This window comes from Cheilinus undulatus, linkage group 2, assembly GCF_018320785.1.
Source record: "Cheilinus undulatus linkage group 2, ASM1832078v1, whole genome shotgun sequence".
Lineage (NCBI taxonomy): Eukaryota > Metazoa > Chordata > Actinopteri > Labriformes > Labridae > Cheilinus > Cheilinus undulatus.
In genome coordinates, this window is record NC_054866.1 from 24,671,023 (window position 1) to 24,743,111 (window position 72,089).

At 39.8% G+C, this 72,089-nt stretch overlaps 1 protein-coding gene across 1 annotated transcript; it reads right to left on the reverse strand.

Moving 5' to 3' along the window:
• Positions 1-3,891: 3,891 nt before the first annotated feature.
• Positions 3,892-16,214, reverse strand: fzd4 (frizzled class receptor 4). Its single transcript, XM_041805801.1, has 6 exons — positions 15,615-16,214; positions 11,927-12,064; positions 11,370-11,756; positions 8,523-8,668; positions 7,678-7,925; positions 3,892-7,560 (listed from the first exon to the last, which is right to left on the reverse strand). The coding sequence occupies exons 1-6, from the start codon at positions 15,867-15,869 to the stop codon at positions 7,142-7,144; spliced, it is 1,593 nt and encodes a 530-aa protein (XP_041661735.1). The 5' UTR covers positions 15,870-16,214; the 3' UTR covers positions 3,892-7,141.
• Positions 16,215-72,089: the final 55,875 nt, after the last annotated feature.

Below are 72,089 nucleotides of genomic sequence, written 5' to 3' on the forward strand. Positions count from 1 at the left end.
CTGAAGCCAAGAGAGATACGTCACTCAGATTCCCCAGCGGTGGCCATTACTCAGAACTATTTATACGGCGTGGACGGCGAGCAGAATGGGGAAAACAATTTCGACATTGCTGAGGGAGAACAGCTGCAGCGTTCTGCTGTCGAAGGATGACAGATTTACTTTTATTTCTCTCTCTCCCATACTTTCCCTTCTCTAATTTTGTTTTTCTTTCACTTGTTTTTTTTCTTCTTCTTGTTTTTCTTTGTCTCGTTGCTCTTATTCCAGCCTACGTCTTCTGTGTTTAGACTCTCATTTTATTACAAATCACTTTCTCCCTCTTGAACGCAGACTCATGTAAACACGAAAGGGCGCCCAGCTATGGAAATACATTCCCAGGAATATTATTACAAGGAATTTAAATAGGGCCCCCGCACATTTTAGTTTTGCAAAAAACTGACATGCTTGGACTAAGCGTGTTAACTCTGTGTGCCTTTACAGTGTTTGTATTTAAATGTCACCACAGAAGCGGATATCCAGAGGCTATGTTTGAAGAGCTGTCAGTTATGAGTAAGAATTAAGGTTATAAAAGTAATCTAATGTTAAAATCATCATTTAGGGTACACTGTGTGCTGTTCTAGACTTGTGTGGCTAGTGAGTCTCTAAATTAGTAGAGGAACATGGAAACCGCTGCCTCAGAAGGAGAAGCTCAAGAGAAAATGACCTGTGACAATTAGAGAAAAACTTGTTACAGATTTGGGGAATACATTTTGGAGCATTGAGCTCCCTTTTCTGTCTCTGTTTGTGTGAATGTCACATTTTACTGTAGGTGTATGTGCTGCGTGAGTTTGTGAGTCAGGAGAGCCACATCTGGAAACAATAGAGCGGTAGATGCTGTCACTTTCCCTTTACCTCAGGCTTTTGAGTGAGTTCTTAAACAAACACTCAATTCACTCACAGTAAATTACAGGAAGGCAATCTGAGCTGCAGACTTCAATATTTCAGCTCTTTCTCTCTTTTTCTCTCCCGCCGACACACAAACACACTCTAAAGCACGCCTAAGATTTTGAAGTTTCACCAGATGCAATTTCACCCCTGTACTGGTAAATTACAGCCCAGCGAGCATTAAGTGTAATCGTGAGACCAAATCACAGCTCATATTAAAGCACAAGAGGCGTGCGTGCTTTTGTGAAAACCTCTGTGTATTTTTAAGTGTGTGTGGGATATTGTTGGTTCAAAGCTGATGAGACGTGATTGACTGTACAGGCATGTTTACACAGTGTAATCAGCGTGTTTCCTTGGTGGATTCAAAACAAATTTCAGTGGTTATGGTGCATTTCTTATCCTAATGCAGAGTAACAATAGGGATCAGAGATGGGCACATAGTTTTGTGTGTGTATTGAGTTAACTAGATCTAATAATTGTTCAGGGGGCCCCATGAAGGCACCAAAGCTTAATTTGTCTCATCAGACAAGAGGTGGCAGCATTGTTCAGCACATTAAGTGAAAATGGCTGAAGGCATTTGGAAAGAGGTGATGTTAGCTATTTAGTTTGTCCAGTAGCCCATTTAATCACTCCAGATTTTATTCTATAAAATTGTTTGTAATGATGACACTGTGACCTTTTTCTTTTAAGCCAGATTTGAATGTGTGACACTGCTCACTTGCAGCCTTGTTCATTTAATTAGGTTGATGTTTCAGTATTCACAGTTCAAAAGCATAGTTTTTCCTTTCACTAAGATATGCCTTTTCTATTTCAAACCCATAATATAAGATTAAAGATTATTTATGGGTGTTGGACATATTCTGGCATTTAAAGATGTTTCCCTGAGTGTATATGCCTCAGCACCAGCTGTAGCCAAGGCCAGAGGTAGTATGTTTTTCAAGTTGTCTGTCTTTCCAGGCAATTCTGTGAATGTGATATCTCAAGAATCCTCAAAGGAATTTGTTAGTTTACAAGTGTAAAAGCATGTCCATCATCAGACAGATCCATATTGCAAAACTCTAATCTGAAATGCCTGTGTCCAGACCACTCAGTGTCATTTGAGGAGAACGAGGCAGTAGCTACAGTCGTGATTTAGTTGTACTGGAAGTCGGTATAATATGGTGTAGCAATTATCTTGGTTGTACCTACAGCCACAGTTCTTATCAGAATTGGACAGCATGTCTTTATTACACTAAGAGCAAAGAACCACACCAAAAGCTTTTCCTTGTGGAGAAGACATTTTTGCTCTTTCCTTGACCAGCCTTGGCATGACTTTGCTGGGTTGTAGTGACAGGCAGGGTTAAGCAGGACTACAAGCAAGTATACAATGGCTGCCTGTGCATACTACTGTATTAGCTTAGATGTACAATCATGTGCATATGTCTTAAGGCATAGGGCACTAAAGATTTCTCATGGGTCCTGATGTGCCGCAACCCAGGGCTGGAAGGGGGAGAGGTCTCAAATTCGAGACATGTCGACACACATATCAAGGTCAAGCTCTGGTTTCCAAGCCCTTGAATCATCCACAGCACGACCAGGGGATTGTGGCAACCCTAATACTTGCCCAAACTTAGGCTTTGCTTCCTTGCCACATCCACCCCTTACTCCACCCTAAAGATGTGGGTGTTATTTTGTCAACAGATTTTTTTACTATGGTAATATTCAAGGACATCCAGAGCATAATGGGGGTTGTGACATCCTTCCTACCTGATGGTGCTATCAGGCAGCTTATGTGCCACATCTACTTCATACCTCAGCCTCAATTTTTGACCCAAACATGGCTAAAGTTTTATAGTACTTGGGCTATAGTGGAAGTTTGATCGATATTTACCCATTAAAGGAAGAGCAAAAGAAATCACATCGAAAGCTCTTTAGCCAGGAAAGATGATTTTGCCCCTCTCCAAACCATCTTTGGCATGAGTTTGTTTCACCAACTGGCTCCACCAATAGTTGACAGCAATAGCAGCTACTGTGTTGGGTTCACTCTTCAAAACTGTGAATGTCTACTTCATGTTTCATTGTTTTGACTGACTTGAGATTAGCAGAACACTTGTTCTATTACCCCCTTCGATTTTTTTTTTTTAAATTTCCGACCCTTTCCAATCACAGACTAGGCTGTTGCCCAGATGGATGTGAGACATATCGCTTGCAGTGGATATGTGAAACGGTCTATCTGGCATGTCAGGAAAGCATGAATGTCTATTCTGCCTCCAGGATGAACTTTTGGAGGTCCTAGATCTAAGTCAGGGTCCTTTGTGTCTTGTTCATAATAACTTTACTCACTTCTTCTTTCACTGTCTGGCAATTTTACAACCCACAGAGGCAAACAACAGCTTTTATGCCTGCAGAAAGATCTGCAGATAGAGAAGAAATCAGTGTGAAAGATTAGGGAATGGCATGTAGAAGGACACACAAGTTGGACTCAAGTTGTGGCTTTGAGGACATACATGGTGTGCGCTCTAACTGGCCACCAGGTGCCTGAAATTTTTATTTTTTAATATTTATGTTTTCTCTACATTGTATTGACCAAAACATTGTAATCTGTAAGATTTCTCAGGTGAATGAAGCCTAAACTAAGTGTTAAAAGATATTTCTGACTAGAAATAAGATTTGTCAAGATCTGAGTATCTGAATGTGTCTGACACATAAGGCACCTTCAAAATACTCAAAAAACCTAGCACACCACCATGAGTAAGGAAGAAGCTATTTGTTGATTTAGTTAGGGATTCTCCTTATCATCCCATTAATGAAAGAAAGAATAGCACACCAGTGGTTGTCTTAATGAGAAATCCCAAGTCCAGCCATCCTGAGACAGAAACAAGACCAAGACAACAAAGGTGGTCTTAAGAATGGTCTTGAAACCAAGACAATTCTCTTGTGCTACAAACCTTTACACAAACACCCACAGAAACATGGAGAATGACATCAATGTAATGGAAACCAAAAAGTTTTTATTCATCATCTTCTGATACAAAAGTGTCTTTAAATAACAAACAAGTTTTAAAATGTTTTGTCACTTTTTTACAAGGATAAATTAGCATTCTTTATAATACACAGATGACATCAACACAAAGAGTTTATTTTCTACACAGAGCAACAGTCTAGACCTTAAAGGCTACAATCAGCAACCCCAGCATTGATTCATATCTGGGCTTCTCTAAGCATTTCAAAAATCAGTATAACCAGTGGTTCTCAATCTTCATTAGGTCGTGGCACTCACTCGCCATGTTTCAGGCCACAACTATTCAGTGATTGTTTGGAAACGTCACCTGAAGCTCAGCGCGGTCATACGAGAGGAGACAGCCAACATACTTGAACATTTAAGAGGGAAAACTGCATTAGCTCAGAGGGGAGGCGGTCAGAGGTTAATTTAATTCACTTTGAGTCAATGTAATGTTTGTTTGACTTCAGAAATGTAATAAGTGTGCCGTGGTATACTGGTTTGAGAAACACTGGGCTTTAAAGGTTCTTGGTTTCACTGAAAACACTAAAAGTATCTTTAAATGTAATAAGGGTGCTGTTACATTGAACATATGTTGGGAAAAAGGCAGCCCACACTTTAATAACTATTTTTCTGTCCTGTTCTAGGCATTTATTTAAAAAATACCTTTGACAGGTGGTGGGAGGCACTATCTGGTTTCACAAGGAGGCAAAACTCAAAATAACTGAGCCCTTCCACATGAAACCACTCTTATACAAATTGAGTAATGTGATACACAGCCCATATTATTATACATTCAAAGACTCACTGAGAGCTAGGCTTGATAGATTGTCAGGCAACTTTACACACAGGATCAGATGTGGTGAAAAAATACTTTGAACCTATAACTATTATTTTAAATGTGACCTGATGGGGGAACTCAAGAACCACTGCAGTTCACTCAGATCCTGTCAGAATCATGAATGAAATCCTGAATTTGAAGTAAACTGATCCTTTCATAGCTCTACTTGATTGTCTGGGAATGAGACATGGTAAACAGATAACAGTCAGGCTAATGAGGGCATCAGACAGAGAGGCAGAATCTACATCAATAATTTGGAAGAACTGAAAATATAAATAAAGAAAAAAAGTCTTCACTGTCCTGATAATGATCCATACCTGCACATATATACTCTGGTGAATGTGGTCCGTGGGAACTGCTCTCTTCTATGAACGTCTACCTGCATTTACATGTGATGGCTCTTTGTTATTGCATAATGTGTCTTTTGGCAACTGATTGTCTAATAACCTTTCACTCTTTAACCGGCCTTGGGTCCAATGTTTGAAAAAGAGGGCAGAGGGAATAATTTAATTTCCTGGATTCCATGGTAACTGGAGAGCATGTACAGTATGGGCTTTCCAAGAAGGTTGCACACATCACTGGAAATTAGCTGAGCTTCTCATAGAGGTAAAACACACAGGCCTAAATTTCCCAGACACCTCACTGCTTAAATATGTTGTTAAAAGGCACAGCTGTGGGTATGACTTCATAACAAGCGCACACATATAAATCTACAGGACATATTAAAAAAGAAATCTTTTATTGTGTTTTGTCTGTGTGCTGTTTCCTTCAAAATAAAAGCCCTTTGGTTACTGATTTGGTAATAAAACACTGAACTCACTGTTTTCTGTCGTATTTTCAAGTTGAAAACTGACCAAACTCTATGTGTAAAAGGCTCATATATGATAAATTGTTGTGATATGATTTATATCCCATCACTGGTGTCCCTTGTGTAACAAACACCTTCACATAATGTGTATAATTTTAGTGCATTTTTACAGCTTAAAGCTATATTCCCCAAACATTTGAGCATTAAAATCCCCTGCTATCTTTTATTTTGCAAAATAGAATTGTAAAAATACCAAATTCTAATGCTTCAAAAAGATTCTTGCATAAATTAAACATAATCGATATAAGTGTCCATACCATGGAAAGTAGAAGTCCTAGTCAACCAATGTTGGGAGAGGCAGCTGACTGCAGACCTCTTTGGTGGGGCATTTTGGGTTCATCTGTTCCCGTGCCTTATCCTAACCCTCTTTCGGTTTTCCTTAGTTTGTAGTGGGTAAAATTTAAATGTATTCCCCCTTTGCCCCCCCAGAAAATATATGTCAATCAGTCCGTCATTTTGGTTGCGGCTTTGGTAATGTGTCACTTCCCACCCCATGATCAAGATTGCCCCACCGTAGATGTCAGCAACAGATAAGCCAAAAAATCAGCCCACTCCAGAAGTTTGCAGTCAAATCCTCTTGAATATTGGTTCATTTCATGTTTTAATTACTTAAAATGCAGGCATATTTTTGCACACTGTCTAACCTCCAAAATGTGATGAAACACTTCATAAATGTCACAGAATATTTCTACAGTTTAGACATGCTGTCTCTTTTTTGCTTTAGGAAACTTTTGTCAAAAGGACCTGCAGGTTTGATTTCAATTCCTGAATTATTTCAAGCTCTCAGTCACTGAAATAACTGAAATTGAATCATTTTAAACCACATTAAAGTGAAAAATAAATTTTGACATCCTTAGTCCATAAGGTTTTCTAATATTAAAAAGTCACCACTTTAAGGCTGTGTTTGATATGTTTCCTTTAGATTTAGATCATTTTTGGTCTGGTAGCCTGTTTTGTTGACTGTTGACTTAAAACCACACAGGGACTTAAGTTATCATATGCTTTTGGGAAACCTTCATCTGTGTGATATCTGCTCCATGTCCCTCCAGTGTTAAACTTTAAAAGACCCAAGAAAGACACAACGGTGTTCAGGTTACTGTTCCCAGCAGGTTCAGTCTCTTCTGCTTAGGTGTGTGAGGAGAAAAGAGAGACAGAGGTAGACGTGGTGCTACACAGCTTATCTGTGTGTCTGTTCTGCATAATGATGCTTCTGTTCTGCCTTTCAGTTCTCTTTCTCCTTCATTTTTTTCTGTTTCTTCTCGCAAATAAGATCTAACAGAGGTAGAGAGGCTACTGTTGCTACTCGATTTCATCCCAGTCCTCCACTTTTCTCCTTCTTAACCCCTGCGCAGAGTCACCTGGAGAGAGTGAGGCAGCCAGCATTTATGACACTGTAACCTCCAGTGGCTTTTTTGAGAAACTGCTGCTTTCCTTCATCACATTTTCCCCTCTCTCCACCTTTTATTTGGCAGTTCAGTTCAGAGAGACCCAGGTAGAAGTCTTTTCCTGTCGGGTCTCTCTTTCACACTCCTCACACCACTGTCTCGTTGCCCTTCCCTGGTTTGATCCATCCCTCGCCCGGCGTCCTCTTACCCCCTCTGCTCGCCCTACTGTCCCTGAGCAGACGGGCTGAGCAGCGCTGCCACGTGTGGAGAGTTTTTGCCGACCAGATCCACATGCCCGATGTGATGCCCACAAGTAACGACATGAAGATTCGAAGCATCTCTGATGCCACGTATGAGTCCTGGGTGCTGGCTCTGAACTCCCCCCAGTTGGAGAGCTGATAGAGGTAACAGCCAATCACAGTGGATGCTGGGACAGTGTACAGAACTGAAAACACCCCGATCTTGACCATTAAACGCTCTAGCTTGTCTGTTTTAGCACCATCCTTCTGCAGATTGGAGCGGATTTTGAAGAGAGCCACAAGGCCAGCACAAATGAAGAGAGTCCCTGAGAAGCAGAAGAAAAAGAGTCACATAAGGGAGCATCGGATAGAGAAATGGTGTACAAATAACCTATAATCCCTTTGAAATACATAAGCTGCTTATTCTTTCACATAGTAGTTACCTATTAGCAGATACGTGGCAAGTGGGGCCACCACAAAGCCTGTGAGCGCCTCCTGCTGCTGATTCCCAACATAGCACAGTCCTGTCAGGTCATCTGCATCCACCAGTCTCATTATAAGGATAACAATAGTTTTTACTGCTGGGATGGCCCAGGCTGCTATGTGGAAGTAGGAGCTGTGCATTTCAATAGCTTCATGGCCCCACTTCAGTCCAGCTGCCAAGAACCAGGTAAGGGTCAGGATCACCCACCTGAGGGCAAGAGAGAGAGAGAGAAGTGAAAGATAAGACAAACAGGGCTCATGTGTGGAGATATTTCCTTTCCTGGAAACCAGATGATGAGGAAACATTGGGCAACTGCCCTCTGCAAAACTTTTCCGTAAAAAATCAGGCATTCATAACCTTCTAATGTAATATGTTTGTGGTGATTGCAGAAAGTGTTGGGTTACATAACAGACTGGTGTGATCATATTGAAGAGAGAGTGAAGTCCTTGGCCTTTCAGTCTGCTGCTCTAGCAAAAGGGAAGCATGCAGACAAACAGGAAAACAAGGGCAAAGTAAAAAGGAAGAAAAAGAGCTGTGGCAGCAGTGTGTTTCCACTGCAACCGTAGTCAGCTTGCATTCAAAAAGTGTCCCCTTTTTTTCAAAGGCTGCTTTTGTGTGTGAAAATCAATCCATGTAGCACAGAGGTTATGAGACAGGATAGTTGGACTTTAAAGAAAACAGGATGCAAGTCTCGTGTTCCAATTGTTCCCCCCTAAGTCCATTCACAACAGTGGATGACAATGGGACAAAGAGATGAAGGAGTAAGAGGATAAAGTGTGTGCTGGTGCATGTGTTTGTACTAACCACAGTGAGGAGGCCATGCCAAAGAAGTAGAGAAGGAGGAAGACTATGGCGCAGCCCGTGCTCTTTAACCCTTCTTGGACAAGAATGGGGACTGCTGTGGCATCCAGGTCACAGGAAACCCGTTCCCTCCCCAAAGTCAACCGCACCTGTCACGAATGACAAAGAGATAAACGGTAAATAAAAATGAATTATTTTACAATTGATAACTCAAAGCATTCATATTACATACAATAAAGTTACAAAATGTTTCAAATTTCTGTATATGAAGATACATTCAACAGATCCTTTTAATTATATTATTACTCTCTCAGGGTCTGACTTAATGTTTTGGAGCATTATCTACAGTGTATTAGCTTAAGTTTTTGAAAAAATTTGATTAATTTTACCATTGAGGGACTTTTTAAAGGTATTTTAATTCCTTGATTTATTAGATCAACAAAAATTGGAAAAATGTAAGGACAGAGTTGGTCAAGCAATCAATCATCATCTCAGACAAGTGGGAAAATCAGATCTCTTGCTAACATGTATTTATTAGCACTGTTGGTTACTGTTGCTTCTAACAACCCGTTACTGTTACAAGATTAGAGTCATTAAAAAGTAACTTGTTAAGTTACTGCATTACATAATGTGAAAAATTACAGGAAGGAGTCCTTTTCTGTCACCAGAAATTAAAACTATTCTTTGACTGTTTACACATCTGTGATATTGCTCAGACTGGATGTCAACTGATTAAATACCCAGCAAATTATTTTGGCCAATATTCCACATTTGCTGAATAACTCTTTAAGTGATTTATTTTATAGATTGCCAATAAAATTAAATAATTAAAAGGTACTTTGGCTCTTCTGAGAGTTGTCTTTACCTTTAGCTCTGTTTTCACTTTCCACTGTATCCCTTACGCTCCTCCCATAACACTATCTGGTTGGCTTAACATCATATCAGTAATAGTCATTTCCATCTTTAGTAATTATTTATGATGTAGACCAGGCTTTTTGAATGACAGGTTTACATCCTTTCATATGTTGTATATATGGCATTGAAACTACAGACAATTATGGCTCAGTTTTGTTGTAACTGTATGCAGGTTGTAAGAATTAGCTACTGGTCTCAAATACAATCTATACTGGTATCCGCCCTGAAAAATCAAATTATTAGACCCCTAGTCCAGGCATTTAGTCCTCCTCTGAATGTGTTGACCCTGCTATCATTGCACAGTCTAGTTTACCGCCCATATTTTTACATTAGCTGTCACAACAGGGAAAACAATAGTGATAACCTTTACAGCTCTTTATTATGCTCATAATCTGGTAATGGACTAGGCAGTATTGAGATGCTGTTGTTTCAATGAAAACTGTGAAAAAGGAATCATAAACTTAAGTTTCATAGAGGCATTGTTGTGTTCCCTTTTGTCTCGATTTGAAAAAAAATGAAAATCAAGGTTTCTACATGCCATAAAAAAATCAAATTTAAGACTCTGTAAAACATGTTAAGACTCGGAGAAAGAAAAAAATAATACCACTTTTTGGGCAGTAAATGCTCAAAAACGAGATACATAAAAGATTTCTCTGAACCCCTGACCGGGGATGAATTTTCTGATTTAATGAGCTCTATTTCTATACCAAATGGTATAGCACAAATAATTTTTTTGTCAAAATGCCTCAAATTTGATCTCTGACCTCTTTTCTATCAATATGCCATATATTGATATTTAGTAAGTGTGGTGAGCTGAACCTAAACAATTTACCTGTCAAACAGCAGAATAACGCTTTTTGCAGGGAAAATCTGTTAAAAAAAGGCCCAGATGTCAGAGAGCTGGACTAGTGTTTTGCACAAATATAGAGTATATTTGACAGTGATCCAGATAAATAATGGAGGGGTCTGTCACTGTATTTCCAGAATTCTGGAGGATAATTATGCAGCAGTTTTTGGAGTGAGATGTTTAAAGTCACATTAGGTTAGCTAGAAAAACAAAGACTGGATAAGGACATGTCCTTGTCAAAGTGCTTTCTCAAATTCAAAACCTCTCACTGTTAAAATTCAGACTTTTTTAGGATTTCAGGGGCCAAAGATTTCGAATGTGCAATTTCAAGACTTTTGAAGACTTTTCAAAGAGCTACAGGAACCGTGTAAATGCTGTTGTCTCTGCCATCTTGCTGGCTGAAAAAGCTATTTTTTTCATTAACTGACGATTTAAAAACAAATATCAGGGTATCTATAGGTCCCTGAAAATTTTTTAAGGTCTTACATTGGACTTTTTAATTTTAAGGCCATGAAAAAGTCTTTTTTTTACTTGTGAGAAGTCTTAGAAGGCACTTTGACTAGATGTGTCTTTAGCCAACCTTCATTTTTAGCTACATTTTATTCGATTTTTTTTTTAAGTTAATATTGCTGTATGTTATATTGATAGAAAAGAGGCATTAAATTTGCTGAAAATAATCACATTTGGGTTTTAATGACCAAAAATGTATCAAATTAATTGACATTTCAGACAAGAAAGTGGTTTTAAATTTTCTCAGCTCAGGTCTTAAAAGGTTTTACATTTGATTCTTAAATGTTTGTAGGAACCCTGAAATAACAACAGAGGGAATTACTTAATTGCAGAGCTAACATGTTTCACTACTCATTACAGAAAACAAGTTGTCTGAGTATGCTAATTGATTACTTTATAACACGTGCATGCAACACTGCTTATAACTACTTAGTATATGAGAAGTGATGAAGCCCGTTACCGATCATTGCAATATAGTTCTTTTGTAATTTACTAACAACGTTTTAGGTATTTCAGTTTTTCTTTACATTGTTTTGCCTCCTCATCCAAATGAACGTTTAACATCATCACCCACTTACCAGGTAGGCCACACTGTACAGGTTGCAGCACATGGACAGGAAGATAATGGGCCTCTCAGGGTATGAGAAGCGCTGTGAGTCCAGCAGAAAGGTCAGGACAGTCAGAGTAGTGGACAGAAAGCACAATATGGCCCAAACCGCCATCCAAGCATCTGTGAAGACTTTGGCTCCTCGTCTGTAGAGCCCGCTGTCATAGCCACACTGCAGGGTGCAGGTTTCTGTCTGTTTTAACCAGGTGTACTGGTCAGGGGCAGAACCCAGAGCCTGACACTCCTCCTGGTGGGGTGGGTGACGGACAGGCTGGTAGGGTGGGTCCTCATCCCCAGGGCCCTCCATACACATGTGGTTGTGGTCGTTTTGAGGTGGGAAGAGGCTGCAGTTGAGCACCTTGAGAGGAGGGAATTGATTTTTGTTATGGCTTTGAAGCACACTGTTAGCAACATTTTGACCTATCTTGTATACCTTTGTGTTTTTAAAAGTACTTTATCTGTGTTCTGATCTGCCTATATTCTCACCTAATGAATAAAGTTGGGTGTGTCAGTGTTTGTGTAACTCACGTCAGGCCATATGAAGCCAAACTCTTGGAGAACAGGGAGGCATTTTCTCTTGACTGAAAGACACATGCTTCCACACGGTCCGATTGGGATGGGAACTTTGTCCGTACACATTGGTACGTAGACTGAGCACAGGAAGAACTGGGGAACGGAGGAGAGAAAGGTTATTTAAGTTGTAAAATTTGTTAAATTGCCTTTACTTTTTACATTTAAAATCTGAGCTGGAGTGATGTAAGATGAGAGAAAAATGATGGAATACCAAAACCAATTTTAACAGTGAAAGCTCTGCAAGGGATATCTGATGTTATATCACATACTACTCTGTGGGCTTTGTTCAAGTTAAGATAAAGCAAACTGAATAGCAGATGTTAAATCATGTCAGTGGTGCAGTGCTTGTTAAAGCAGTGGAAACAGTGCTGTGATACCCTGTGGGCCAATCTTTCTCACTATATATATATATATATATTACAATAGGATTACAGGTGGTAGACCGCTACACTCTGTACTCTCACTTGTGCACCCTCCATCTAATTGCATGTACCAATCACGATCCTGCCTCTTTCTTCGTCTTTTATTTTCCAGAGATTGCATCACCTCTTCTAGTCATGGGTCTCTATTTTAACCTCTAATAAAAACCGGAGCCAAAACACGGCAGCCAACACTAACCTGCTCTCAAGGTTACACATACAACTTTGTGTCTTTAAAAACAATCTGTGAATTTAACAACACAAAGGGCATGTGCCATCTAATGCAGCATAATCCCCCCTTTATCCAAGGCTCAGTTTTCTCTGTCCCATGCTATGGTTTTGAAATAGATATCTAAATCAGGGTAAGATCTAGCGAGAAGCACATCTGACTGTCTGAGGTGGTTGTGAGGTAAGTGAAGAAGTTCTCAGGGTTATAAAAGGTTGCATTTTAAGTGATTTCATGCCTTCATGGTGAAATTGACCTGAAGCTGGAGTGTAAAATTGTGCCAGGCTCATGAGAATACACAGGAGCAGAGGGTGCATTTCCCTCATCTGCCTTCATGCAAAGGGAAACAAACAAAAACCATGGGAGCATTGGGGGGATGGTGGAACTAAAACATTTTTTGTGAAAGGTTTTGTGCCATTTTTCATTTTGAAACTTTTAAGCTGCTTTATGGGCTGTAATAGGAACAAAATTGGCCTGCAGCCTTGATCCAGTAATACAGATAACTCAGATGGAAATTAGACTTTGAAAGCAGCCCAAATGAAACATGAATCCAAGAAGAGTGTCATGGTTGAGAAATGAAGACGCACACTAGCATCATTTCACTTTTACTTTCTATGAGAATCTGTTTGCAGTGTAAATATTAAGGTTGTGCATCTGTGCAATGTATTGACATTGAGATCTTCTTGATGGAGTGATAAATTAAAGAACTCGAGACATCGAAACAGTGATTTATTTTTGTTGCATCCCTTTAGGCTACTTGTAATGTTTAGGGCTTTGTCTATGTAGTGTCTAAATCACTTATCTAAGGGAAAGAGAACTTCCTCAGAAGCTGATTTGTTCCACTGTTCTCTGATCTCTATCTGGGTTGTAGTGAAACTTTATCTCAGCAAACAGAGACAAACTGGGAGCAGAACTAGACTTCTCACAACAGTAAATCTTTTATTCACAGCCTGAGCCACACACATTGAAGCTGTCCAGGACAAGTAGCTGTTCTAACTTGAATACAAATATCACAAAGTGTCCCTGGGTGAGTGGAGGTTTTGTGATTAAAAAATTAGAGGTATACATCACATGAAGCCTCTACTTGGTAGCTCTCACTGTGAGTTGGTAATGTGACACATTCTGGGTGTTTTCCCCGACCGTTGGTAACCTGAGTGCTGCCGCTTCACTGCTAAAAGCTGCTCTGGTTACCAGTCAGGAAGCCTCCCATTAGAGCAAATGTTAGGGGATACCGTTCTCCTCTCCCCCCTTCCTCCCTATTTAGTGTGGGGAGTCAGCTAGTATTACGAGACCTTTTATAGCTGGAGTTTAGTTTTATGCTGCAGTTGCTTCTTGTTCTGCACAAATGACCACAGGCACTGTGTCAATTTAGCACAAAGGAATATTTTACCTCCAATTACTGAACACATAACCTTGCAAATAAATCCCAAATATCTCAAATGCAAAAAAATAAAAGAAGGACAAGAAACTCATGTTTTCATGTGTTTGGATGGAGATATCTGACTGAATATATGAGCATAAAACTCAAAATACAATTCTTTGATACTGTATGTGTTACAGTCACAGAATCGGTCTGATGACAATTCAACAGGTACTGCATTAACCTTGTCCTGTTTTGCACTAATACACCTTTTCTACTCAGTCCACTTCATCGACCTCTGCTTTTATTTTGATTGATGTATTTATTTTTAGATTTTATTTATTGCACCATAACAACTTTGTTCACTCGGTGTTGGTCCATTTCACTTTACCCAGTTTGTATATTTATTTCCAGTTGAAATAGTTCTCTCTTTGCACTCCGACCATTCTTGCCTTTTTAAATTTTTTACTGTAATTGAACATCTTGGTTCATATATTGACATATTGAGACTTATATATAAAATTGTCTGCCTATAGTGTTCACTTTCTATATAGATATATAAACACTAAATACATTGTTTTACACTTATATTTTCTAAATACACTATACTTTTGCAGTTGCTTTTTCTACGGCTGCTGGTGTAAGAGACTTGAATAGCCTCCTGGGGACAAATAGAGATATATTAAATTTAACTGAATTTGAACAATCAATTTTTTTTCATTATCTATATGATCAGTTGAATTAAAAACTAAAACAATTTCAATATAACTACAGATCCTCAGCAATATTTCCTATCAAGTAGATGTTGTGCTATTAGGAAGTTATTTAGACAGTTCTCTTTCTTTTTGGGATCACTAAAATAAGACAATATTGTTTGCCAATGACTAGCATTATTGTAGCTTGTTATCATAACATGTAGCCATGTGGTTTGAAGTAATCTAGACAGCCATGTGCAAATTGGGTGCTTTAAAAGAGAAAAAGATGCTGTGATTAGTTGTGATTTTGATAAATAAACCCTCACAAACCTTCTGGCAGGAATTCTCTTACATCACTACTTCTCCCAGTAGCTATTATTCATGAATAAAATCTTACAACCAAAAAAAGCATCAGTCTATTTTAGCTCCCACGGTACATGGGTCAAACAAGCAGCATTTGTCTTTGCACTGTGAATTGGCACCATTGTGAAAATGACAGCACAGTATAGCAGAGAAGACCCTGATGCTGTGTGGGGCATGAACTCAGAATGTCAAAACATAGTGGAGGCTTCTTCTCACATAAATTAGCATGAAATCCAGGCACAACAGGGAGGAAAGAAGACTTTGCCTAACTTATTTTTACTCTCTGGTAGTCAGTCTATATATAATGATCGTTATCAAGGACACACATCAGTCTGTATAGCTCATCTATTGCCAGTAGCTCTCTGTCATGTGCTCTGCGACCACACTGTACTCCTAAACCCTGCACACACCCCACACACTCTTACACATAAATATAGCAGACTATCTGGGCGCAGGCCTTTTGAGTCCAGGATCAGTGCTCCTAAATTTACGCATGTTCCAGCCTTTTAATACCAGGCTGCCTGGTCTATTCTAACATCAGTATGCAGTCAGTAATGTGGCACACATCAGAGCTCAGTACCTTGAGTTGACTGGAGCAGCCGTACTGTATGAGCGGCGTGAACGTGGTCAGCTGCAGCTCCGCGTCCGACTGCAGCACGTTGCCGACCAGGTTGGGCATCTTGGTGACGTTGTAACCCAGACCCTGGCACATGCTGATACGGATAGGGTCGCAGGTCATTTCCTCCACTTCGTCGCCGAAAGCCCGCACCCCAAGGAGCGGAGCCACCAGCCCGGACAGGAGGAGCAGAGCTGCCCCGGAGAGCGACACCATCATCACGGGAGTCACCGCGACACTTAGCGCGGATACCCCTCTGTAGGAAAAACGGCCTCAAAAAGTTAGCTGTGGTCGCCCTGGAAACCGCAGCGCGTGTTTATAGTCCGGCAGGAATGAAGCGCGTGCGCTTAGAGGCTACAGTATCCAACACGTAGGGATCAAAAACATTAAATATCCACAAAAAAGCCGTGATTTAGTGCGTAAACGGCGCTTGACTCCAGTTAAACCACCATTCGCGTGATATAAAAACTTAAATCCACAAGTCCTTGTTGAGTTCTCAGTTGGTAGTCCGTGTGAAGGAACTGCAACACTCACTTCGGTCTGCTTTAGCGCCTACTGCCTGCCTGCAAGGGTCCAGCTCTAAACTTTATTGTGTCTGTGAGGAGAGACTATTTTGCCCCTTCCACAGGAACGCCGACCAATCCACGCGCGAGAGTTGGGTTTCTCTGACCAACCCCTGACCAGGAGGGCGGGATCCAGGAGAAAAATAAAAGATCCTGCCTCACCTCCCCTCCTTCTCTCCCCCTCACTTCTCCCCATGTCTCCCCTCTCCTTCTCCTTTCCCCTTGTTTCATTTCCTTCTTCATCCTCTTCTCTCCTCCTTGCAAAGCATTCCCCCCACTAATTCTGACAACATCCAGAACCTGTATTTATACTGGCTGATGTGGCTAACATATGTTTTTATTGGCTGTATTTTTAGAAAATAAGCATCTGAAGAGTGGATTTTTTCAGTTTGAGTGTTTTTATTTTATATTTAAAGTCCCTAATGGTCTTTTAAACCCATCTGGAACTTCACCACAGGTCCCACTCTCCTCCTCTACAGGCTCGTCAGCTCTAAGTGCTGCTGACATTGTAATTGAAAGTAGGGTCTTAAGTAATGCTGAAGCATTGGAAATCTGTTTTGCATTGCAATGGATGCACATACTGGACAGGTTTTGTTTGCATGTGGAACCCTGGGAGAAGACTTCTCTCTTTACAGCATGAAACTAGCAGTGAAGAGTGTTCTTTTGGCTTTTCTGTGGAGCAAAAGTGTACCGGTGTGACAAAAACGCCTGGATTTGTTGCAAATAGTTTGGCTGTTGGAAAGCTCTATTTGTATTTTCTGAAAAGTGATTTAGACAATTCTGTGGTTGTTTGTGCATGTGCCAGGTGAAATTACACTCAACTTAAGAGCCCAAACGACCTTTTAGAAAGCTACGAATACCTGAATTGTATTCTGGCGCCACTTCTCTGAGATCGCAATAAAACAGGAATTAAAAAAGACCCGGTTTAAGACCTTAAGGAAGGTGCACTCAAATCTTAGAAAGTGTCAGATCTCTGGAGTTAAGACAGAGATCTCCCTTCAAGTAAACTGTGCTGGTTGGGTTGACTTTTTTCATTGATTACAAGCAATTCAGGCCTGGTTTGGCTTGTATTATTTTGAAATGAGACGTTTTTGAGACCTCTGGGGCAAATGTAGCTTTCACTTAAATAAGGTACTTTTGACAAGAACGTTGACAAATATACATGCTAAGATTTGTGTTTTGCTATCTGTGTGGTCAGATTGATGCTTAATCTTCACTAGGTAACCCATCACAGCAAATTTATTAAAAATAAAAAAAAACTGAAATATCACATTGACACAAGTATTCAGAGCTCATGCAAAACACTTGAAATTCAGCTCAGGTTCCTCACATTTCTCTGGGTCTTTGCTGAGATGTTTGTACACCTTGATCAGAGTCCACCTTGTTACATTTAAATTATTGGAAGTTAAAAGGAAGAAGTTCGGCAAAACTTCCAAAAGCTGGTTGCCTGGCCAAACTAAACAATCAAGGGGGCCTTAGTAAGAGACGTGACCAGGAACCTGATGGCCACTCAGACTGAGCTCCAGAGGTCCTGTGTGGAGATGGGACAAAGTTCCAGAAGGACAACCATCACTGGAGTCCGTCATTGATGTACTAAAGCCATTCTCCCCTGATTGCTTCGTTACACTGGGAAACAAGCTCTTCAAAGTCTTAGTTGAGCCAGATTTCCCCCATTTGAGAATTATGGAGTCTACTGTGCTCTTGTAAACCTTCACTGCAACATAATTTTTTGTAGCCTTCCCCAGATCTGTGCATTGTATCAATCCAGTCTCTAAGGGCTGCAGGCACTTCCTTTGAGATCGTGGCTTGGTGTTTGCACTGATATGTTTTGGCATCTTTGAGGCCTTCTATAGAGAGAGTGTACCTTTCCATATAATGTACGGTCAATTTATTTACCACAAATGGACTCTGATTGAGGTGTAGAAGCATCCCAGTAAAAATTAGGAGAAACCTGAGCTAAATTTTAAGTGTTTTGCAAAGGAACTGGTTATATATGTCAATGTGATATTTCAGTTTTTTTGATAAGTATGCAAAAGAATCTTAAATGCTGTTTTCACTGTGTCATGATGGAGTACAGAGTGTAGGTGCAAATATTAAGCAATGTATAAACACACACAACCTCAAGTTTTAAAGTGTTGCTTTCAAAATAACTTAATGTTTTCCAATTGCAATCACAATGAGATTAATTATGCAACATAAGCATGCACAGTCCAGACATACAAACACAATAAGGATGCACAACTGACCCGTACATTTAGATTTTTCTGTCTTCCCTTTCAGACATAGCTATATCACTATTTCCTCTTAAAATGAGCACAATACATTTGAAAATCTGGTGTATAAGATTCACTGTTGACACTTGTTAAAGTTAAAAAGTTGTTTGTGATGCACAAATGCTAAAAAATTGAAAATCTCAGCTGCAGCCCGGTCTATCACTTCCATTGTATCGCTCTGTTTTCCCTCCTGGATTATACTGTGATGTTTAGGCCAATCCACTGTGACAATTGATTGGCAGCAGCAATGACCTCTCCACCCAGGCAACCCCTACCCCCATGCACCCCTAACCCCCCTACACACACTCGTCTCTGTGCTTACCCACACACATTCGCATACACATGAACCATCCCCCTCAGCTGCTCTGTGGCTGAACCTGGGGTCAAGACCCATAGTAATTAGCACTGAGCTGAAACAATAGAGCATGCCCTGGAGCTGATGGCTATCAGGGGTGTGGTGTGTGTGTATGAGAAAGAAAGAAATGAATGAAAAGGAGCGTGAAAATGAGAAGATGTATACCAAACTTAAGCTAGATTTAAGAGACTATTACAAACTTGAGCTTAGAACAAGGCAGGAAAAAAAGATGTGGGATTTCTACTTCTCACTGGTTGGCTAGTTGTCTAATCAGTTAGTTTAGATGGTTAGTTTAAAAGAAAATAACTGTGAAAGCAGGGATAAAAGGTAGTGTGAGGTAAGGAGTTGCAACAGCACATTATCAGCCACCAGCACAATCCGTCCCCTCTGTTTACTTTGACAGTAGAGTGTGAATAGCAGACAATGTGTTGGAATTGACACACTAATGACCATCACACTGAGTGGATAATGACCACAGTTACTCCTGAAACCATAAAACCACTTGGTTGATTATCTAATGGGTTTTTCTATTAAATTAGACCTTTGGCCTGGGAGGGAAACAGACACGACTTCATGTGTTTGCAGCCTCAGTTTTGGATCATGCAGGGCATCAAATCAAGCAGATTTCTATGCATATGTAGCTGTTATATTACAATGGTTACACTCATCATGAATGCATTTCCTGACTCGTATAATACTTTGTATCAAATTGCTTTATGACCCAAACCATCAAACAGCTGCAGAAGGAAACATGCAGCCAATATTCAGGTCAGAGCAAGCTTAACAAAAACATTGATGCTGACTAGTAAATTGATGGTGACTGTATGGAAAACAGGCTTCAGAGGTGGGCCGTGGACACAGTAAATATCCATCAAAATGTATTAAGAACATGATGAGGATAGTGGAAAGTTGGAGGTAGAGCAAGACTTTGGAATTTCAGCCGTGCATGTCTCTGATGGCAACGATTAAACCGAGTACATTCTAAATCCTAACACAAGACACGGCTGTGTGACGTCTGTGTGAGAGTTTGTTTTGCACACCAGTGTAAGGCTGATTTCCACCGCTGTAGGCCAAGCAAACAAAAAAAAAAAGAAAACAGTCAGGGCTTTCTAATTATCTATGCCACACAGTTTCCTCCAACACAGCGTTCATGTGATCCTCTTGCAGTGTTGATGCCAACAGAAAGGACCCAGTGGTGTGGTTTTCCTTCCCAAATTACCCACTCTCACTAACATTTTGATGGTTTAATGCTTTCGAGGCCGGCCTTTGGAAGGACATGTGCCCCGGCTGGCCTGGGATCAAACCTCCCCACAGTCTTTAGCCGTGCTAATCCTCACTTTGCATCACTGCCACCTTTGTTACTGCCACAATAGCAAAACATACATTTGAAGAATTAAAGGTGCCACATGAGGTTGACTGGCTGGGCAAATACAAGGAGTGAACACCTCTTTTTATGTTTCATCCAGTTTTGGAGCTTTGGTTCTTTGAAAGGGAGGATTTAGGGAGGAGCAGCAAATTGAGAAACATTGAAGCCTCGATGGAGTATGTTGATAGACATGTCATATCTGTGCGTACTTAACCTCCCAAGACCCAAGCTTTCATTTGGTATGCATTTTTAATATCTACTACTTATTTGGAATTAGCAAACCTGATAATAAAACTAGACATTGCTTCCTGACAACAAGTAGTCAAATTTTTTTTGATGTCCTCATATGAGGACAGTGGGTCTTTAGTTAAGACACCATTGTGTACAAGGCAGACTATAAGTGGGGATAAAGGGGAAAGCTTTCTGGGGACCAGCTTTTCACCCTTGTTACTGGGGCGAAAAGCTGTAAAAAAAGTGGCACAAATGGGTAAAAGTGGCAAAGAGGGTAAAAATGTGTGGCTTAAATAGTGAAAAGACTTATAGTAGCAAAAATTGGCTAAAAATGTCAGAAATTGGTTTGATGTGGAAACAAATGTAGGAAAAGGTTTGGAAAAGTAATGAAAAGGGGGTTAAAAAGTGGCATGAGTGAATAACTTCTAAACCTAATCATAGCTTCTGTCACTTTTCAGCTCCAAAGTGAAGCAAGTGTTAGCCAGGATGCTAGCATCGTTGTTACTGTTCCAACACACATGCACTGATATCACCAATAACTTACAACTTAACATTTTTTTGAATATATATTAATTTAGCAATTTTGGGGCCCAAGGCAAACACTAGCAGGGGGGCCCTTTACATCCATTGTTCCCCTCCTGGAACCTACTTGGAACTTTATGTGAAACAAAAGACTATAAATTAAAGTTTATCAATCTTAAAATTCTATTTGGAGACTCTGAATGGACGTACAGCTACCAAAAGAAGGTAAGGTAAGGTGTTAAGGTTCAGGACACCAGGTATTTTATATAAATGTAGCTTAAATATTGCTAAATGAGCATGGTTAAACAATTTTACATCTTTTTTGTTTTTGGACCACAGATTTCATCAAACTTAAGAGTACTGGTGCAGGGTACTCATAATGTATGAGGATGCTGGGTATTAAGAGGTTAACAATAACATCTGCTGTCATATTTGCACCCAGCCTGAGCTGGTGTCATTGCTGGACTGGTGCTGAGATGCTGGTTTATGATTATTTATAATGAAGTCTCACTTTAGCAGACAGCTGTAATGCTCAGTGATACTAAAATGAGCAACAGTGATGATAAGGGCAGGGACAGTCTCCCCCTATAATGATTTAATAGCAGCTGTTCAAGATTCATACAATTTTATTTCTGACGACATCTATTTTTGGCTATGGGGGACTATTTGATGTCTTACTTTCACTCAGTTTGACTCATTTGTTTCAGGAAACAATAACAACAAAAAAATCTCCATTATGACAGTGGAAGTTGCATTTAGATAAAACTGATCAGATTTGATCTAAAAATAATCAAAACCTGTCCATGTTTCCTACAATCCTTTGCAAACTAAAGACATGCATAATCAAAGTAATAAATTTAAGTAACAGATCTAAAGTACAATCTCTTGGAGCACGCTGCTTCCTCTCCTCTTAAATGAATGCTTAAACATATTTGTTTGACCACAGCCCTGCTAAGGCCAACTCGGTCCCACTGTGAGAATGTAACCGCTCTAACCTTTCAGCTTGGCAGGCCGAGTGAAAGGCAGCACCCTGAGGACAGAAAGGGAGACACAAGTGTGTATCAGTCACCAGATAGCATCTTATGGCTCAATGCCCAATCCCCCAGTCCTTGAAGTGTGGTATTAATAGGCCCGCCAACTCCTTGGAATGGTGTGAGTGTGCATTAGTGCAAATGTTGTGCATGCAGGAGGAGTGTGTGTCTCAGGCTGCATGGCTTTAATTTCAACAATTTGGTATTTTCAAGCTTCTGTGCATGTGAATATCTGGAAAGGTGAGCAGCAGCATCTGGCTTAAGCCATCATGAGGGTTTGGTGGGAAAGACTTGTGGGGTTTTTACAGGTGATCTATCCCCTGTGGGACCACAGGCTTGCTTTACACACCTGAAGAGTACCACACACACCTGCACACAGAACTGCAAAGTCTTTAACTCTCTGCCATCACTTTCCTACAATCACCTCCACTATCTCAGGTCCTCTCTAACATGCATTCCAGACATTTTTAAGGAGATACGAGGACATTCAAGTTCAAATATTTTCCAGTATTGGTGAACAGATTCAACGGTGGGAAAATTTTCAGTGCTTGTGTGAAAGGGGCTCCTCACTGCTCCTCCTATCTTCAATCTTTAATACAAGTAAGGTGGGGTCCACACAGCAAGATAATAGAGCTGATTTTGGACCAGATTTCTCTTCTCTGACCAAAGTTAGCCTTTTAGTGTGTGCCAGGCTTGTACAACTCCTCCTCCTCTATATCTTACTGATGATCAGCTTCAGCAGAGTGCAGATTGCAAACCGTGTGAAACTTTTCCCCTCTTCACGCACTTTGAAGAATATAACCTCATATGAAAGCACAAAGCTTTGGAGAGGCACCTGGCTGGAGACACTGAAATTCATATTCATTTCATTCATAAAGTTACAGTGGGAGCCAACTTATTTGTCAGCGCACATAATCCTGGGCAGTTTTCATTAAAGAGACTTCTCAATTGAAAAAAGACAAGTAAGCAACAAGGGAGGATGGAGCATGGTGCTCTGTCAGATCGCCAAATTGACATCTTGAATGAGGTCCTAGACTTGATAGTGTGCATGCATTTATTAATATCATTGTTAATGTTATTAATTTTACTGATCACTTCTAAAGCTCTTAGGGGTTTCGCTCCGGGCTGTATATCTGAGATGCTGACTTCTTATGAGCCATCACGCAGCCTTAGATGGGTGGGGGCTTCCTGGCCGTTCCAAAGTTGAGATCCAAATCCAAAGGAAATCTGGCATTTGATGTTAGGGCCCCTCAAATTCAGTAACAACTTTTAAATCGCTCCTTAAACTCACTTTTACAGGCTTGCTTTAGTGTGATGTCTCCTTTAACCTTGTTAATTGTTTTTAATAATCCCTGAGTTCATACCTTTGCTATGTCTGTTAAAGCACTACGTAAACATCTGTTTTAAAAGGTGCTATATAACAAAGTTATTATTATTATTACCAGTAATATTATTACTAGCAGTATTAAGTGTATTAATGGATGTCTGCAGCCAGGCTGTCCTGAGGCTTTGAGGTACGACACCAGTCTTTTTTGCAGGAATGGGAGGGTGATGGATAACTTGGGAGTAGCATCAAAACAGCAGTAGAGTTCTATGTTTGTTTATGATTTATGAGATAAATATTTACTTTTCAGATATGTATTTTCGTTTTTCCCAAAATAGTTAGTTTGCTATTTGTATTTTTCCAAGTTAGTTGGAACAGTTTCCCAAGAGCTTCAAGAAAGTTTGTTTTTCCAAATCTTATTAACCTGCACATATTATAGGTTCTTTTAATAGATGTTTTAACTGATGACTTTCTGCACAGTGACCCAGAACTTGGTTGATCTGTTAACAACATTTTTTAATGGCAGTTAATATTGTAATTATGAACCCTACATCCAGAGCAGTCATGTGATTTTGACAGCTACACAAAGTCTTTTTTTTTTGTACTGAATATAGCACAATGAAGGGGTTTTGCAAAAGGAAATTTTCCATCCTCAGATATTCTAAAGGCAAGATCAGATGATGATTAATGTCACGATGAAATAGTTAAAGGGACTTCTCCATTAAAAAAGAAAAAAATCTTGATTTGCAATGATCTTGAAATATGAAGAAAAGAAAAGCCAGAATAAAAAGATCCAGCAAGGTGGCGATAATGTGGGGGAAAAGATGATAACTGAAAGTCGAAGGCTAGAGCCCCTTTCATTGGTCCACTGCACTCCTGAACTTGTCCTGACATTAACCAATGGAGTTCAATGTGAGACCACAAACAGTTGAACCAGACTCTAACAGGAGCGTACCCTGGCATTCCTCAACTACTCAGTGCTTTTAATGTCTCAGTGGTATGATGGATGATTTAAGGAGGTCCTTGCCCAGCAAATCACACCAGGCTAATAGGTGTGTGATGACCTTGGCAACTATGTGTAGAGTTTATCTCTGTAGTAGTCTTTGCTGCTTGCTTGTTAATTGGTTCTTGCTCTTTTCTTGAAAAAATAACTCTTCCATCTCCTCTTGAATGCTCTGCTGAGGTTACCCTTCTTACCTAAAGTGAACAGTGAATTTCCAAATATACAAAAGTCACCTCCAGTGGAAAAGTCCCGGCATAGTTCTGCATGAGAGAAAAGACTTGCCCAGACAAAGTCCAGATACTATTTTTCTGATAATGTCCTGAATTATGTGAAAACGACTTTACTCTACACAGATGTGCCTAGACGATCAGCTCAGTTTCAAAGAATACAATGACCAGGTAATTCAGGTTTTTGTCATGATAATGTGCTAACAGTGACCTAAAGAACCCCAAACAAAAGCTCCTATGACATTCATAGGTTCATTTGAGTATCTGTAAGTTTCCTCAGTTTTCACACAATTCTGCAGAAGCTAAATCTTTCAGAGGCTCTACCTGTCACTTATAGCTGCAATCCACAAAGAAGTCTGGTCCACTTCAGTTCAGTACTCATTTAAGTGTGTTTCCACTGTCAAAAGTTGGGAAAGATTCTGTGCAATTCACGGAAACATCTTCCATATGGGAATACCGCAGAGAAAATAAAAGCCTTCCTGTTAAGTTTTCCTTGGTACTGATCAGATTTTTCTTAGGTTGTGCTCTCTTTTTCTCCCTTTCTTTCAACTACAAACAGGATAGTAGTTAATCACATTCACTAAAATTTAACCAGGTCATAAAATTTATCTCAACTGCTTGTTTTATTTTATTTGCTCATTAACTTGTGGCTATGAACCACTGACACATTTTAAAAGCATTTTATTGATGGTTTGAGACGGAGATGGGCACAAGTTACTTGACAAACCAGATAAACTGTTTCATATAGCCATCCCATGGATATATTTCACACTCATCTGGAAAACCTCCCATAAATTGGGAACGGGAGGACTTTTAAAACCAATTCTGGGAAGTTGATTGGATGAAAGTTTCATCCGTCACATTCATTATGAGCCACTCAGAGTGAAGAAACAAAATGAGGTAGTCAGACATGCCAAGTCAACTATCAGGTCATATACTACAAGTGAAGTCTCTGATAAACAAACGAATCTAAAAATTGTTAACAATAAATGTAAATTATCATTACTCAGAGCAACAGGAATGTATTGGTAGCATTGCGAGTCTTGCAATGCTAACTGTAGACGTTTGTGTTGAGTATGCTGTGTTTAATTACTGTGGGTCCTAACCAGTGTGGACAGTAACGGAGTACATTTACTTGAGTACTGTACTTAAGTACATTTTCAGTATTTTGTACTTTACCTGAGTATTTGTTTTTTCTGGAAACTTATGACTTTCACTCCACTACATTTCAAAGACAAATATTGTACTTTCAACTCCACTACATTTCTAGGAAGCTTGTTACTCGTTCCTTTTAGGTTCAGCATAGCTTTGTAGTCAGATGTTGCTGTTTATCTTTTCTAAAATGCAACTGGCCACATGCTGTGCTCCTCACAGATGGGAACCAATCACAGTCACCGCTCAAACCTGGGATGGATTTGGAAAAAGGCTACGTCATCCTCGCTCTGCGTAACAAACTCTCCCGCCTTCATTCAAACAAAACTTGGCAATGGAGATGGCAAGAGAAACTTAAGCTGAAAAACCAGCGCACCCATGGCCATAAATCAGCTCGATGTTTGAGATTTCAGAAATGAGGAATGATTGATATCATTTTAAATGTCATCTGTGTACACCGCGAAAAAACTACATTTCTGCATTCAAAAACTCATTAGGTGATTTCAGAGAGTTACAAGGTTCTGTAAAAGTACTGGGTAAACAATACAGCAATGTACTGATGTTAGAAAATGTACTTTGTGCTTTTGAATACTTAAGTATTTTTAAAAGTAAGTACTTAAGTACTTTAACTTGAGTAAAATTTCACCAAGCAACTTTTAGTTGTACTTTAGTAAGATTTCACAACGAGTATCAGTACTTTGACTCAAATACTGGAGTTGAATACTTTGTCCACCACAGGTCCTAACTAATATTTTCTAATGTTTTTAGTAGATGAAGAAATTCTTCTAGTTTAAAAACACTCAGTGTAATGGTACCTAATAAGGAGGTTATATCATAGTTACACAGTTGATAATAAATCTGTTACCTAAACTCAGACCGCCAATGAGGGGGGGCAAAGGGGAGAGCTTTCTGGGGCCATGGATGTAAGCAAAATCATGGTCCATTGTAAAGAAAAGTTGTGATAACCATATTGTATTTTTGTACCTGATATAACATCTCTTATCAAAACAAATACATCTGTTATTTATAATGTAGTATATAGCTCTCTAAAATATGTAAACCACCTTTCCTAAAATAGAGTTCAAATAGGTTAAAAGTGGCAAAAGTAGTTAAAACGGGACAAAATGGATGCTAAGTGGCAAAAATGGGTTTAAAGTTGCACAAAGGGGAGGAAAGGTGGTTAATTTGGGTTTTAATAGTACCAAAAATTCACGACAAGTGGCAAAATATGTTTGTTTTTGCAAAAATGGCCCTGTTTACACATAGATGAATTCAGGAGTATATGCAAAAGTTTTTTGTTGTATCGGTGTTCAGTCATTTTCAGTGGTTCCATGCCTATGTGGACATTTCCTGACACAATCCCATGTTTATGGAAAATGTTTTCAAAACAAAACGGAAATATGTCGTTTTCATTTTCCTGTAGACAAGGCCTTAAACTTTGGGTTTGAGTTGAGTCTGAAGTCTTTGAGGAGCAAGTCCAAGTCAAGTTGAAGTCAAATCTGCCTGTGACTTCATACAGCCTCAAATCTCAAACCCAATCTCCCCTCTCTGGTCTCAGATAGAGACCCATTTAAAGAATTTATTGACATATTCAATTTGATAAGGTTCCCTAAAATAATCTCTCTTCTAATGGAAAGATCTAACCCTTTACCCTTCACTAGGAAGTGCCTCTTCTATTCATTTCTGATACTATAAGACACCTTTTTGAGTGGTGACTTTGGCTGAAGGCAGGGCCGTCTGGCGCATTCAGTGACAGGCAACAGAGTGCTGATAGATGGCTCCTATCCGTGGCTGTAAATCGGCCTCTTGTTGGAGAGTTAACCCCTGTAACCCTGCTCATCTGTAACAGCACACTCCCCTCACACAGCCCGGGGCAGCTGATGTGCTTTTCCCAGAAATCTGATGAGCAGGTGGTAGCGGTCCAGTTGGGAAGCGAACGGATGGACATGCTCGCTTTAAGAAAGAAAAAAAAAAAAGAAGCTATTGCTGTAAATGACTGCGTGGGCTAGAATTTGGCTCCCAAAAGAAAAATAGCAAAATACAATCATCTTTCATCCATTGAACATCTGTAGAGCCAGCTGAAAGAGGCTTCCTGTGCTGATAGAAATGTCTCAATAGGATGGTTTAAGTGATGGAAAAAAAAGGAACTCAATATATCACTAAGGGGTCAACTATGGCCTGGGCAGTTAATTGGGTGTGACATCTGAATGCATTTCCTTGTGCTCTGGTTGCATACTTTTTTGTCGTCAGTCAGATTTAATCAGTAGGGAGATGTATCATGTAAAGCTCAAATAAAAATAAAAGCACATACAGACATCCATAAATTCATTCCCACTGTGCATTTGTTAGATGCCTTCCTCCTCTTTCTGACCTTCTGTAGACACAGCTGTTTCTCCTCTCCTTTGACTAGTGACTGTTTATTAATGTGCTGAAACTAAGTAACCTCATAATATGAACCTCTGAAGGCCAACTCATATACTGATTTATCTCCATGCTCTTTGTGTTTATGTGGGGTTTGGATGTTCATGAATACAGTTTGTATCTGAACTGTAATAAATTGATAAAAGATTCAAGTCAGTCTGGCTGCAGACCATTCATCTGGGAAGTTGTATATCTCAGAACAAATATACACACTAAAACTTTAGTGATAAAACCAGATTAAACTTCAGTTCAGGGTCAGAGTAAAGATCAAGGTGACTATTAGGATATCAAATGTTTCGAATTAAAAACCTGACCTGCAACACCTGATAACAAAATGTTTAATAAAGCCAACTAAACAGTCTGCCTACAGGAAAAGCTTGTCCACCAGGAAATAATTCTAATGCAGCAAGGTTATCTTACCTTGGTCTGTTAGCTGTATAAGCTACGTAGATATTGGATCAATGTAGCTAAATAAGCTTTAACTACATTTGGTTAAGCTAACTGAGTATGTCACTAACATGGCTATGTATCTAACACAGCTAAAGCTAGGCTCACAGAGCAGCTAGGTAAGCTACCTAGGTTGATAAACTATGTAGCTAATATACCTTTAACTATGTTTGGCAAAGCTCATAATTGCAAAAGGTTAGCTTTAGATAGGAGAACTGCATAGATAACGTAGCTAATGTAGTTCAAGCTAAGTTTACAGAGCAGCTGTGTAAGCTATGTAGGTACATTATCTTTGTAGCTAAATTAGCTTTAACTATCTTTGCTAAAGTTCACTATGCTAAAACTAACTAACTATATTGGTTCATTTAGTTGTGTTAATTACGTAGGTAGTGTAGCTACGTTAGCTTTAGCTGAGGCTATAAAAAGCTGAAACAAGCTACAGAAACAAGCTTGTGTTTTTTCAGTTTGTTATGTAAGCAATGTGGTTATTTTGTGATTGTAACTACACATCGTACGTTTATGAATAAAGTCTAATTTCAAGAGCCCCTCCCCAAAAAAACTTGAAATACATTGTTGTACTGGCAAATTACGTCACGTTCTCTCTGAGATAAACAATGTCTCAGATGAACAGCGTCAGACCCCTCTCTAAAGATTTGCCTCAGATTAACAAATTGTTGGAGAAGAAAATTTCCAGTCACCAGATCAATAAGTGAAACCTATTTTAAGAGTAGGGGACATAAAAAATAAAGATGCATCTGGAAGTATCATTTTCATAGAATGTCTTTTACTGTCTGTAACAGTTTTCACATTTCAAACTAAGCATGCTTCCACAATCAATTAAGCTTTGCAGAGCCAAGAAAATGAACATTTGCATGAAAGCATGCACAACTGACAAGTACTATTACTGATGACAGACAACTTCTGGGAAGCCTTCAGCCTGAGTGTGTTTGTCCTCGGAACGAATTTTATTCAGTTTCAAGACCACCGAGACGCCATTAGATGAGAACTTACAGCACGCATACACATAATGCAATAATCTATGGCAGTTCCTGCATGTTATAAAATGTATGAGGTTTTGAGTCTAGAAAAATGCATGTGAAAGTGATTGGGGTGTCAGTAATGTGTGAAAAAAGCGTGAATATGACTGTGTGTCTCCTGACAATGAAGTGGAAATGTTCTGTCAAGCGCTGCGTTGAAAAGTTGAGCGGCTCATGTCCAACGTGCAGCTGTGCGTAAAGAGAGCAGCAAAGTGAGAATGATTTACTGCTCAGAGAGAAGAGGAGGGGGCTCCGTTTTTCTGAAAGATATGCCAAGAGGAAAAGGGAGTGACTACCTCAGATATAAATTTGGAAAAAGATAGTCCTGTGCACTCAGAGAAGTAAAGGAGATGGGTAAAAGCAAACTAAAAAACTAATTGTTTTCCTGGTTTATATTCTCTGTAAGTGAGTTGCTTTCTTCTGCAAACACACCATCATCCGTTTCTCCTTTAGTTTGTTATTCATAGACTCTGTGCTGCTGACTTCCTTGGCACCTGTCTCTTCCCCGTCTTGTTGCTCCACTCCCTGAAATAGAACTCGTGTCTCTGGAGGAAGAGTAAACATTGGCCCTGTCGTGGGAATACAAACCAACACACACTCAAACACAAACACTCAAGCATATCTCTATGGCAATACATCCACGGTTCATTTCTGACCCCACAAAGGGCAAATCTGTGGCCTATCTAGCCAGGATGTTTTATTTAAGTCTAAAGTTGAACAGTTTTCAGAAGAGTTGTGCTGAAAAGCTGCTCTTTGAACTAAGTGAACTCCTGTTTGTTGGAGAGCTTCACTGATAAAATCAACACAAAATAAGCATGTGTCCCATGGGCCAAATGTTGAGGCCTTTCTTTGACCCTCATGTCAACCATAGCTGTGATTGAAAAATTGCATTTGTAGGTTTACTTAATGTAGTTATTGTGTCACTTCTCAACCAGATAGAAAATGGACCTGCAAGCTCATAAATGTTTGTCTGCTGCACACTACCAGAATGTATTCAAGACTTTGACCACAAGGACTCTGCAGCCACTCAGTAAATGATTCTAGTGTTTGAAGCTGTGTGGAGTTCTAAGCTGAAACTAAAACAAACCTATATTAATACCGATGTATCTTTATGATTTTCAAACACAGATAAAAGGGATATATGAAAGCTAAATCATTTCTTTTTAGTTATAGGCCAACATCACAAGCTTGCATGTAGTTGTAGATGAGGTAATATCCAGCAGCCTGCATGAAACAGCTTTTATTGAGATATTGTAGGTTGTCTGTGGAGATAAAATAGGAGATTATTTGACTGAAAACACTGTTAAACAGAAAAATTTCAGCAAAGAGACAAATCGTATAGCTTTTCCCACAGGATCCATTAAAATAAACAATATTATAATTTTTTCTCAATCAGAATGCTTTGCAAACAGTGCAAACCAGAAAGGACACTTTGGGCAGCTTTTCTCCCTCAATATGGGAAATTTATTCATTAAACAGAAACTGTGGTTTGCTTTAAAGTAAAGCTTTTAGAATGCAGTTTTTCAATTAACTAAATCCTCAATCCTATTTTTACAATGGTTGAATTAATTTTTTTTTTTTTTTGCTTTATTTCACAGCGCTGGACTAGACCTTTTTGGCATTTTTAAAGGGAAGAACAGCCCCCCCCCCCAGTATTGTATTTTACTCTATTTGATACAAATCTCAGTTTATTGACTAATTAACTTAGTTGCTTTTGATTCGATATTGTCACTAATTACTATGAATAAAAACACACTTTTCATTTCAGGCTTCTCAAGGGCCCCTCCCTACTGTGGGCCAGGTAATCAGTACCCCCCCCCCCCCCGTGCTACACCCATGGAGGCTGGGCATGGTTGAGCAGCAGGTCTCTAATTATCTTCTACTATTGTTTTAACTGACTGAGAGCCCCGTGGTGGTGGAATTTAACAGTAAAACTCAAATTTAGTGAATGTATGTCTGCATGGGTGTGTATATAGAGTGTGTAACATGCCTATTAAACAGTAAAAATTAAGTTTACACAAGGAAAGTCAGAGTGATTGATTCTCAAGTCTGACAAAAATTACACTGAACAGACACAAACATCCAAAAAAATACACAAAATCAGTATGTTTATGTGCACGATTAAGAGAGTCCTACTCTGTTATGCTCGTTGGCAATGTGGTGCTTTCATCTGGTTACTTAGCCCAAGTTCCTGATGACCTGACTAATATGTTAGCAAGCAGCTAACTGGTTTTAAGTTTAGTTGTTAAAACATAAACAAGTTTACAGTGCTGTACACTTCCTATGTAGTCTATGATTTACTATTAGGCTTTATTTTTGGTACAGATGAGATGAATGCCATTCCTCTAGGTTATGGCAGACGATAACATGACTTCAACTATGCTAAGTACTTAAAGGGATATTCTGGTATTTTTGATGTTGGGTCATATGAGGTGCTTGGCAGTAGTTGTGGGATTATCCTCCAGTGATTTCTGTAAACTTTGCCCCTTTAACAAGACTCAAGTTTTGGTTAGACATGGAATCTAATGGAAAAATTTCAAGTGTTTTATTTTTCACTGTCAAAGTCTCTGTGTTTGTCACTATTTTGCATGGCAAGCTTCAGCTACTTGCTATGTGCTCTACTGCCTCAGTGTATCATTGTCTCCTGATCTGCTGTTAAACCATGAGCTCAAGACCATGATGCAACTGTTTTCATGAGTGGGATTTACTTACACTTCTTCTAGAAATTTCTGACGGAGGATAGCAGCTCACAGACATCAGCAGCCTGCATCACTCCCCATCCAGAGTTCCCTGCCTAACTGGAAGCCGGTGTTTATGACCTTCTTCAGCTTTCTGGGGATAAATTTGAAAAACCAACCCCAACTAGAAGCGCTGAATGGAAATTTGTCATCCAAGTACGTTTATGGCTTTGTGGCGTTATTCTGGCTGACAAGCTACAGAAATGCTCAACTTCTGAAAACAATGTGTCAGCTATTGAAGAGGAAAACTGAGCTGAAATAACTAGTTTTGGTTTAGTTCTTTGTTGTTGATTCTGATGAAGCCCACATGCCCAAACAGAAGAGCAGCTATGCTGAGGCAGAAGAGCATGAAGCTGAAACTTGCATTGCAGAATACTGTCAAACACAGAGGCTTTCTGTTTGAAAAATAAAAATCTTCAAAAATGTTAGTTATAGCGTGCAATCAAGCCAACACTGTTAGTGACCCCTTTTAACCCAAAAAATCACTAAATTATGTGGAGCAACTGTACATGTCTGTGGCACTGTATAGCCTAGCTTTACAATGCTTCCTTTATAAAGGGCAAAGCACACTGAAATCTCTGGAGGCTATGGCACTACTACTGCCAAGCACCTTAGCCAACCAAATGTCTAAAATACTCAAATATCCCTTTAAACTTTGAGACTTCCATGTCAAAGTCCAGCATGTAGACTAAAGAATAGTCTGAGGTTTCCACATACAAGAGAAAATATCCAACTGCATAATTGAGGCCTTGCAAGTCAGACTTTTATTTGATGAACAAGATGTTTACATGTATTTTAAAAGTCCATTTTTAGTCAGATAAACACAATAAATCATTTTTCTCTGATGGCATGCAAACATACTGACTGGTATGTGGTCTGCCTAGACATGGTCCCCTCTCACCGTATACCAATCTCACTCTCTCTTTCTTGGCTGATTTTCAGTGCTGTGTAAAGCAGTGATATTTACACCCTTGTGATGTTTGATCTTAATGGGTGATCTCTTCTGATGTAAAAGGTACACAGCAAAAACTGGAGTGTTGAATTCTCAGTGTTAAACATTTCAGTGTTGATTTTAACACTCAAAGTGTTATTTTAACCCCATTCAGAGTAAATGGCCTTCAGTGTTGGAGTTATTTGACAGTGTTGATCAATCAGTGTTAGTTCAACACAGTAGAGAGTCAGTTGATCCAAGCCCCACCTACTGTAATTTCAAATCTGGGGGGCAGAGTTTTCACATCATGCCTTTGTGCAGGGTGTTTAGCTGGGTTTCAGATGTTTTAGATGTATTTAGATGTTTAGCCGTGTTTAGATTTTGGCTGTTGTACAGAGGTCACTGCTGGGATTCACTTGCACATGTTTCTTGAATTATCTTGAGTTCCTAAGTTTTTGATGCGTAAACACTTTTGCACCATGAGTGTAGTTGTCTTCTAGGTTGGTCAAGTCTTGGCTTTGGTGATAGCTCACTTATAACCATGGAGACAATACAGTCTCTCAACTCAGGACAACCACTGGCTCTGAGTCTGCTTCATAACTCCATGATTACTATCAAACCCTCACAACGTGAGGTGGCAGTCACTAATATCAGGTGTATCTGATTTTCAGCACTCATTTTTTGGAACTTGCATGTCTTGTTTCTTGTTATTATTATGTTGGTGGAAGAGGGGCACTGGTTATCCACAGTATTTTACACCCATTGAAATTAATTGTAATACACTCCTTAGTGTTAACACACCAATCAAGTGTAGTCTGGTAGAGTAAATTTTTTAACACAGACGCCAGTGTAGAGTACTATCAACACTACTCAGTGTTCACCAGTGTCAATTTTTAACACCATACAGTGTTGCAGTAACACTGGTTCAGTGTAAAAAAGTAACACTTTGGGAAAAAAAAAAGAGTAGACACATATAAACACTTTTCTAGTGTTACATTTAACACTCTCAGTGTTAATCTAACACTGGCGATTTTGCTGTGTAGTAATAGAGATATAGCAGTGGTGAAAATGGGATCAGTGATGATGGTGCTCAGCTCTTTGACTCTCTTGCAATGCTTAAATGTACTATGAATTGGCAGCGCTTAGGGCCTTCATTGTGGTGCTGTCACAGATAAACTGTAAAAACACCTCTGTCTTCTTCTCTTTCTGCCTGACTGTGTGTCTCTCTCACACACACTAACACTAACACAAACAAACACACCTTTCATTCATCAGTCAGATTCCTGTTAACCTCCAAACAATATACCTGCATGGACTTTCCTTTTCAGCCTTCTGAAATGATGACAAACATGATGATGCAATCAGTTAATGTTGAAAAGTCATACATCAGAGAATGAAGAGAAGAAAACATGTTTTTTTTATAGATATAGATATAATAGAGGGCAAAGTGTGGTGTTTGTCTTGTTTCTGGTTTATGTGCCTGCGTGAGTGTCATCTTTGTTTGTGTGTACAGTACAATCATATGTGGGTGTTTTAGTTTTGATACCCGCTGTGGGTTCACAGTTGTACGTCATCGAGCACATGGTGTGTGAGCGTGCATGAGTGCGTGCTGGAAAAATGTTTTATACAAATGGCTTATTCACGTTTGTTGCGGCAGTGGGCGCCCGGCGTAGCATTCTCACCATACCAGGTCTGCTCTGCCATAATGTGGTTGGACTTGTGTTTGTGTGTGTGTGTGCATGTTTGAATTCATGTGTCCCGTCTCTGTCTCACGACTACTTGATTTACCACAGACAGCGGCTGACAAACATAATCTACTGTACATGCATGAGGGATCCTTCCCTCTCTCTCTCACACACTCATAGACTGGAAGACAAATGGACGTAGCTGACACACAGACAGAGATGTGGACAAGCTGCTTTTCCGTTGGAATGCTCAGCCAAACCGCAAGCCACAATTACACTTGTCCCTGTCTGTTTGACTGTAGCAGAGATAGGACAACACGCATTCACTGAGCTGTGAGCTGCAGGATGATGATGATGATGTGAGACAACAGGGGTGTGCCTCTGTAAGGGTTTATTTACACACTATTCCTTTAAACTCATGTCAACAAGTAATAATCTCTGAGATTCTGCATAAAAATGTAGAAATTGTACAAGTGGGGTCAGACACGCATAAGAAATGTTACTGTATGCTTGTAATCTGACTGCTACTGACTTTTAAATATAATCATGCATTGGTGTAACCCACAAAAGCAGTCCGTAGAAAGAGCAAAAGCAGGTGGAAGGCGGTCTGCCATGATGGCATCATCTGACAACTATTTGTTTTTTCCTTATAAACACTTCTACATGCAAGCGTGCCATCTAACCTCCACAGAAAACATCATTTTAAAGTCATCTTCCTTTCAACTTTAGGACAGACCTGATAGATCATTTCACTTTTTAAATTTTTCATCATGATGTTGACATTACAGCTAACTTGAGATCTATTTATGCAGGTAAATCACACAAAAACTTTTTCTTCACAGGATCATACCACTAAAGTAATCAGAGAAAAGCCTCAGTGTTACTTTCTTCTTACAGTTGAATTGAAAGTCATCAGAATCAGATGAATGGCGATCCTCCAGGGAAATACTGAGTCATGTCCACATTAGGCTGGCCACTCACTACACAATAGCCTAGTTTTAAGCCATATTTTGCCCACTCTGACAATCAGGTGGATGTGTCAAGAGTTAAGGCCCATTGCCAATGGTTATTTGTCCAAATAATCCTTGTGTGTGGTGTTATCACACTACTTTACTACTCCCAGTTGCACCTCAAATCATGAATTTCAATTATTGATATTTTAATAATAATGATATTTGAGCACCTTTAACATACAATATTTTGTCTCAAACAACCTTGTAACTGAAACAGTGATATACTATCAACCAAATAAACCTTGTGGGCTGAAAACTGAGTAATGATATGCCATTTATGAACAAATCTGTTAGCAAGCTTTAGTTTGAGTCCTTTGTTGTTATTTAATCTTTATTTAAAAAGCCAAACTATTACCAGATGAAGAACAATTTGGGAGCCAAACAACCAGCTCTGAACCAAAGCGGACTGATTTATCGAAACACACCATACATGAGTTTTGTGTGATACCGCTTGTCCAGGCTTCAGAGGGAGGCTTTCACATTGTGAGATAATACCACAGTAACACTGAAACTTTTTTTTTTTTTGCCTTAATGTATCACTTCTTTTGGGACACAATAAACAAAGAAGAAGAATAAAGAATGCTTGTCCCTTCAGGAAATCTTCAAGAGCTGATGTGAGATAAGACTTTCTAGAAGTTGTTTGAAACTAACCGCTGACTAAACTGGAATTCCAGAGGAGTTGGCCAATACTTCCAGAGATCTATATTAACAACTGCACTGTCAGACATTGGGCACCAGTTCCTGAAATTGAACAAATGACAAAGGATATCAGGACATTAGGAAGTGCCTGTAAAGTATGTTTTATTGTTATAACTATACAATGCAACAATGCATAACAGATTTGTTACTGTATAGACAAAATGATGACATACAGATCCTTAACAAGGAAATCTGACATTTTCCTCTTTTTAAAAATTCACACTGCATGATGCAGCTTTGACTCCTTGTGGAATGGTCTCTAAAGCATTTTTTCACAGACATGGTTTATAGAGCTGTTGACTCCCACCAGCGTTTCCTCCAGCTGATTGCAAACATCTTATCTCTTCTGCTGGAACAGTAGACAGATGCAAAGGAATGTTCAGATGGAAAGATTAAACCAACAAAACTAATTTACACAACTTTTGTCCCAAGTGGAATGAAAAAGGAGTACATGAGCAAACAGGGTCCAATAATTCATGCTGGATAAGATGTGAACCAGGAGAGCAGGCTTTCATGCCGAGCCCAATGTTTTTAACATGCTCTCTCCTTTAAAGGGAGCTGAATCCCCATTTTGAAAACTGTATTTTCTGGCATCCCAAAGAATGAAGATAGTGATGAGGTTGAGGCTTTTAAAAGTTTAACTCTACAATACATACTGCTAAGCATACTTCCATTTGTAACAACAATAATGATCAGTCTTAAAAAAGGATTGAATTTATTTAAACAAAACAGATCTGATAAAGACTTGGACATTTTTGAGCCAACTCAAAGGACAGAAGTAAGTTAGGAATTGTCAGATTAATCTTTTCCAGTTCCTTTTGACCCTTTTTTATCTACTTTTTTTCTGTTTTACTATTTTTCTTTGGGTGTGCGACCCTTGACCCAGATGAGGTCAGCTGTCATTTTTTTTCCTTTCTGCTGTCAACAACCACCCATGAATTTATGTTGTTCCAAATAAGGCCTTTTCCTTCCAAGTGGAAAAAAAACATCTGTGCATTTCAGGATGCACAGTCCGTATTCCAAAATATCTCAAATACTTAGGGCTAAATCTCTGTGTAGATGTGGGTCTGTGTGCGTTGATATAGGTCCACAGGGATTTTGGCCACAGATGTAAAAGTAATTCCTGCGCCGTTCCTCTTCTCACCACTTACGCACCCTCTCTTGCCTCGTCTCTCTCTCTCTCTTTTATTCCCCCTTTGTTCCTTTTCTGTTTGTTTTACATTTTTCATCCTTCATATTTCCACAACCACCCCCAGCTATTTCCTTATTTATCTTTTGCTCTTATTTTTCCCCACTCTCCAATTCTTGCCTCCTTTTCTTTCTTTACGTCTCTCCGTCTCCCTTTGGCCTAGCTTCTTCTTCCATCTCTGTTTTTTCTCTTCCCTCTCTGTCTCTGCTCTCCAAGGCCTAGTATAAGTGTATGTACCTGGCAGGATGTTTTATAGCGCTGTCAGGGGGTTGGGGACGACTAATTTCAACCCATAAAAGCAGCTCGGAACAAGAAAAAAGGGGCGGCAGATGGGGATTGGGGGCAAATTTATTGGAATAGTTTGTTTTTTTAAACTTTGAACAGCCATTATTTTCCCCCTCCTCTCCCTCCTTTCTTTCCATCCTGGCAGTGAAGTGAAGTCTTGGCTATAACTGACTGATCTCACACTACTGCACACACAAACATTTACACATGCTTCAGCATTAATACTCTACAAATACTGAGGTGTGTGAATATCTACATGGGCTTGGTTATGTATAACTGTACAAGCACACACACTGACACACATTGTTTGAGCGTGTCGGTGCTTGTGGGCTGTTGTGTTTGTTTGTTTTACTGAGTGCTACTGCCGCCACAGACCGCAGTGCATTTAGCGAGGCTAAAGACATTTTGTCTGACTGCAATTTGGCTGACAGTCTACGATTCCCGACTCTACACACAGCGATGCATGTGTATGTGTGCTCCATTAGTCTGGTTCCCATAACATCCATCCAGCCATAGGCTCAGTCTGGAGAGGAAGTTCACACCCAGTGAACAAGCAGATTTAATGGGACAAGGTATTGTTAATTGTTAGAATGTATCCGATACACCATGTCTTGATTAACATGTGCAGTGGTCAAACCCCATTCATCTACTTTCTTTCAAAAAATGCTACTGAGGCTCACACCTACTTTCCTGCTCCTCAGCAAGCCTCAGACCAAAGTGTCAGCAATTCAAACTTATTTTCTTTAATTGAACTGAAAAGCTTGATTTTAGAAATTGTTTTGGAAAAAACAAATTTCTCGTAGATTGAGTCTCTAAACCTTGCATCAAGATACATGCATTTTTTAGTCATTTTCTTTTATATTGAGTACATTTTGGTTGTTTTCTTGAGATCTCATCTTATTTGTCTCAGGATGACAACTCTTCACACCAAATACACTCTTTCATCCACTCTATGGACAAAGACATTTGGCGATCTGTTAATTATTGAAATCAGGTGTTTCAATCAGACCTGTTGCCATAGGTGTATAAAATCAAGCACCCCATGCAGTTTGCATTTGCAAAAACTGGTTATACAAAATGGGCTGTTCTGATGAGTTCAGTTACTTCAAGCATGGTACTGTGATGGATGCCACCAACTACATATTAAAACACATGTATTTGAATACAATGCCATTATGGTCATTATTAGTGTAATGGTCAGATGCTTTTGTCCATTTAGTGTACCAATGCCAATGCACGGATATATTTCACAAAACAGAGTGACAAGACAAAATGACTTAGCAGGCATGTGCAGCTCCAGCAGCAACCTGAGCTCGACCAGCTGGTGTTGGCGTAGTTTATAAATGTATAAATGGTGGAGCTTGTTGTTGGATAAAACTCACGCAGAGGCCGATTGGGAAGAGTTCAAAAATGTCTTCTCTGCCAAGCTATCAGTGTGGCTCTTAGATCTTGTTTTGAGAGAGAAATGGGGCCCACTTCTGATAAAGCTACCATTGTATTATAGCTAGACCCAAGCTAAACTATACACTGGTGGCACCCAGTATCCTACAACTAAACCCCACCCATAGCCTATGCCTTGTTCTCCTCAAATGACACTGATTGGTCAGGTCTATTTTCAGACCAGGCATAGTCGTTTCACTTTGGAACATTGCAGTTTAGATCTGTTTCAACTTATTACTTCTTTTATGATATGTGCTATATATACAATTGAAATGTTTGACTCAGTAAAGGCAGTGAAAGCTTCACTAAACCAAAACTACAAAATATTTTCATGTATGCTATGTTGTTTTGTTGTCTGCAGACTCACTTAATCCACAAGGAAAAAGGTTTTCCAGCATGCCAGTCTCATCAGAAAAGAACAGAATGCCACTTTTATGACACTCTGTGTTTATATTTGCCTGCTGTCTGTTTTGGAGAAACACAGCTCTATATACCACCTAGCTTTGGTTCGTAACCATAAAAACTCATCATGAAGTGATTAGTGGGAGAACAGGAGAAAGCCATAGATGCCAGAGGTGTGGTGTTTGTTCTCTGCACATGCCCACTCAGTTGTAAAGCCACCCAGAAGCAGAAATTCTGTTCTCAATGCAAACCAGAGCATTCAGGCTTTTACGAGTTTGGCTTGAGTGTCAGAAGGCTGTCTAGAATAAATAAATTCTTAGTTTCTAGAGATTTAAAAAGCACATTAATTAACTTTTGTGTGAGAGTATTCTGTCCTGCTTTATGGTTAAGTAACAGTAAATAGTTTTGAAATGCCTTGCTTTATGTGTTGCTCTTGCCAGTTTGTGATAATTATTTATAATCATTTTATTGTATGTGTTCATGTTGAGGTGGGACTAATCTGTCTGTGCGGGATTTGCCACATTTATATGTCTATAATGTTAGGTTACAGCCAATTTACTTTTTTAATCTTTTTTAATAGATTGTACACAGAGTCTATTCATTTGCTATATTTTATAATCTTTTCAGGAGTTTATTTTCCTTTTCTGGCACACTTCGATGTCAAATATTTAAAAAAAAAAAAACACAACACTGCCTTTGTCCTTGAGTGGAAACCCTCTCAGAGTACAACAACACACTGCATGTACTTATGTTGATTCTTAGAAATATGGAAAGTAGAGCTTTATTATCCCACTGCTAATTACTTTGAAGCTTGCACAGACTAAGCCTGCAGTTGGTCTCTGTGTATTTCTGCAGTAAGTGGGGGTGAAAGAGGATATCTTTTGCTGCGTGCAGAGGTTTCAGGAAATGCCACCATAGGAGTCTGTAGCTGTTGTATTTAACTTGGATACACAATCACACACAAGACTCACACATTTTGACAGGCCAGTGTTTTATGGTCACCGGTTGGCTTAACTTCTTTTTCCTTTACAGTACATGTGACTGTGTGTCAGTATGTGACGCATAATTCAACTTTTTCCGCCTCCTCGTGTTATGTGTAGGTGTGTGTTTTGTGTGTATTAGTGTGCCTATGAGGTCATTAGAAGCAATTAGCTGTGACTTTGCAGAGCTAGTTAGAGGCCTGCTGATGGATTGGAAACATCCAGGCTTAAAGATGCCTTCACACTTCTTTAGTTACATCCTCTCCTCTCCAGAGCAGTCACTACAGAACTCTGTGCGTGTCTCTGTATATTTGGGCAAAAAGTCTGGATACTTGTGCGTCTGTGTATGTGCGGTTACATTATGTGTGTGTGCGTGGTTGTAAGTGGGTTTGATTTCAAAGGTACGTCTCAGGCCCATTTGAATCATTAAGTGTGATTAGAGGAGAGGGCAGGAGGCCTCCTACCCTCTCTTTACCCACAGAGAAAATGTACTATACTGAACCGCCAGCTGTGCCAAAAAATAGGAGCTACTCCTCTGACTCCTTTTCTTCTCTTCATTCTACCTCAGTTTGTAATGACTTTCTAGCTTATGCAATTTACATTTAAAATTGGCTTGATTTGATCTGAATCATAAGGATCATAAACATTTCTTACCACGGATACTAGAGAAGGGACTATTTATGTGTACTTAATGTTCTTAGGTTTCTACACTGTGTAACTGTGAGCAAGAGAGGGGCTACTTTCAACAAAGTGAGTGCACTTGTTCTGACATAATTTCTGGTTGTTTCTGCAGTAGGGCTCCAAAGAAATGAGTCAAACTGGGTAAAACTGATGTAAACTGCCTCATTTCTTACTTAGTGTCTACATCAATGACAATCTATGGTTTTACTAAAAATATGCAGGTCTGCACATTGCAACAGCCGTTATAGATTATCTTAACCAGTAGTGGCAGCTAGCAGACACTAACATGGAAACATGAATAAATAACCACTAGAAGACATAGAGAAATTGATTCATTATTATATTTTCATTGTAGTACATCCCCATGAAGAAACTGTTGTTCATGGGTGGATAAATTGCTCCTTAAGTGATGTTGTTGCATCAGAGCTTTGTAGAAATGTGCAGCTGCCTGCTTCACAGCCAAGAAAAGTCTCAAGCATACAATCTTTCAAAAAACTTTAAGACACAATAAAGAAAAAAGGATACCTGAAGTGCTTGTCTATTCAGCCTTGCTGTGAAAATAGGAGAATGAGTATAGTCATGTGCATAAGTTTTATGTGCCACAGCCCAGATCTGGAGAGAGGGGGGACTGTGCCCAGAGTCAAGCTTGGCCCGCTAAGACACATACCTGTGTCACTCAGCAGCCAAGGTCAAGCTCAATGGCATTTCTTTAGTCTTGGCCTTTTCACCACTGGTGATACGCCTAGAGACCGCCGGCGGTTTTCAGGCCCTTTGGACATCAACAGCAACCCTACTACCCACCCAGATGGTACCTTAGGCCGTGCTTACTTGCCACATCCACCCCCATACCCCTTCCAGCCTTAAAGGTGAGGAAATTATTATTTTTTCAACAGGTCAATCATTCCATAATGTGCAAGGACAACCTGGGAGCACAACCTGGGTTGTGTCAATCCTCCCTCCTGCTCGATGGTGCCCTTAAGGTGGGCTTACACCATTACACATTCCATTTGCCATTCAGCCTCATTTCTTGACCCAGACAGTTCTTCCCAGTACTGCACATGATAATTCATGTGAGGGTAACAGAATTATTTATTTAACCTTTATTTAAGTCTCGAAAATCAGAATGATGGCCCAATTGGCTGAACATGTGCAAAAGATGTGAGTACTGGTTGGATTTAAATATTAAGACAGTTTTTGAGTGTTTTTCAGTGGATGGTTTGGACTGTTGATATTTTCAGCAAACTACAGTACTGCAGCGCAGGTAGTAACACTGACAGTAGATAAGCTACCTTTATCATCAACAACCATAAATAATGATTAGTCTAATCTTGTGTGTTTAAGTTAAGGGCAGAGGATGATTACTCAATTCTTGTCACTTGAGAGTCCCCTGGAGGGGAGTATAGGGTCATCTTGTTAGACTCTTAACCATTCTTCCAGAGGTACAAGTTAATGTTTGTGGTCTCTGGATTTTAGCAAAAGCACATATCATAAGCTTGTACTTGTGAGTTTAAGTGAGAGAGAAATATTAAACCAAATATCATCTAGATTTTTTGGTACATTTACCAGAGGGCCATTTCAAAGCGTGATGTTTAGCCCTATTGACCTGTGGTGTAGTGCAGGTTATACACAGGTATATGGAGTATATCTACTCCTTTTTTGGTCTGGAGTAAACCCACTTCTAAATCCCCTCTGATACTCATCAGTCAGTTCTATGCTGATTTTTTTTCACTGGTGGCTAAGGAAAGACCCATCTTACTCTGCCTCTAGTTGGCTATTGCCTTCATACATGGGTTTGGAAGAATGTCAGGGTTAGTCTGTCAGAGGTTGAATAGCACAGGTCATACTTGCTGATCCCTTGAATATCTAGCAACACAAACTGAGCTTGTGGCACTACTTTCTCTCAGTTTGCTTCGCTAATCATCATTTCATAATAATTCTTACTAGAGGTGTCTTCGACTAAGGATTTTCATAGTCGAATCTGATTCGTCAGATTTTGCCTCTGGTCGACTTATAGTCGAAGAAGTCTAGACAGTAGAAACCAAGCCAACGGTAAACCTGAGTAATTATTACCCTGTTATTACAGACTGGTAGACATGTACACATGATTAAAACCCTAGAAATGACTGCACAAAGACTTTCTCTTATTTTTCTTTGTGTCAGTGGTTTAAAGTATCAAAATGAAAGCTGCACACTTTTCCTTACACACGCAGTCAGTTACATAATATACCCCCATGTTAAACTCATAAACAACAACAGTTAACTTCACATAACCACCGTTAGCTTGTTAGCACTTTGGCCACTACCATGACTTAGCAGCCTACAACAGCCAAATACCATCCTCCACCCACAACAACGAAGCGTCCAAACATAACTCCCCAGTGCTCTGTTAACTGGACACTGTGTTAGAACTCTACATTTCAAATGAAAAATGAGTCTTACCGTCAGCTGCTAATATCAGTCCTCATGATGATATAACTGTAACCTCTGCTAAAGCTGGAAATCCAACCATCCTTGTTTATTTGGACAAGTCCTGAAAAGACAAAAGCTCCACAGCAGATAGTCGGTCCAGCCCTCTTCTCATTAATGGCTTATCCAAGACTACTTCTGCTAATTGGCCAGGGCATCCCGAGCATTAACAACCAGCTACGTTGAAGAGAGACAGAGCCTTTGTTATAAGCTTCAAGCGGTCCATGCCGTTCTGCACGGTGTGATTCTGTGTTGACTACAATCCAACTTTAATCTCAGGATTGGTAATAGGTAGTTTATCAAAGTCCACTACAACTCTGCCCAGCATAGGCCTCTCTCTCTCTGCTGCGGCTACATCGGTGTTTACGACGTTCAGCTATACAGTTCCCTTTGTTTCAGCCTCTTTATTACTCGCAGTGATGACATACTCAAAATCCCTCCATACTGTTGATGATATTAAGCCTTTGGGTAACCAGCAAAAACTCACTTAGATTAAAAGTCTGCTTTCCGAGAAAGCTCTGGTCAAACTTTCCCTGCATAGTCTCCAGCAGTACTGAGCACGCGCAGAGAGACAGATTTGCTTTGACATCGTCCTGCATACATAATTAGCCATGTGCTTGCTGTCTGAGGAAGTAAACAACCCCAGCACCACAGGATAGTAGATGTTGTAAAATTAAGCAACTTTTAGTTTATATTAACGCATTCTCTCAACATATCTGCCGGACTTCCACCCTTTTTACCAGCCAATGATTGGCAAATGCCGGCTAATGGAAACTCAGGCTTAGCAGCCGTGGGCACCCCCATGTAGTCAGAATGGTACGATATTGGTTACATAACAACATTCGACTATGAGGTTCATAGTCGAATCAGACTCCTCCGAATCAAATTGTCGAATCGCTGACTATTCCGGGTCACCCCTAATTCTTACTACATGAAGTCCTGCAGCAGAAGCTAACTGTCAGTGTGCAAATGCAAAACACCTATTTTCACTTTTAATAAATATCAAAGAGCAGGCTATAACACAAATCATTAATCCTTTGCTAAATGGGTTGCAAAAAAATGTGGGCCATAAATTAAGAGTATACCCACGTTTGCTGGCACCACTACTCCACTGCCTGTGAGATATCACTGTCACTTTGGATGTCACAGAGGCATAATGGGAGGACGAAGCGATTCCCTTTCTGTGCCAGCCTCTGTAGCAGAGGCATTACAAGGGGTGAGAACAGGATCAGCAGAGTCAGGAGGGATGTGCAGCACTGTGTTGCACCCTGTTTATACAGTGCATTGACAGGGATTTACATCCAATTTGGGCATCCTGATACAAAGTGGTACTTAATGCTTTGTGTGGATGTTTCTCAAAGCGTACTGCAGCTTTGGTTCAATATCTGATTGTTCAGACTGCATAACTAAGTAGGAAGGGTGCTGTTTCCCATCTAAACACACCTGATAAAGATCTACATGTCTAGTTTGGTTAATGATGAAGTCTTTTTGTTTCTTCCTTGATATCTCTGCAATGATAAGTGTTGCTTCCAATTTATGGTTTACGATTTCGGACACACCCTAAAGTTAAAAAACAAAACAAAACACTGCAGTAGAAGTAGCTTCCCTTGATTCTTTCCCTAAAAGGTCTCCTGTTTTCTACTTGTGTGCTTTCTCTCCACCTGTGATGGATGGGAACATTTTTTAACAATAAAGTAGTGATGTTGCATGTATTTGTAGCTCCCCCTGAGCTGTCCTGACTCTCCTCTCTCAGTCTTACCTCAGTGCTCTGCCATAAATCTACTAGCCGGGCAGTGGTCCAACTGGCTCCCCCACCTCCTGGAGACGGGTCATTTGTTTCATAATGACCCTCAGAGATTTTCTCCTCTGTCTCTTCTTATCTTTGTCTCTTTGCCCATCACTCAGGCTTGTCATCTACTTTGTCTTCACACTCATCTTGTGCGTCATTTCTCAGGCTTTAGTATTAAACTCTTTATGCATAAAGAAGCATACAAATGTGAACTCTGACATACAACACGCCTACACACAAAACCTTCACTATCAAGGGTATAAAAACATCACAATGAATATAATGTGAAGATGACTGCCAGCCCCACTGAAATCCAAACATCTGCTAACAAAGACTGTGTGTTTATGTGTTGTATGTAGTTATATTCATGTTGGTTTCTTGTTCTCACCTTGAGAGCCAAAGGGAATGTTACAAGGCCCTTCAAACCCTGCTGGTCTTTGATAACTGCCTTTTTCATCTCTTGTTTTTCACTCTCACTCATTAGTTCCTTTAATTCCCTCGTTTCTGTTGCTGGAACATGCCAGGTTGTTGCAAATCCTTTTTATTGTGTTGTCGCTGTTCTTGCTTTACCTCTGTGCACCTATGAAGGATTATCTCAAAATCACATTGTTTTTTATTTGGAGGCCAAGCACCGATGTTTTGTTGGCACCCCCTTATTGGTTCTTTTATTATTTCTTTGACATGGTAATGCATCAACAGCTGTTTTAAATTCCTTTTGCCAAAATGAGCAGAATGGAAAATGCAGTGCTGACCTAGTGTTTCAACAGGTAACATGGCATGTAATGTAAAAAAAGCAAACTGAGTGGTCAGAATACCACAGATAAACACCAGTTGAGTAGGCCTTCAGTAAATTTTACATTTCTGTGCTTATAAACTTTGACATTTGTTTTTTCCCCTCTCCACTGATAACTTAATGCCAGATAGGCTCTGGTTGTGACCTGGTTTATAACAATCAGTGGTTTTGTTCACAGCCAACAATTAGAGTTAACCTAAATAGTGCCATTGCCTGACTAATGAGCTTTGAAAAGAAGGCAGTGAGACCATCTTTATTGAAGCCTCTATTATATAACTGTTTCAAAGCAGGACTGTTGCCACCATGCTATGCTTCGCCCCTTGCTATCAGTGTAAACATCAGGTCAGGCCAGATATGGGAGCATATTCAGGTCGCCGTTTTGCCCCGTCATCCTTGGTCCATTCTGGCCTCCTGATGACCATCATCCAGGCCTGAGCCAGGTTCATGCCCCATTTCTTCAGGTATCTTCCCAATTCACCTCTCCTCAACACACACGGCTACCCCCCAGCATCTGGACCAGCCCACCAAGTCCTGGGCACCCAATATGCAGTAAGCCAGGTCAGGTGCCTGTAAAAGCACAGCTGCTGTTCCCGTCCCAAGTAGCTGGCCCTTCCCATCCCTGCCCTCCTGAGAAGGTCAGTATTAGACACAGAGTCACGCCAATAATAGTCAAAATGCACAGAAGACAAGTTTTCACAAAAGAGACCAGGTGGTGCCTCTAGCCATCAGTCAATGTCTTTGGCCAGTTTCATGGGCAGGTGTCCGGCAGATGAAAATATTAATGGTCAAAATGTCCCGCTGAAAATATGCCAAATGCCTGATAAGTAAATACTGAATGCTCACATATTATATATTGTGTTACCAAAAAGATATGTTCAGAGAATCCTTTAATATAAACTCAAAATAATCTTATTACACCTACTTTACCTACGGTGCTGGGGTTGTTGATCTACTCAGGCCTCAAGCACTTGGCTAATTAAGGTCCGTTTATATTGATGGGATCAGCGCGGATGATATCAAACCAAGCCTATCTCCAAGGGAGTTTAGAGGTACTGTAAACTATGCAGGGAAATTTTTACCATGACACTCTTTAAAAAGAGACTTTTAATCTCAATAAGGTTTAAATTAAGGTTCAATCAAATCAGCAGTATGGAAGGATTTTGAGTCAGTCATCCTTGCAAGTAATAAAGAAGCTGATGCAAAGGGAATTGCAGACAGCTGAGTGACTTAAACACCGATGCAGCACGGGAGAGAAAGGCCAGCGTCGTGCATAGTTGTAGTGGACTTCAATGAGTGGGTAAATCTACCTATGATGAAATCTCAGATAAAGTGGGACTGTGGTCAACACAGAATCATGTCAGAACGGCATGGACCACTTGAGGCTGATAGCGATGGCACCATCTCTCTTCCTCATAGCTGGTTATGAATGCTTGGGGTGTCCTGCTAATAAACAGCAGCAATGTAGGATAAGCCATCAATGAGAGGAGGACTGGACTGAACTATCCACTGTTGATGCTTTTGCCTTTGACTATGCCCAATAAAACATCCATCTGTCCATCCATCCATCCATTCACCCATTTTCTACACCCCTTATCCCATTGGAGTTGTTGCGGGGGGCTAGAGCCTATTCTAGCTGTCATTGGGTGAGAGGCCAGGGTACACCCTGGACTGGTCATAAGTCAATCGCAGGGCTGACATGTAGATACAAACAACCAAGCACGCTCACACACACACACTTACAGCCAATTTAGAGTCCCCAGTTAGCCTATCAAGCATGTTTTCGGCAATGGGAGAAAGCTGGATTACCCAGAGAGAACCCATGTATCCAGGGGCAGAACATGCAAACTTCGCACAGAAAGGCCCCTGACAGGGAAATGAACCAGGAGTTTTCTTGCAGTGAGGCAACAGCGCTAACCCCTGAGCCGCCGTGCAGCCCCCAAATCTGATGGTTGAATTTACTGCTTTAGCAGAGGATACTGTTGAACTCATCATGAGGGTTAATATTGGACAACTGATGATAAGACTCATTTTTCATTTGGAAATGTAGAGTTTTAACATGGTGTCTAGTTACCCAGTCAGTGCTTTGCCTCACTGTGTCTCCACCCATCGGAGAGGGAGTAATCGGCGAATTAGATTTTGGGAGTGATTCGGATCACCGTCTGGATCCAGGAATATTTTTAAAGGATCCTTCACTATTGGGACATAAGGCTAATGGCTGAGGTCTGCGCCCTCTGAGTGCTTTTCTAGTTGCTTATGTTTTTATGTGTTGGCATATATAGTGCAACTGACTGTACATGTGTGTAAGGAAAAGCTCACAGCTTTTGTTTTGTGTGTTTAAAGCACACAAATAAATAAGAGAAAGTCTATGCGCTGTCATTTCCAAGGTTGTATGTATCTACCAGGCTGGAATAACAGGGTAACATTTACTTTGGTTTATAGTGGATCAGTTTCTACTGTCTTGATTTCGGGTCAGGTTTGGAAATAAAAATGTCCCAGGCACACTCCATTGTTTAATATTGTTTATACCATACATTACATACAATAACATGCTTTTTTTTTGCACATTACATGGTTTGGTTTAAATATGATTAGTATATGTAATAAATACATGAATTTGTATTAATTACAGGTCAGACATTGTTAATTTTGCAGATTTAAGAAAGCCAAAAAGGCACCAAATCAAGAGCCATTTGTGAGCCAATAGAGCAGGCTCTTACGATTGAGCTGGGCCAAATGATCACTGAAAAGAACCCAAATTCCCATTTGTTTGGATACTGCAGTATTCAGCAACAGTGAGGCAGAAACAGAAACACAGACATTCAAATACAAATAGTGCAGTTTCATCCTGCTGGCGCCATTAACAATGTTGCAACTCTGTTACCATCTCTGATGCTGTCTCAGTGGCTGAGCTACATTACCCTACCAATCTGCTGTGACATTTACAATAGGGGTTACTTTATGGGACAGTCTTGTCTTGAATGTATAATATTTACATTAACTCACACGATGCTATGTTTGGTCCAGTGTAAAAGTAAAAAGGTGAAGTGGCAGCAGGCTTTGTTGTAGCACTTGTGAATCTCAGTGTAAAAAACAGCTTGATTAACATGGGGGAAGGCGGTAAAGTATTTTGTTGAACTCCCTGTTTGTCTTCCTTCTCCACTTCCTCTTCCTCCTCTCTATCTTCCTCCAGACTCTCCTTCTTGTCTTCTGTTCCCCTCCCTGTGTTGTTTCACTGACGGCTGTTTGTTTTAGGTAAAAGTCACCACTTCTCGGCACTTATCCCCCACCACACACAACAAGTAATAGTTATTTTAAGATGTTATCTGGGTGCACTTAGGCCTGTTAGACTCAACAGTAAGAATGCATGCATGTTTCTCTGATCTGGAAGTGTTTGCCTGTGTGTGTGTTTATGTGCCAACAGCCACAGAATTGTACTCCTAAATTAGTCTGTGGTTTGTCTGAGCTTAAGAAAATAGCTTTCTTAAGCAGCTGAAAGATTGGGTAGAATGGTGAAGATGTGTGCATGTGTGTGTGTGCAGCGTTAACTTGATCCGAGGATTGTGTAAAACTGTGAATGCTGAGAAATCAGGCAAGCAATGAGGTCATACTGCGCTCCTGGCCAAACTCTCCTATCAATTACACACACAAATATGGCCACGCACACACAGTTGCTGTCTTTTTCCCACTTTCTTCTTCTCTCTGTGTACTGTTTGTTCCATCTTGTGTGATGCTTTCAGAATCTTGTGCAAGATTCACCAAAAATATTTTGAACTATTTAATTATTTTTACCAGTTTTTAAATTCCCAGTGCAGCCTTTTTATTTTTTTTTTTTTTTTTTTTTTTTTTTTTGCTGTTGTAAGACAGGACCTTTGAATTGAATTGGGCTGATATTAATTTGAAGTCATTAAAAGCCTCGCTCTCAGTGTTGTATTCTGCAGATTCAACTGTCATCCCTTTGTTTGCATCCACTTTTTTCTAAAGCTAACCAAATACAATCACATATCCTCTTCTGATTCTGTGGTGTGTGTGGCATTTACTGAGGCTTATATCTATCAACAAGGGCAACTTTGCTTGTTTACCCATAAAGAGAAAAAAAGGAGGGACTGAGTGGAAAACCAGAAACTTTTATTGCATGTTAACCAGGCCGAAACAGATTTGTGCCGTTTACAGGCCTGTAATAAAGAAGCAGAGCTGCTGCTCCTGCTGTGTAACTGTGTGTGTGCAGCAGAGGTGGACAGGGATTATAGAAATCAGAAACTAAATAGAGCCATGGTTACAGCTCTGGATGAAGCATGGGTACAGGCTTAAGAGCTCCAAGCAAGTGTGTGTGTTTGTGAATGTGTGTGAACATGTGTTTTAGCAGTATCTCATGGCTGCTTCATCTGGTCCTCATTTGGCTACAAATGTTTGGCTGCTTCTGTAACTCACTGTCTGGATGTTTGTGTGTGTTTGAGGAAATAGAGGAAAGCTGCTACCAATGTGTGATATTTGGTTTGTGAAGAAAGTTAAAGAATGATGAGTCAGAGGTGATTATAGGTGGGATTTATGTAACCAATGTTAACACCTTGCTGCAAATGTCAAAATCATTACAGAAGAGACTAAAAATGGATGGACAGCCCTTGTATGCATGCATGGTGACTATGCTCTGACTGTTTAAAAGAAAGTCCTAGTATTACTAATATTTTATTAGGTATTATTGAATATTACAATAGCAAAAAAGGGCAGTAGGCACTTATACTTTGGCTCCAGTGTGTTTACAAACCTTCTTAAACTTTCATTTATCCAGCAATAAAAACAGCTGTAGGTCTTTGGTGATATATTCACCCATAAACCTTGTGATCTGTTAAGCCCCATGCTGTTGTATGGTAGTGGGATTGTGAATACTTAGCCAGCTTGCTTCTGGCCACTTCACAAATCTTTTCTGGGTGATGATTTGCCAATTTATGTTACTCATATTCCCCATCAAGTGTGCCACTGCAGTCTGGCAGTGTCTGCATCTTGTTTTTTGTTTGTCCATCAATTTTTTCTCCTTTCTCATTTGGGAGACCAAAATAATGTTGTTATGTTGTGCTCCCACGAGATGCGAACGATCGGCTACTTTGGAGATCCTCTGGTTACAGAAGTAGAATAAGTCATTGGATGATTTGATTGGCTGTCTGGCCCTTGATGTGAACACAACAATACGTACATCAAGGCAGGGAGTTGAGCGCAAAGGATGACATAAGAGCTGATGGTAACTATAGTTCCAACTTCCCTTAGCTCTGCTTCACTAAAAAACTATAATTTTAGCCATGAGGACCTATTATTTTAAACTGTCACATTTCCATGGCGGTACTGAGACACAAATACTAACAGTATGGGTACATCTCTAATATTCATGGGTTTCTACTATTTATTTTATGTGAAATACATCCCAGGCTATACCAGTAAAAAAGTGTTATTTGCAGTACAGTCAGTTAAAAAAAAAAAAAAAAAAAAAAAAAAAAGATAGAAACTTAAAATTATAAATCTGGGACTGCTTGTTCCTTTTTTACCAATAACTGAGGTATGAACAGAACCGTAGCCTTTGAAAACCATTACACCCCTACTACAAAATGATGAAATTGTCAGTTGCTTTACTCCATTTAAAGCAACTATTATCATTGAAAAAACACACAGGATTTGAATTATTTTACCCCTTTGAAAAGGATTATAATAAATCCAAATAGCAAGGTATTGGACTTGAGGACCGAAAGTTAGCTTCAATTAGTTGCAAAGTCTGCAAACAATGAACTAATGTTATTTTAGTCTTTGGAAACGAAAGTTTAAATCGTGGTGTTTTTTCCTATACAAGGAAGCTGTTCCTTCATATTATGAATTCAGCTTTATTTACAGAATAGGGAACATTTTTAGGGAAAAAATAGTCTATAAAATACAGTGGTTGCACAAAAAAACAAAAATATATAGAAGGAAATCTCAAAAATCAAAATAAGACAAAAATGTAAAAGGCACAAGAGCAAGGTCACAGCACTCTCATCCAGAGTTAGAAAACCAGGAATTAAAATTTGCTTTAAGAAAAAAAGGAAAAACTGATGTTGAGGGGACAAATTGGATGTAGTGGGGGCAACTCATTCCATGGTTTAGGATTCATCGCTGAAAAGGTACAGTCTCCTCTGGCTGTCACTTTTTACTCTGGAATCGCTAAAATCACGTGTGACCACAAAGGGAAACAGGGCTGCAACAGGTCTGAGAAGTACAGGGCTTCTGCCCCATGTAAGGATCTTAAAAAACAGATTGTAACATTTGAAAATGAACTATTAAACAAACAGAGAGCCATTGGAGGGAGGCTAGGATGTAGGAAATGTGTTCTAGCTGTCATGTGCTTGTTAAACAAAACAGGGAAGCTTGACTTACAACAGCGTAAATCGTTTTACAGTAGTCAAGATGGGCTGTGATAAAAGCATGTATAAGACATTAAAAAAAAAAAGCAATGCAATATTATAAGGATTGAACCTTGGACTAAAGTCAGAGTCCAGTAAAAGGGGAATCACAGGTGTCTAAACACCATGATATCAGATTTACTTTCACTGAAAGTGTAAATGTCTAAGGCTATCCAGGCTTTAATGACTCTCAAGCAATGTTGGCATGATTTCTTTTAGTGAACATGTAAATGTGGGTGTCATTTGCATAGAAAGGATAGGAGAGGACATGTTTTTTTTAAAGTTCAACCCCTGGGAAATAGGTGGAGGACAAATAGAATCAGCCAAAGGATTAAGCTCTGGGTAACTCTATGTGGGAGAGTCACTGAGGCCTACAGAAAAACTTATATTAGACAAATATGACCTGAACCAAGACCTGTACCATTTATGCCAGCACTGTGGTTACAACTAACTGAAAAACTTAGATATAAATGAAGATCAGTGACACAGGTTTTATGCAGAATTGTATGGAGTTTTTTATTCCCTGGTTTATGATTTACAGGTGCATCATAGAAGAACAAAACATAAAGCAGTTCCATGCACTCAAGTGTAACATGGCAGTGTAAACCAAGTAATGGTGTCTATACCCATAAGGTTGTTGAATTTGAGACTTGAATGCACTGATATTAAATGTCACAAATTTATGCATGACAAGAAATTTCTACTTTTATTTCACCTCTACACATATGCCTACCTACTCACATGCTCAGAGCACAGGACTGGTTCTCAGGCTCTGTAGCAATTTGGGGTCAGAGTTTGGGCCCCTCGTCAATCAGCAGGTCATTAGAGCTCTTTAATGACCCCCTCCTCCTCTCCTTCATTTTCTCCTTACTCCTCGTCTCTCCGTCCCCTCGCTGCATGATATCCTCTGAACCCACTCGCCTTCCTCACCTCCTCCTCATACCTCTCAGGTCCCCCCATTTGATTAATCTCTTATTTCATTCTGTCTTCTCTCTTCGCATACTTTTCCTCACACATTCCCCTTGGCTCTCTTTTCCTCCCTTCTCCTCCTCCCCCTGTTTCCATATCACCTCCAGGGGAAGAGAACTGGCTCAGGGTGGAGGTCTGCACTATTTCACATATCCCACTGCTGATTGTCTGCATTCCCTCAAATTACAAAAAAGTCTCAGAATCATATTTTCCTCCTCCTATTTTCTTTTTTCTTTCCTTCGTTGACTTTTTCTCCCCTTCCTTTTCTCCCTACTCCCTTTTCTAACCCTCCTTCTTCCATCTTTTCCACACTACCTCTCCATCTTCCCTGTGTCACCTCTCTCCAACTTTCCTCTTTGCCAATGAATGATTTGTCAACAGAGCAGATACATTACGTGTGAGTCTAAGAGGTTTTTATCATTTGTCAAATAATATCCAAAACCAGGCGACCCTCCAGAAGTCACAAACAGACTCAATGCTGCTCTAAATCTTTGTTTTAATACAAGAATCAGGTTTTTAACTTTTGTTTCTAAAATGTACCTGATAATGTCTAAATGGTTCATGATATTCTATTGGATGCTTTAAACAGCTATTTTCTGCTACCCATTGATTTTTCTGTCCATTTCAGATATTTGTCCAAGATGCTGCCTGTGTGGAGAAATAAAAACTTTACTGAATCATTTTATACCCCACAAATTACCTTCACTGCCTTTGTTCATGGCAGTTCAGTAGTGTGGTGGAAAAGTAAGGGTGAAGGGAGAAGGATCACAATGATGTGTACTGCTACCCCTCAGGCAACAAAGTTATATCAGTCATGATAAAAATAGATTCAGACTCCTTCCAGGAGCTCAGCCTCGTGCGTTGTCTGAAAATGTGAAATTTCATCCCTGCAGGATATTCCACTGTCAACTGCAAATGATAATAATAATAATAATTATAGTGTTTAATAATTGTGATATTATTAGAAGGTGGAAGCGTTTAGGAACAACAGCAACTCAGCCACAATGTCAAAGACCACTTAAAATCACATGGAAGGTCAATGTCCAGACTTTTAGTAAACCACCTACTATAGCTTAATAAACTCCCCTCTGGAAGGGTTGTCAGAACAAGTACGGCGGATACAACTCAGGTCTCTCTTTTTTTTACGTTTATTGCACACACACAACAAACACCCACACATTAACTTCCCAACACTCTTAATCAGTCAGTTAGCTTGATGGCTACAAAGGTAGTTAGACCTTAGTTAGGTTTTAAACCTGCAATGTAAACACAAAACAAAACCCAGAATTAACCAAGGTAAGTTTACAATTATTCATGCAACATTAATTCTTGTTTGAGACACTAGCAATGCTAGCAAATAGTCACTCACCAACAAGGCGTACCAGTCCTGACGATCAATTAAGTGAAAATGAAACCTAAGGATTGACTGTGCTTTTTTAGCAAACCCTGCCTACTCCACGCACACAGTTGGGAGATTGGGAAATTCTAATCAAAACAAACCTCAAAGTAAGATGAGGGATAATATAGCATTCATCATTACAGTGACCTGGTTTGATAAACATATATAAAATAAAATATACCTGCCACTTAAGGTACATTCTGTATAAATAAAGTGACCTGTTATGTTTTTAAGAAACGTCCCAACATAATCAAAACATCTATCACTTATAGTAATGTAAATAGAACAATAGTTTTAACTGCTGGAAAGTTATACAGTCAACGGCTGCACAACTCATGGTTTTTTAAACTTGCCAATGCTCTGCTGATTCCATGATTCCTGGACTTTCACTGGCATTCATGTGAGCACAAGAACTTTGTGATGGGAGCTTCGTAGAACGGGTTTCCATGGCTGAGCAGCTGCATGTGAGCCTCATGTCACCAAGTCCAATGCCAAGCATTAGATGTAGTGGTGAAAAGCATTTAGAGATACTTGGAAGCAGTGGAAATGTTTTCTGTGGAGTCTGTTTGGCAGTCAGATAGGTAAGTCTGGGTTTGACAAATAGTGGACGATGTTACCTGCCTGACTGCATTTTACCAACTGTGAAGTTTGGTGGGGGAAGGATAATGATATGGGGCTGTTTTACAGGGTTTGGGCTAAGCCCCTTATCTCCAGTGAAGTCCAATCTTAATGCTTCTGCATACTAAGACATTTTGGACAATGCTATGCTTCCAATTTTATGGCAACAGTTTGGGGAAGGCCCTTTTCTACTCCAACATGACTGTGCCCCAGTGCAAAAAGCAAGAACTATAAAGACAAGGTTTGATGAGTTAGGTGTGGAAGAACTTGAATAGCCTGCAAAGAGCCCTGACCTCAATCCCATCGAGCACTTTTGGGATGAACTGGAACAGAGGCCTTCTTGTCCAACATCAGTACCTGATTTCATAAATGCTCTAATGAATAATAGGTACAAATTCCCACAATAGCATTCCAAAAAAGGAGTGGAGGCCGGTAAAAAGGGGGTCAACTTCAAATGAAAGTTCATGTATTTGAATACAATGTCATCACAGCCCTTGCTGGTGTAATCGTCAGTATAGTGTATGTACTAAGACTAATTAAAAAGAGTTTATGGCAAACAATTTAAGGAAGAACTATGTGGGTCAGCACTAATTCAGCACTTCAGTTTTTAATGCTGAGACTAGAGGGCCCAAGTCATAACCCAATAAAGGACTGAATGAATGAATGAATGAAATCTTTATTGTCACTATCGGAATTTTTCATGCAGCATAAAAGCATGATTGACCTTAAACAAAAGACATGCAAATCAGTACAGGACAGCAAAAAGTACCCTGCATCATTAAAGCATTACATGACTACACGGGGAATGCAAAAAGTAAGTTCAATTTGTGTTTAAGTTACTAAATCCTAACTGAATTGAACCATGTGTAATTTAACCACAAAATTTTGAGATAAACAGTATTTTTCCTGTCACTCATGAGACAAATTCCACTAAAAAAGTCAATATTGAACTTAAATATATTTGAATGTCTCATTTAAGATTGAATGAATCTTCTATTGTCAAACTTCCAGCCTGGTGAAAGAGATTAAAAATGTTGAAAAGGCAAAACAAAGACTTGATTTTTTTTGTTGCATCTGGGCTATTTTACTTTTGGGCAGCACTTTTTCACACATTTCACTCTTTCCCCGCTCAACTCTACAACTCAAATGCTTTGAGTCTTTCATTAAAAGAAGTACAGCTATGGCTGATAGAGGTCGGATGTAAAATGCAATTTCAGGACACATTAAGCTCATAATGGACTTCAGTAAACAGCAATAATTTCAGCAAATGAGCACAAAATTCCTGATCTTTTACAGCTAGTAGGGTCTTAATCGTGTGCTTAATATGCTTAAAGCAGAATAAATGAGGTCAGACTGTAATTACAGAGCATTTTCACTGTGTGACTTCATGACAAACATTAACATGTTACAAATCTGTTTTAACAGGGGGAATGTACAGGCTGCACTCTGGATTAAACAATCCCCTCCATCACTTTCTCAACAATTACAAATAAAAGACAGCAATTGATAAAGATAGAAAAAAGACTGAATGTTTGTCCAAGTGCCGAATAAGCACTGTTTGTATTCTAAAAAGCCCCCCTCGTGTCTCTAAGACATGTGGAAGTAATATCAACCTAAATGTGTTCCTCATTAAAGCAGCGGCAGCAACGTGTATGAACATGGTCAGGATACACAGACAAATTAGCCCATTTCCCCCGACATGCATGAGCATTCTTTAACACATACACTTTAGAGCATGCACACTTACACTAATACACAGTCACCAGAGCTGTGGTTTGCAAAAGCATGTTTTTATGAGCACACACACGACTAATACACACACTGAAAAGAGCTAAATAATCACTATTTTTACAGTGTGTTAGTTGGTGTTCTGGGTTTTCTTATAGCAGACAAAATAATGAAGTTTGGCTGCAGAGATGACTAAATGAGCTCAAGTTTGCGTGTGCATTTAAATAGATGTTTGAACGTATGCATTGGAGCTCTGGGTCATGCAGAGCCAGGCACAGAGGACGTCGTGTAAGAAAGATTAGCAATATCACACTGCTTTAGCTTGTTCCCCTGCCTAGTGTGTGTATAAATGTGTATCTCTGTGTGTTTAAACGGAAGGGCTCGGCTTCCGGCGTCCTGATTGGACAAAGTCTCAGGAAAACCCCCCGCTAGTCTCTGTCTCATTCACTGTTGTCACAATTTTCTTTCATAAACCTGCTAATAAACATCACATGGTTGGACTTTAGTGGACAGAAATTCTGCGTGTTAAAGAATGTCAGCGGGAGATTTATAACTTTCATTACCTGTTTATAAAGGCTGGAATCAGAGTGACACTTGTTAAACAGTGCTGGTATGGTAACGTTTTATGAGTTTCACATAAAATGTGGATATTTTGGCAGCTTTATCGGGTTAATCATGCACATACCATTTTTGTGCTTTCATACCATTAAACCTGGCCCCGGCTCAAACACCCACACACTAACTCCCTCTCTGTCAGTCCTGTCACAGTCACTGTTCTGACCTTCTCTGAATGAGGGATGTTTATTTGGACATTTTGTGAATTATAGTGATAGCAGTATTCGTGTAGGTCTGGCAGGGATTTCTATGAGAACATTGTGATGAAGTTGAGATACAATCTTGGGCAGATCTCCTGAAACAGAAAGACAAATGTTTGACTCAGTGACTTGTGTTTTTTCTCAGCTTTTACCGTGAAAAAAGGAAGACTAAAAATGAAGAGTAGCGACTAGGGTTCATAATGTTCTGAACAGCTAAACTTTACAGCAGGTGAGAAGCAGGTCATAACAACGTAAAAGCCACAACAGTCTTAATATGAACAAAAATATAGTAAGACATTGCAACTTTCAAACTAGCTTGTGTACAGCCTGCAGTTGGGGGGATTCCTAAAGGTTTTCCCCTCCGAGAGCATCAAATGGCCTTCTAAGACCAAGAAACTTGAACTTCTTCACCTGAGGCAGAGACTCAATCCCCACCTGGAGGGAGCAATTGACTAGTTGTGAACCATGGCCTCAGACTTAAAGGGTGCTGACTCTTATTCCTATTGCTTTGCACTCAGCTGCAAACTGTCCCAGAGCCTGCTGGAGGTCCCCAGGTGAGGAAGCCAACAGAACCACAACTTCTGCAAAAAGCAGAGACAGAATTCTGAGGTCCCCAAACCCTCCTCCCCCTGACTCCTAGATATCCTGCCCATGAAAATCACAAACAGAATTGAGACAAGGGGCCGCCTCAGACACTTCACATCCGATTAAACACAAACTATGATTGTGTTTATAGTAGACTAGCCGAAAATCAAGAATAAAAGGGAAAAATAAACAGGACAAATTTAGAACATTGTTTATTTTACATGAGTTCACAGCAGCATTTGGTAAACATGAAGTTGATTTGCAGAAGGCTGCTAACATCAGCAGTGCTATCAGTGCTATCAGAGAATTGTTGTTTACTCTGGGTTAAACTGTGGCAGCATGGCAGTTGCCACTAACTGAAGCTACAATAGCTACATGTGTTACATGTGCTACAGTTTAAACAGAGCATTTTGGGTGCTTGTTTAGCTCAGCTGGTAGAGCAGAAGAGGCTTCTGTTCTCATCTCATTAGTTTAAATCCAGATCCTTGCGCTGTTTGGTGCATGTCTTGGCTCGCTCTCTTTCATGATATTTCTTGTTTGTCTTTAGGTGACCCACCCATTAAAGGCAAAATAATGCAAGCCTTGCTTCTTTCTGAGTAAAAACCTCCAACTAAAATGAATAACGGGAAATGGGAAAGACCGGTTCTTTACTGATATACAGTATAAACAATTAAACAACCATCAGGTACCCAAATCTGATGCAGGTACACATAAAAATGAAGACTTTTTCTGACAAGAGATTGGCATCATGATAGAGCTGTCAGATGATTAAATCTTTAAAAATTGTGATAAATTCAAGAAATCTGAAAGTTAATTGCAACTTGTGGAATTTCTAACCATATGCTTAAATCTCCTTATCAATAATGTGAGGGAAATGAACACAAAGCGATGTATTTTATGAGCTCAACTCTTTCTTCTTTTTCTTCTTTAATTTTCAAATTAAAGATCAAATCTCCTTCAGGTCCTCCATCTTTCTATTCTAACTTTCATACATTGCAGTGTAATAAAAACAGGGAAAAAGAAACAGTGCATTAAACAAAAAAAAAACCAAACGTATTTTTAGAGCTTAAAAATATATCAAGTAATATTTTATTATGCTAGAGAAAGCATATGTGGGTCTTGGTCTGATCTCACTATTGTTGAAACAATGGTACTGCAGAAAGAGAGGGACTATTTTTAAGACTCCTTTGAGAATGTCACACACACACACACACGGCAAGCAGAGGGTTAATGGTAAGAGCAGGAGCTCTGGGACCCACATTCAGTCTGCCTGGTTTCCTACATTTAATCACATTTGGGAAACAGGCCCAAAGACCCCCTTCCTTCCTCTGACATGCTTCTCTCTTTATCTTTTAGCTTTTCCATCCTCTTTTCTCGCCCACTTCCTTTTGACTTGGCCTACATTTTGTATTTACCTTAAGAAAAAAGAATGAGTTCAAAATCTTAATCACTGAATTTTCGCTGCCCTTTAATGCCTATTTTATTGCTTAACTTCTACTACTTTGCTTATAAATCAGTTTATTTCTCTCTTATCTGCCATTGACTTAACCCTTCCTTTTCTCCATCTTTCTCTCGACTATCTTGTTTGCGCCACCTGCTCTATGAGAGAAACTGTTCATTTACTATGATGTACAGCCACCGAGAGGACCACACCTCCTCCCCTTTGGATAGTCTGTTGTATTAAACACAAAGCTTATATGAATGTGATACCTAACCCTGCTTCTTCTTATAGCCTTGTCGTGCCTGTATGGAGGGAGGAGGGTGGCGTGTCTTTGTATTTTATGTGTGGGAACAGAAACTAGAGGCTGATATGAACCCTATCGTCACCAACGAAGAAGACATGATGAACTTCTCTCAGGCAAAACAAATAGAGGTCAGTCACTGATAGATAAGGCTGAGCTTGATAATCATGATAAGGGAGGATGGGAGACAGTTTTTATTGCTGCGTCTAGCTGAGAGAGTTAATGATCAAACAGATGCTGGAGCTGTGTCTCACTCACTCTCAGTCTCCGTCTTGATCTAACGAGACAGGGGCACTCAGCCTAGACTAATGCTGCCTCTCTCCTCCCTCTTTTTCTCTCTGCCCGTCTTCTTTTTATGGGCCTGTTAGCTGCTTAATTAGTGGCAAAAGAGAATGTGAGTTTGAAAGGAGACCAGTAAAAGTGAGAGATCACTGTGATCAATAACTGATTAGAGCAATTAAACTTATCACTGTTCCACCATTTCTTTTCCTTCCATTCATCGTTTCTCACGCCTTTCCTGTGCAGCAGTCATCTTGTTTACATGTAGTCAGGAGACGGGCTTTATGGGAAATTCAAGTTAAAGTGGAAAATCAGTTGATTTGCAACATTCTGGTTTGTGTAAAACCCACTTTGACATGCAGTTGGTCAGCAGCTGCATGGTCACATATGATTTAAGTAGCCCTGGCAGAAGTTTATACAGCGACATATGACACCACAGGCTTATCCCTGATCAGCTCTGGTTTAGACTGTGTGGTTTCTGTCAGACATGTTTTGTTTACAGTTGTACAGCTGGAAGTAAAGATGTCTTTGATCCAGACTGAATGCTGTCACAGTGATACTGTCCCTGTTTAAAGGCTCTGTCATGCATATGTAGTCTTTTATAAACAACCTATTTTACACCAAGCTAAGCCATATGAATGCATCAGGTTTCTTTTGAGAAAAGAGTCTTGTTTCCATTTTCAGTTCTATTAAGTGCAGGTTAATTTAGTTCAGTTCAGTCATAAATCAAGAAATTACGCAAAAGAACAATGGTAATAATAAAAAAAATCTACCTTTCGTATCAGTGCTTCATGTAGGTTAAAATACTGGCCATCAAGGCTGCCCATAAGGGAGGGAAAAGGGTAGAGCTTTCTGGAACCCAACGGCATGGGGGGCCCATGGAGGTCTGCAAAAACACAGTCCACTGTAAATTCAGCTTTCATAACCATATTATAGTTTCAACCTACGTTTCAACCCAACTCTCTCATCCCTGTTTCCGATTCCTCATTTTAGCTTTGTTAGCTTCAGCTAACGCTAATATAGCTACACTGACTACGTAATTAATGTTACTACATAAGCCAATGTAGATAGGTCAGCTTTAACAACTTGAGATTTAGCAAATGTATTTAATGCTAATGTAGCTAGGTAGACAATGTAGATATGTAGCTTACATAGCTGCTTTGTAAGCTTAACTGTTGCTACGTCAGCTACATAGCTCTGTTATCTACTTACCTTATGCCACTAATGGATCTATGTAAGCTACGCTGGCTACGTCAAAGTGTTTTCATGAAGCACAACCTTTTTTTCTGAAAGCAGACTGTTTACTTGGCTTTTTTTAAAGTTCTGTAATCAGGTTTTGTAGGTCAGGTTTTAAACTTTTGGTATCCTAACTGATACCTCAACCCTTACCCTAACCTTAAATGGAAGTTTAATACAGTTTTATTTCGTAAGTTTTAGCTTGTATTTCCGCTCTGAGGTATATGGCATCTTATGCCGGCCTTACACCAGAGGACTTTGCTAAAACTCTTGAACGAATTTTAAAAGACCGACATCTGAGACCCTCTCACACCTAAAGACAATTTGTAGGCAAGCCGTTGAGTTTTTAGTCTCAGACTAAGATTTTGCAAAGACTGTTGGTCACTAACTACAAGATCAGAATATGATTCATTTTGAGATTATTTCCCATCATGCATCTGGTGGAAATTCACAACACTTTTTGAGCAGAGAACAAGATGTAGAAGGAGGTGGAGATTGCATTTGAGTATTATCTCTTATAATCCAATGTTTTTTAATAATTTACATCGAGTAGAAATGAAAGGAAAGTTAAACACCGAAGCAACTTTGCATGTTACTGTAACAACCGAGGAACTATCCCGGAGGCTTATGACCACCTTACACCTAACAACTGAGACAACGGGAGTGTGCTGCAACTTTAGCAAGACTCCTATGATTTTAACCAGACTTTTGAATTTTGTCTGCAACTTTGAAGTCAGAGGAAAAGTCATTTGGTGTAATGCCGCCTTTGGCTGAACAGTCAGTGAGAGTGGCTGTAAGTGATTTACGGTCTGAATTGAGTTGTTTTCCTTTCAAAAACGACAAAGTTGTGTACTGACATGTCTACAGTTGCCATGCTTTGCGTTATGCAGTTCTCTATGGAGTTTACTCCTCAGTAGGGGCCATAGGTAGCAGCTCAGCTCGATATGATGTGACAGACACATTCATCCAATCACCCTCCGAGTGTTTTTTCAAAGGCTCTGCCCTTCCCCAAATGCTGTCTATGAGTGGTTTTTCCAGACGGACGTGTGAAACAAATCCATCTGGCATGCCAGGTTAGATCCAACTCACGTGCTGATATTGAGAATAACCGTCTGGGGAGGGCCCGCTCATTTCGCATGCAAGGGCCCTCCTATGTCTGTTGCAGGCCTGTTGACCATTTCAGTGAAAGACCAGGGAATGACATACTTGCTAGTTTCATTTCATGCATGGTAATAATAGCTGCTACCTGCCCATAGAAAGATAAAAACATCATCACCCTCACCTGCTTGCTCACTGTGAATATCCAGCTATGTTCACAAAGATGGCTGACCTAAACACCATACAGATTTTTACCAGGGATCTGGCTGGCAAATTTCTTCTAGAGTCAGAGTGAAAATCCTGCAAGTTGTGTTCATGTATACAGCTCCTTTTAAATGTTATGGGACATTTTCAGTTTTGTGTACAAGTGAAAGCACAAGCACAGATGTGCATCTACTGGTAGCTGGCCTGTACTCTGTAGTAATCTTTCCATCTTGCTTTTTTAAATGATGTGTGCTGCTTGTAGGACTATTGTTTAACAGTAAAGATATGATACAATGTGATACGATATACGAAATGATACAATATGATACACTTTTTGTCCCCTTAGGAAAATCTGTCTTGGACTCCAAGGGCTACACAGATTAAGTTACCAGATAATAACATAAAAGTAATACATGTCAGTCATGTCAGTAAAGATGCAACTACCACATATATTGCTCATACCCATACTGCACAAGATTCTCATCGAAATAGTAAAGAAAAATGATAATAAACTGGAGGTTATGCTGTTTTACTGAATATCAACACATCTGTGACTGTCCTCTTTGATAATTATCCCAGCTATGGTGATAATCCATGCAAGAGAACTCCTTTTGTGGTATTGCATAGATATTACACCAGTAACCTGCACTCATCCACATTTTTCTATTAAATGCTTAATGTTTTCAATTATCTGCTCACACATTAAATGAAGGAACACCCACTTTCTTTTATAGAAATAGATGTGTTTTGCGGGCTATGCCTGGACTGGACGTGGAGTCACTGAGTCGTATGACAGCTCGACATGATTATAATTGGGCTAGTTGCTCCACAGGTAGCCCCCTGAGTGAGGCAGATTATGACGGGGTAGTGGGGAGCTTTGGGGCACTTGAGTGTATTCTGGCACCAGACGAGGAAATATGTGCCAGCTCTGGAGGGTTTAGGGATGCTGAATTAGAGTAGCCTGCATTGGGGATTGTTTCAGGTTAAAGGTACTTTTTTCCTTTGGGGCTGTAATGGCATTTTCTTTAGGACAAAGAGAACATGTTTGAGACTCAGTGGCAATTCTGGCACATTACTGTTTCACAGTGTATGAGGAATGGAAAGCTACATCCTCATTACTCTGTGTTGTTCACATAAAAGTAGAAGCATGTGTGGGGCTGGCTGCAGGTGGGTCCACATAAGTGCTGAGGACTGGATTTACCTAATGATCCTAACAAAGATGTTATCCTGCTCTATGGTCAGAGTTTAAGAACCTAGACGACAACCCAGAGGATAAAAGTGATTTAAGAGTATTTTGGAGAAACTACGCTCTCATGATCCGGTCTGTTCCTTTCACTCTTTCTCCAACTTTCATCCTCCCATCCTTTTCTCCTCCTACTTTTCCGCTCTGTAGGATATCAATTGGCCAGACCACCTGTTGCTGTTGGCGACGGGGCCCTGACAGGAGAATGTGATTGGACGGCAAGGTCGTTAACCTCGGCATACAGAAAGTGGTGAACCTCGGCAGGAGGGGGTGACGAGGACACACACGGCCTTAATGAACACGCACACACGCATACAACCCCCACTGACACTTGCAAATACCCCCACTATCCAAAATTATACACACCCCACATGGTTCACAGACAAACACACACACACATTAAAACGCGCTTTCCCCCATTTTGCCTCCCCGTCTCTGGTCCTTCTTCCCTCCTCCTCTGAAGAAACGTTTAGTAAAACAGCGATCGGCTCTATTGAGGACCAGTCCCTTTTCTCCCCTTCTCTTTGTCCGCAGCTGATTGGCAATTTGTCTGGAGATGAATTAGTTAGCTGGTTTCACAGGAGAGGCTGAATGGAATAAAGGCCTAAAAGCCAAAAGAATTAGAGGGCTAGTTAAGAGAGTGGGAGAGCTCAGAAGATGAGGGGGAGTTAGAGAAAGGGAGAGGCACAGAGTAAACGAGAAGAAGTGTGAAAAGAATAAGAGAGCTGATTGAAATAGTGGATATGGCAGTCTAAAGGTTGAGAGCACGGACCGAGTGCTTCAGGCAATTAAAACAGCTTGTGGCTTCCGTAGATCTATTGTCACAGATCCAAAGCTTCTGCATACTTCAAAACTCTAAAGATGTTTTCTGTGGCTCTATCAGGCTCACTTTCAATTTCTATAAAAGCATGTGTTTCATGCTTTTTCAGAAAAATGTTGTAGTTGCATCAGTCAAAGACAAAGTAAATTATGCTCATAGTGGTACAAGTTTGTTTGTGTCATGTGTGGTATTCCTGTGGACTGTGGATCACTTTTTCTCTCTGGTTTTGTCCCCAACATGTGTCTTTCAAATGTATCACCTAATATGAATCTTAGTGTGAAAATAGAGCTCAAAAGGTCTGCCCACTTTGTCAGCAGCTCTGGTTCTGTAAATAAAATTCACTATTTAAATCCTCTATAGACATCACAACCCTTTTACAATGTTTTTAATGCATGAACCAAGATAACCAGCTACCTGTACACTTATGACCATAAAACATTTGATTTGGCTCAAAAACAGCATCCAAATACAGGAAAAATGCAAAGCTACAAGACTTTCTTTAAGAGGTTCAAGGGACCACATATCCCAAAATCCATCTCAATTCATTTTATTCATTGCTAAATATGTTTTTTAAACTTTCTAACCATATACTGTATGTACCCTTTTTCGACCCTTCTCTGATTCTGAACAAACACAAGATACTTGTGCTCTACAGAAAGGATAAACGCTCAGTGAAGAAGTCCCTAAATCCAGTAAAATCCAAACTATTTGCCTCCACAAGTCAACCATGCTGACAGATGGACAGCAAGAACCTCACACTTCACCAGGGCTGTCAAGTGGAAACTCCTTTATCAGTGCTTTGTCCAGTTAGTCCCACGACACCTCCAGAGGACTGAACAGTGATCTCCAGTGTCCCAGAGCAACCCCCCTCCATGCCATCATGGAGACATTCTCTCTCCTACCCCACCACATGGCCCAACAGCACCTTCAACAGGCCCAGGCCTAGTAAGAGGGTGGGGGAAGCAGAGCTAGGGTGAGGTGCCCTGCCTCAGGGTAACACTCACCCCTGCTAGACTAGGTTGACGCTCTACATTTCTCTTCTGTCTACCCTACCATGACTCCAACTACAACGTGACTACTATTCCTATAACCAAAATGACAATTGAAACTCCAACAGCTACACAAGAGATACCGGAGGTCTTATACATGGCCTACTGTGAATCTAGGCTTTGATAACCATATCTTATGTTAACCTAAATACTAACTATTCTTATCAAAGCAGCAAACTTACATGTTTTATTTATTTTTGCTTCAGTAACATGTAGCCTTTCTTGGACTTGTAATTTTTAATTTGATAGCTATGCCATGACCTGCATAGAAAGTCATCATGCCAGCAAATAATAAGGAGAAATTTAGGCCAGAATCAGGGAACATTTTAACCAAAGAATGACTTGATAGCATAATGTTCAGTTCTAAATGGACATTGGTTGGCACCAGTGCTATTGCTCCCAAGACATGTGCTGATATCAATAAATCTCATCTGTAATGGCCCATTGACCAGGCCTTTCAGGCTGTGGGCTGGCCTTGGCAGCAGAGTTAATGCCAGTGTGTACCAGTAAAACACACCTCACATGAACTTTTAGTTAAACTTTCGAACCAACACATTTTCTTTAACAACTGCTGAAGTGGTAAAAAAAACAATATATTCTGTTTGTAGTGTATGAGTAGTATTATCCTCTTTTGTTCCAGTGGGCATTGGCCATAACAAGGAAGGCAAAGCAAGAGGGATGACATTTAATCCATGATTAAGTAATCCAGTCATCAATGACAATTTATCCTGTTCATTTTCTATAAACAGATGTGTTCATTCAAGGGCATCTTATTATTCCCTTTAAGGTTTTCTTTCTCAACTGCACCTCCATCCTTGCTTCTCAAATTGCTTGTTGGACTGCAAAGATATCTGTCATGACCCAGGTTTTGGTTTATTATGTTTCTGAGTTTTCCTATGGTTTTCCTTTGTGAATTCTGGGATTTCTAGGTTGACTTTGTATTAGGTTTAGTTCTTAGATGTTATCTGTAGTCCTTGTGTTTCCTTTGTTCAGCTTTTAGTGTTTAGTTCAGTTCATTTCGTGTTTTATATAGTCTTTGTGTTTCTGTGTATTTTGGGCTTTTGTTATTTTCCATGTATCTAGTTTTTTATTGTATTAAGTAATTCCCTGTGTTCCATGTTTAGTTTTATATCCCTTGTGTTTCATGTGTAGTACTCCATGTATTTCATGTCTAGTTTATTTCCCTGTTTCATGTTCAGTTTTTGCTCCTTGTGTTTTATGTTTAGTTAATTCCCTGTTTCATGTTAAGTTTCCCTGTGCTTCTTGTTTTGTTGTTTCATTTTTTAGTTTTACTCCCTGTGTTTGAGTTTCCCTCCTTGGTTCTTTGTATCCTCCTGTGTTTTCAGTGTTTCTGTAGTTTAGCTTCTTGTGTCCAGTTTTCAGTCCTTGTGTGCTTCTTGTGTTAGGTTCCATGTTTCCTGTTTTATTTTGTAGTTGCCTTCCCTTGTGTGTGATTCCAGTTTTGCTCCCTGCCTGAGTTTCCCTCCACTTTGATTATCCTTCACCAGTTTCACCTGTGTCTGATTGTCCACACCTGTCTGCCATTGCTAATCACTCCCTGTGTATATAAGCTCTGTGTCTCCCTGTGTCTGTTTTGGTTCATTGTTGATGTCTTCCTCGTGTCAGTTACTCCTCATGCTTCTGTGGATTTTGTTTTGTTTCTTTGATTTTGATTTCAGTGTTTTTTGTTTCAAGTAAGTTATTTTGTTTAATTAAATCAGTTCTTTATTTTATCTGCATTTTGGGTCCTCCTGTTTGAGTTTTTGCCTGAACCTGTGAGAGATTGAACCAACCTCTCTCACCTCTCTCAAAGTCAACCTAGAAATCCCAGAATTCACAAAGGAAAACCATAGGAAAACTCAGAAACATAATAAACCAAAACCTGGGTCATGACAATATCCTGTGGAACAACTTGGAAGTCTTGGCTGGAATTCCTTGTACCCTAACTGATGGCTTCACCAAAGGCCCTGAAAAGCTGCCCATCCCACCAGGTGGCTGTAAATTGCTTTCAAAAGTAAAACCCAAAGGTTTAGATTGCAAAGAAAGTACCATTGCTAATCCAGCTTCATTATTTACCATATATCCATAAATAAAAGCCATTAGTTAATAATTGGCTTGGCCCCATATTATGGCCAAGAAGAACAAATAAGGGCTGGCCCCCTTTTTTAAGGTAGTATCATGTTAACTATGACTGCTATGGCTGCCTAACAGCAAACATTCAAAAATCCACTTTACTTTTGGTCATGCTTACTGAAACAACAGATGTATTTATTTTTTTTTTATAGGAGATATCGATGAGCTCTGCTCCTGTCTTTATTGAGTTGATTTAGTTTATTTTTTGCCAGTAGTTCCAGCTTACATACTTACATGTCTTATTACCTCCGCCAAGGAGGTTATGTGATTGGCAGGGTTGTTAGTTAGTTAGTTTGTTTGTTAGCAACATAACTCAAAAAGTTTTGGACGGATTTTGATGAAATTTTCAGGAAATGTCACAAATGGCATAAGGAAGAACTGATTAGATTTTGGGAGTGATCTGGATCACCGTCTGGATCCAGGAATTTTTTTTTAAAGGATTCTGTACTATTGGGAGATAGGGCTAATGGTGGAGGTCTGCGCTCTCCGAGTGCTTTTCTAGTTTATTTATGTATTTATCTACTTATTTATTTCAAAAACCTGTCTCTTTCCTGTTGTTGTGATGATTATAGCTTTAAATGCATGTTATGTTTCTGATCTTGTGATTTAGGTGTGCTTTTTTCACCCCAGAGGTGATACTCTTGGCTCCTGGAAATGAAAAAAAAAAAACCCTGTGTGGTTGAGTTCATAATTTAGGTAGTTGGTGTTAAAGGGAATCAATAACATTTTTTGCATACCATTTTGATTTTGGTAGATACAGAGGCAAAGTTTCTCTGTAAAGTGTGTGATCAATTGTGCATGATCCTTCTTGTCACATACATGTGGCACAATCATTAATCTGGTCATTGAAGTCCAAGTCAGATTCAAGTCCCATTAGACTTAATGGTCCACCACTGCCTGGATAATATTTTAAGGTTTTTCGGTAAGATTTAGACAATGTTGTAGATCAGCTTTGCATTTATTTTCATATTCACTTATTAAGATGTTATATTAAGTTTCATGATAACAATGTTGTTGATATCAACTTACCTTCACAGAAAGCTGCCTGAAGACATGTAGATAATAAAAACACAGTCAAAGACACTTCCGCTGGGATGTCCCTATCTGTTTTTTAAATTTTGGCACAGATAACAATAGAAACCTTCCTGATGGACAATGGCTCTTCCTGAAAGGCTGTATATGATATCCTCTGTCTCTGTTTCACACCCATACACTCACACACACAGACATAACACACTCACAGACAACATGCATACATTTCCGTTGGGATGAGACCTTTTTCCTTTGTTTTTTCTCAAATGACACTACAAGCCTTCCTGAGATATAGCTGCTTAAAGGCTGGACACTATGTAATGACAGAAACACACGGAGCTGCACACACATGCAATCTCTGATTTACTACTTATGTTGCAGCATGTGAACCTTTTTGGAAGTCTTGATTTTTCTCTTATCTTCTCCACATTGTGTTTTTTAAAACTGTATTTAGGCAATTTTGGTAGCGCGCTTTTGTTATGATAAGTTTAGGGGCACGTCTGCATTTCCAGACAGCAGACATTTTCAGTCTGACAGGTATTCATTTTTACTCTGTCTGCTGGAAGTTTGGTGCACCTAAGTGTAAAGTGTTGAAAATCTAAATACATGTTTCCTCATTGTGGAATTTGATGTCTTTTTTCTACATTGCTCTGTACGTCTACATGGAAGTTGAAGTAATTGCAGTGGTACATTTTTCAGATGTCTGCCACTGGACCACCTCAATAGGGCTGTCAGCACATACAAGGCCTGAAAGAGTACAGCAAGAGCCAGAGAGGAGGAGGGAGAGGCAAGAAGAGAAGGAAAGGGCACAATGTGAGAGGATTTAGTTTTCGTTAGGGACTAAGGTCAACAAAAGATGAGGAGTAAGATGGAGAGGTGAATTTGAAGACCAAGAGACAGATTAGGAGGATGGAGGGAGAGGAGAGGAGAGGAAAAGGTAGGTGGTAAAGAGAGACGAAAGGAAGAAAGAAGTGATACAAGGAGGCGAGGTAGTTTAATGGAAAGGCTCTTCAGTCATCGAGGCTAGAGCTTAACAAATATCCTACACATTCCTTATTGTCTATGGATTAAGATCATAAAGACACACACAGAGCCCACACACACACACACGTCATTCATTTCAGCACACAAAAATATGTATGATATCCCAAATGCACTTGTGAGCACACAAGGAAAAGTTCTCATGGACAAATTATGCTGGTATGTCCCTTTTTAGCCAACCTCTGCCCTGTCTGCCTCTGAGGCATGTTTCTTAAACAGTCTCTCATCAGTTTGGCCTTCAACATTAAAATGTTTAAAAACTGAATTAAATTACAAGGTACCTCATTACCCCTCACTAAACATGTATAGGCCTCAGTTTTTTGTATTTACTGTATTACCTGTATATACAGATCTTTACTAACTGTACACTGTGACGGCAGCTTTAACACATACAGAATATCCCCCATGGTGCAGTTACCCAAAAAAGCCAGCAGGTGGCAGCAGTCATAGAACTGCAGCCATGGGACACCTCTCTCCTCAGACCAAAACAAGCTGCTACTCAGCCTGGAAACATCGATAGTGTTTATCTACAGCCAGCAAGCTAAAAGCGAAGATACTGGATTATTTCAGTTTCTTCAAAAAGCAGACATTCAGGAGCTGGACACGACTCATGCAAGCTGTAAGAAGGTAAACACTTTAGAAACACCAATCTTCATCAACACACAACAGGCTAATTAGCAGTTAGCAACAACAGCTAGGCTCACCAGGATAATCTGTGACATCCCAACCAGCATGGAATGACGCTGTATACTTAAAGTTTCCCTCAACTTCCAGTTAGAAGATCATGAGCAGTCATTGTGCCGTATTTGTAAAGTTATGAGCCAAAAAGCAGTGCTATTAACAGCTTCAGACAGCAGCTGCAGGCAGCGTTAGTAATGCTGTTTAAACTCCACTCGTCCGTCTGAAGCAGATTGCCGTTTTATGCAGAAGTAAAGCAAAAAAGAATTCTTTCAGATTGAAGTGGGCCTATAGTAAAGTGAAACAGG

Excerpts from the sequence above, each read along its gene's own strand:
- fzd4 (XM_041805801.1), bottom strand. The coding sequence starts at position 15,869 with ATGATGGTGTCGCTCTCCGGGGCAGCTCTGCTCCTCCTGTCCGGGCTG. Across the intron at positions 12,065-15,614 it reads GCTGCTCCAGTCAACTCAAG|TTCTTCCTGTGCTCAGTCTA; the intron begins GTACTGAGCTCT and ends TCCGTTCCCCAG. Across the intron at positions 11,757-11,926 it reads TTGGCTTCATATGGCCTGAC|GTGCTCAACTGCAGCCTCTT; the intron begins GTGAGTTACACA and ends CCTCCTCTCAAG.